We start from the raw sequence: 72,089 nt of genomic DNA on the forward strand, positions 1-72,089 counted from the left end.
CCCCGCTTTCATGTGTCCCTGTCCACAGTGGAGAACTCCTCTGTTCCTCTCACTCCGAGTTTTATCCTTGTGTCCATGCGGCCTGCCCTGTATTACTGTTTTCTGATTTTGTGATGTAATGTTTATTATCATCTATTGTATTGCTTTTAATTGTGCTATGTTATACTGTTTTCATATTTTATTATATTGTACTGTTCTGGGCGTGGCCCCATGTTAGCCGCCCCGAGTCCCCGTTGGGGAGATGGTGGCGGGGTATAAATAAAGTTTTATTATTATTATTATTATTATTATTATTATTATTATTATTAAATTAATATAAGTGAAATGGACAACTTCCCCTTGTTTCACGTTAACTGAAATGCAAACTACTATGTTTCTTACACAGAAAAAATTCTCAAGCCGTGAACTTACTTGGCCAAAAAGTATCAGAGGAGGTCTATACATGCTTTGAGCATGAAACTGAAATATAAATTCATGCAACATGTTACAATGTATTTCAAAACTGTTTTATTGTATCTTCTCTTTTCTTATTCATTTGTCTTAACACTAGTCTGCATTTAATGGAACTAACCATAGCAAATAATTAGCTCAATAAGGCAGTGAATTAATTAAATATTTTAAATTGTTACATATTTTCTGGACTCATTATTATTATACATATTGGCCTGGCTTTGAAATGAAGTGATGCTTATTTGAACATGCAAATGTGCATCTCCATCTTTGCAAGATATATTTTTGTGTGTGTGCTATAATTTAGCATTACACTTTTCCTTTACAAAAAAAGAAGTTAACTGCCAAGTTGATTAGAAATGTTGTATTCACAACAAAGATATGCAGTGATCCATGATCCATGATCACAACTGTTTTACATACAGTATAATATGTATATAATATATATGAACAAAATGTTTCAAATATGGTTAACATTTTCTTTTTCCATTTCCTTTTTCATAGATCACATTGGCTATTTTGTATTGGTACCTGTGGCTGTTAATTAATTAACTTTATTTATACTTGTATGGGTGATGTTATGAGCTATAATTAATATTTCCTATTGGGATTATTTTCTCTGTGTATTGCAATTTGTCCTTTTGATCAGTTTGATTTGATTTTACCTTTTGGATTTTAAATGTGATCGATACTATGTACATTGCTTTTTCTTGTAAGCCACCCCGAGTCTCTGAGGGGAGAGGGGGCAGGATATAAATAAAGCTTTATTATTATATTATGCTATATTACATTATTTATTTATTTATTTATTTATTTACTTAGCTCGGTGCTCAAAATCAGTGGAACTGGAAATGAACTTGAAGAAAACGAAATGGATGAAAAATGAGCAGTGTCCAGGGCTGCATTGTTATAAACGGAGATGAAATTGAGGAAGTGACTGAATATGTATATCTTGGACAAATACAGTCAAATAATTTGGCAGATAGCAAATGGGCAAGAACATGCAAGGCTGCTAGAATGGCTTTTAATCGAAACCAGACGGTGCTAATGAAGGTCAGAGCAGATATCTTCAACACTACAGTTTTACTGGCAATGTTATATGCATCTGAAACATGGGCAACAACAAAGTTAGAGGAGAAAAAATGGGCAGTGACTTGGAGAGCAATGGAAAGAAGAATATGTGGCATGATAATAAGAGATAAAATCAGCAATAAAGAGCTGTGTCAATGAACTGGGATGTGTGACATGAGGCAAAAAGAATATAGGCAGGGCATATAGCACAAAACAAAAGCCAACTGATGGACATGGAGACTAACAAACTTGATATCAAGAGATCATAAGCGACCCTTGGGAAAACCTCATATTCAATGGGATGAACCAATGGTTAAGCTTTTCAGCCAGAAACAGAAAAGAAAAGGACAGGATCATATATTTTGGCAAATAGTAGATTTGTGTGAAGCCCAAAAGGGTGGATAGATTACAAATCAAATAGGATTTATTTACTTATTTATTTGCAGTTTCAAAATTGATGAACTGGGAAAAGATCTATTAAAATCTATATGGACCGAAACCTAAAACTTTACAAGTCAATGTTGTAAGGATATTATACTGAGTCAATAGCTCATGTAACTGGATTTACAAGCCCAAGGGAGCATTTCATACTTATCCTACCTGCTTCTAGCATTATTTATAGAGGCCTTGCTCTATCTCCTTCTGTTATTGTAACTGCAGTTGAGTTTAGGTCCTTCTCAAAAATAGGCATGGCTTTAATACACGTCATAGAAGTGAGGGTGGGCTGGGGAGGGTGGGGAAGAGAAGTCAAATGGAAGTACTTGGAAGTACTACCTCTTGTTTACTTGCTTTTTCTGTTTTTCATTTGCTGTTTTTCATCTCTTTATTATTCTTCATTGTTGATAGGTTTTTTAAAAAAGTTTAACTGTCATTTTAGTATATAGATTATTTTCCTAATCATGACCAATTGTAGCTTCTTTGTCCTAGGAAGTCACTTCCAGCCCAATAATTAATAACCCAAAAATGTGTGGAAGCACGGTCTCAGATGGAAGAAATGTTGCTTTGTTTTTCACAGGCAAATATCAACCTGTGAGCTTAAAGCAATAGTACAAGTTTGCACCAAAGTAGTAGGGGATAATGCATGCATGGCTAAGGAATAATTTTGTAAATAGGGCATATCAGAACTTTTTCTCTTGTTCTTTTCCCCCTGCATGCTTTTCATTTACATGAAACTGCTAGGTGAAGTCATCTGGAGTTCTGGGTTTGGGTGTTATCTCTACGCAGATGACATACAACTCTACTACTCTTTTCTACCCCATTCCAAAGAAGCTTCCCAGATCCTAGACCAGTGCCTGGCAGCTGTGATGGAATGGATGAGGGCCAGCAAACTGAGGCTTAAAACAGACAGTCATTCATGAGGCCGATCGGGTATAGGGTGGCAACCTGTGCTCGACGGGGTTACACTCCCCCTGAGGACACAGGTCTGCAGTCTGGGAGTTCTCCTGGATTCATTCCTGATGCTTGAAGCTCGGGTGTTGATGGTAGCTGGGAAGGCCTTTGCACAGTTAACTGGTGCACCAGCTGTGAGTGTACCTGGTGATGGCAGTCCATGCCTTAGTTACATCTAGAATGGACTACTGCAATGCACTCTGTCTGGGGCTGCCTTTGAAGACAGTTCAGAAGCTGCAGTTAGGACAAAGATTGGCAGCCAGATTACTAACTGGGGCAAGCTATAGGGAGCATAATATGCCCTTATTAAAGCAGCTCCACTGGCTGCCGACAAGATTCTGGGCCCAATTCAAAGTGCAGGTTATTACCTATAAAGCCCTATACGCTTCAGGTCCAACCTATCTTCTTGACTGCATCTCCTTCTATGCATTGGTGTGACTCTGAGATCTGCTGGGGACGCCCTTCTCTCTCTCCTACTTCCATCCCAAACGTTGGTGGGGATGAGAGAGAGGGCATGCTTAGTGGTGCCCCCCCCCCCCCCCCACGGCTCTGGAATTCCTTCCCTAGAGAGATTAGGCTAGCCCCCAGTCTTCAAGTTTTTTGGTCTAACCTGAAAACATGGCTTTTAAAACAGGCCTTTGACCCTGATTAGAATTTTAGTGGTTAAATTCAAGGACTTAGTGATTGCTTCACTCCAGCACTTTGGATTGATATTTGAAGACAGCCATTTTTATCCGCAGGTACTGCTGCAGTTTATGGAATTTTAAATCTTATTATGTGACTTTTTAGATGAAAGTGTTGTGTAAATTTATGTTGTCATCATTTTATATTCTTATGTATTCTATGTATGTGGCACTTTGGAGGGCTTTTGTGAGCCGCCCTGAGTTGTTGTTGTTGTTGTTGTTGTTGTCATCATCATCATCATCATCATCATCATCATCATCATCATCATTGAACCACAAAATATTCCCAGTCCATCATATGCTGTGGGAATACTGTACATCTTGTGTGTCATAAAAGTAGACTGGCTATTTTGTAGCTAAATTACAAGGTTTGAATGGATGGATTGTGACTTAGGCCCCTTCCACACAGCTGTATAAAATCCACATTGAACTAAATTATATGGCAGTGTGAACTCAGATAATCCAGTTCAAAGCAAATATTGTGGATTATCTGCCTTGATATTCTGGGTTATGTGGCTGTGTGGAAGGCCCCTTAGAGGAATAACATTTCCTAAAATAGATTTCAAAACCAACATCTTGGACTACAGAAGCAAGTAATACACTGTGGGTGATTTATAATTAGTTAATGGCCAGTTTGCTAAATCAATATCATAGATAGTCATGTTTACTGCAGTCAAAATGAATGTTCCACTATGCATTTTATTTTTATTTATGAATACATCTGAATTAATAAATGTATACCTTTTATACATTTTGTGGATTACGTGATTAATAGTGAAGGTTTTAATGTATTTTATAATTCCATTTAAAAATGTTTATTTTAATTGTGCATTGTTTTAAGGCATTGAATAGTTGCCTATGCATGAAGCCACCTTGAGTCCCCTCCAGGGTTTAGAAAGGTGGAGTAGAAATGTCATAAATAAATAATAAATGTTAAAATATTGACAGAAGATTTATGCAGTGAAAAAGATCCAAAACCAGTTTTATAGGGCAGATAAAGGATGACTGAGATTACTAGACATATAATTGTATTATTATGTATCATGAAATGGTGTTTAATTTAACTGATTTCTTTTTTCCTGTGGAGCATAAAATAAACTGGCTGAGCAAGATATAGCTGAGGAAGAGATGTTCAACGAGAAGTCGATTAATTTACTGTGATGTAAAGTGACACTGTAGTGAGCAGGGTTAAAAACGGTCCTTTCTATACTTGATCTGATCTAATTATCCAGGCTGAGCCAAAGACATTACTTCTTTCTTCAAAAAGAGGCCTTAGTGGTGATTGCTCAAAGATACTATTTTAGTGAAGGTCAAGAATAACCAGTAACAAAATCTTCTTTAATGCTGGAGCATATAGAATATTTTAAAATATAATTCGGAAACCCCAAGATTATTTGGCATCAAAACTCTCTTAGTTCCAGGGTTATTTTTCCCCAGTGAAAGCAGTCTTCTTCAATATGGTTGCATTCTTCATCTTCACACTTCACTTCTCATGTTCTTTCACCCTTGGTCATGTTAACTGGGTCTAACTACATTTGCGAGCTGAACTCCAATCCTCTGAATGGCACTGGTTTGGGAAAGGATGAATTAAGATATGTAGAAATAGCATTGGCCAGAAAGTACACAGATTGAAAATTTGGGACATATGAGAATTACAAAAAGGATCAATCAAAATAAAGACTGGAAATTCTAAAAAAAAAAAAAAAATCCCGATTTTTTTGAAAGAAATTACTATATCAAGATTCCTCTGGTGGTGCAGCAGGTTAAACTGCTGAGCTGTTGAACTTGCTGACCAAAAGTTTGGCGGTTTGAATCCCAGGAGCAGGGTCTGCTCCTGCTGTTAGCCCCAGTTTCTTTCAACATGCAAATGTGAGTAAATCAATAGGTACTAGTCTGATGGGAAGGTAATGGTGCTCCATGCAGTCATGCTGACCACATGACTTTGGAGGTGTCTACGGACAACGCTGGCTCTTCAGCTTAGAAATGGAGATGAGCACCAACCCCCAGAGCCGGATACAACTAGACTTGTCAAAGGAAAACCTTTACCTTTACCTTATATTTCTCCTATACTATTTCATTGGCTATTATCTTTGCTAACCATGCACTGCTTTGACCGGAAATTTAATAAATGGCCTGTATGTAATAAATTTAAAATGTCTGTGTGGGTTGATTTAAACTGAGGTGATTGGTAAACCATGTCTTGATCCAATTCATTGCTAAAAACATAATTCAAAACTCAGATACAGAGAGAAATTCCAGACTCTAACAGGGTGAATCTAGTTTAACTTTTAGATAAAATATTTTCTTCTTTCTGCATGTGTAAATATACTGAAGATAATAAAATTAATTCATGTTTTGTTTTTGAAACAATAACCATACAGTAGTGATGTACAATTCAGTTCTTACATCAATAAAAGAAGCTTTGAAATTTCACTCATTTCTTTCTTAATAGAAATTAATATCTTTATGACTTTGGGATTGGGATATATTAAATACTTAATAGTCCAGTTGAATTAAAAAATATATGCTCCTTACACCTATTATGACATCCCCACCCATTCTCAAATTATTAGGCACGGTAATACATTTATGTACTGTTCTTTTTAAAAAGCCAGAGCCCTTCAATCAATAATTTTGTCAACTACAATAAGAAATACTACTGAATTGGTAGTGCTTCTGTATTTTATTGACTACTCTACACATACACACAGAGAGACTGTCATAGATTTTTTTTTAATAAACTGGATCTGCAGAAATGTTGCATTACCATTCAGCAATTGATTCAGTTGGTCTACTTGAGCTGTAATAAACAATTTGATTTAGGTCATAAAAAAACTAGTTGTTGTTTGTATCTTCATCTGGTACTATTCCATTATCTGGGTGGAGGCCACAAGGGGGCGCTAGACAGAGAAGGATAGTCCATTTAACGGGATGGAAGGGGTTAAAGGAGTTAAACCATTTTCCCCTGTGTTCCTGTTATTTCCACCACCCATGTTGCCATCATTGAAACAACCATCATTTATGATATGGAAAGGGGGGGGGAGGAATGACCAGCGAAAATGGGGAAAATGGTTTTCCTCCTTCAACTCCCCCCCCCCCATAAAATGGACTGTCCTTTCTGTCTAGGCCCCCCAGATAATGGAACAGTAAAGGTAAAGGCAAATGTTTCTTCTGACATTAAGTCTAGTCGAGTCCGACTCTGGGGGTTGGTGCTCATCTCTATTTCTATTTCTAAACCGAAGAGCCGGCGTTGTCCATAGACCCCTCCTAGATCATGTGGCCGGCATGACTGCATGGAACGCCATTACCTTCCCACAGAAGTGGTACCTATTGATCTACTCACATTTGCATGTTTTCGAACATACAAATGTTGGCAGAAGCTGGGGCCAACAGCGGGAGCTTACTCCACTCCTCAGATTTGAACTGCCGACCTTTCGGTCAGCAAGTTCAGCAGCTCAGCAGTTTAATCCGCTGCACCATCACGGGCTCCTTTAATAAAAGAAGTTGGAAGAATGGAACAGTACCTTTCATCTATTTCTATAGATTTAATTAGAAAAGCTGGAAGGAACACAGATCAGTTGTGTTTTTACTTTGCTTGAAAGTTTGAAAATGTATATCATGAAGCCAGATGTCCTGCATCAAAATAACAATGCTTTAAACATGTAATCTGTTCTTTCCATTAATATTCTGTAATGGAGAAATTTGTTCTATACTTATTGGGAGTTCTAGTAATTAAAGTTTCAGCACAATGGACAGTGAAGTATCATGGATGGCTCTCTCAGTGAAGAGCCTATTAGGATTTAAAGATATTCATACTACTTCCAAACTCAGCAGTTGCGTGAAGATGCCATTGAAGGCAGTTAACTGTGACTGTTAATTAAAGCAGGATTCCTCCTCTTCTCAGAAAACAGCTGTTCATTAAATCTCAAAAAGTTGTTCAAATATGACTAGCAGTAAGAACAAATGCTGTACTACTTGAATGTAAAGCTTGTACAACAAAGAAATATCATTGCACACAATGCACATTGCCATGGCAATGAATGAGAGCAATTGTTTTTGCCCATTAAATAAGACCACATTTTCACAATTCTCTGTCAGTGAGAGTAGTCACTCTGAGAGTACTTTTCCCAGATCCTTGATGACACCTGGTGAATGCCAACTAGGTTTTCAAGGATGAATCTGAATAACATCTTCTTGCAGTGAAAAGAAAATGTTCACAATTATTCCCTGGTTGCCAACATTAAAATGTAGGTCGATATAAAAGCCGTCACTCTATTGCTGAATCCTTAATGAGCCTGTAAACTCCAGTCTACATTTATTGGTGTCTGATTTTAAGAGGTGGTCACAAAAATGTGCCAGGGCAGCAGCTTTTACAGAACATTGTTTCTAATATTTGCAGCCACAGGTCAAATGTAGCTTCAAGAACATTTTATGAGAATACAACCAGAAGATCAGAGCTCATGAGACTGATGTGGAGCCAGCAGAGAAACTGTAACACTTCCCAAATATTGATACTGATAGAGTGAAAAGGATGTTGTGTGAATTTGTCTTTAAGTGACATATTGATCCACAGGGCTGCTCAATTTAAGTTCAGTAGATATACTGAAGCCATTGAGAGCACAAAGTATATATTTATTGAGGACAAATAGATAAGGAAGGTTGCAATAACAGAAGCTATGAGCAAAGGATGTATTAACCCATCCCTTGAGTTGAAACACTGACACAGGCTGAAGTACAGATGATCTCGGGGTCCACATTGCTAGATATTGCTTTATTTCTTAACTCCATATGGGTTTTACAGAATCAGGGCCTATTTCTTCCATCGTAACTGTAGGACATAGAAAAGACCAAAACAAAAAAAGTAATGTCCATCAGTGAGGGACCTCATGTCTTCCAAACTACCAATTGCTATGAAATTTGGACACACCATAGCATTAGAACTGCTGATTGTTTTAAGCCTACTTGCACAAAGCGGATACACCTGAGAAAGGTAAAATCATACCCTGAAGCAACAGCCAATCAGTCTCCTCCTCCCTTAGCTACCATCCTAAGAGATAGTTCCTCCCCTTAGCAACAGCCAAGTACTCCCCTCCTCTCTTAGCAACCCTTCCAACAGACAGCTCCACCCCTTAGCAATGGTGCAAGCAATGGCCAAGCAGTCTCCACCCTTTAGCAACCAGTGTAGGCGGGGCCACAAGGGAAGGCCAGGCCTGCTTCCTTGCTACTCATGAGGAGTTATGTGAGGCTGAGGGTCTGAGGCCTAACCATGGAAAGGGCGTCAGAAACTGCAAGCAGCAAGGATGTTATCCAGGGGACACCCACATATTTTACCATCCTGTGGGAGGCTTGTCTTTATATATCTCTGGAAGGTCCAGGGTAGGAAAAAGAACTCTTTTCTGCTGCAGACAAGTGTGAATGTTGCAATTGGTCAACTTGATTAGCATTACATATCCATGCTGCTTCAAACCCTGGATACTTCCTGCCTGGGGGAATCCTTTATTGGGAGGTGTTACCTGGCCCTGATTGTTTCATGTCTGGTGTTCCACTGTTTTCTGAGAGGTGTTCTTTATTTACTGCAAGAAATGTTGCAATTAGCCAACTTTTTTTTTAAAAAAATAGATTTTTATTTAAGGTTCATAAAATTTATACATAAAAAAGGATAGGAGATTTGAGGAAAAGATAGTGAGGGGTAGAGTTTTGGAAGGGAAGGGGTAATAGGGTCATAGCAAACAGGTTCAAATAGGAAAGATAGAGGTAGGATAATAAGGCTGGGTAATAGGTTGGGATATTGGAAATGAAAGTCTTTTTGGTCTTCCGTTTTTTACTTTTCCCGGTTACATGGTTCTTTGTTATTTCAATTCTTTTATCTCTTGGTCTCCTACATGTATTCTTTTCTCAGGTACTCCTTTTTGTTTGTTTATCCTTTGTTTTTCAGTTTATATTCTTCATATGTCTTCCAGTTTGTCATTTTTAAAGGTTTTCCTCTGGTTATTTTCATTAAATAGGTTAATCTGTCCATATCATACATTTCTTCTATTTTGTCTTGCCATATATCTTTTTTTGGAATTTCTTCCGATTTCCAGTATTTAGCAAAGGTTGTTTTTGCAGCAGTTGTCAAATATGTGAAAATAATATTGTCATTTTGGTTAAACATTTTAAAACTCTCTGTTAATCCCAGGAGGTAAAATTCAGGCTTCATGTTTTTCCCAGTATTTTCTGTGTTTCCTGCAATTAGCCAACTTGATCAGCATTGAATAGCCTTGCCACTTCTGGTGTGAAAGAACTGAGCAACATCAGCAAGGATGTTGCTCAGGAGACACCCACATGTTTTACCATCCTGTGGGAGGCTTCTCTTTATAAATCTGTGGGAGGTCCAGGATTGGGTGAAAGAAAAAACTCTTCTGAATTTTTTCATTGAACCACACTGGGCCACAGCAACACGTGGCCAGGTACAGCTAGTATGGTATATATAAAGTAACATGTGAAGAACATATTTATTTACATTATATTTGAAATTTGGAAAATGTGGTGAGAAGTCTTCTTTGCTTCCGTAGCTGGGAGCTATGCAAGTAGAGAAGTCTATAGCTAAAATCGTATATCAGTTACAAGCCTCAGGCAAACCATTAGTGGAGGCAAAATAATATCCTGTAATGCCATAAACATTTTATGGGAACAAAAGTCTGATAATTGCTTTGTTGTCTTAGGGCAGGAGGAAATAAATTGGGTTGGAAAACCGTCTGAAACATTTGAGGAAAAATTGCTAAGCAAACAACCCAATATGGCTGCTGTCAAAGAATTCATACAATAATGGGTTTATAGTTTTTTTGTGTTGATCCAAAGTTTCCATGCTCAGTTTGGAGGCGATTCCCATTTTCACCACAAATCCCCAAATGCAGAACTATGTTGTTCAGGAGTTCACCTAATTATCCCCGTCCTAATAGGGTGGAAGAAGATGGAAAAAATACTGGTGGAATGAGCAGACTGCCATTTACACAACTTTTAGCTGTACCTTGCATAATTCATTTCTTCTCATCAGGAGCCTATGCCCAGATTTTCGAAATGCTATACTTCATTTGCTCCATCTTTTTGAGTTGAATCAATTGTATTTTTTAAGTTTTGGAAATTATTCAAAAAGTCTGTTTTAAGCAAACAGATAAGTTGACTCAAAACAAGGAGAAGCTTCATAAAATAATAAAATGCATTCATCCTGTCAGTTATTTCTGTCCCAAATGAGTATTTTAAATGTTCATTAAATTTTTCTGAGTCAGACAATAAATCAGGGCAAAACTATGATATTTGACTCACTTTGCGGATGTTTTATCCCTAGAACAGATATTTGTTCTTTGTAGTTGTAATTTATATTTGACCTTAAGGAAATGAGGCATTAATCACTAGCTGTTATCATCATAGATTGGTGTTCAGATAATTATATTGTAATTCATGTTCTTTTTAGCAGATACTAATTTTACATTCAAGCTAGATTGTAACAAACTAGATGCAATTTATGCAAGCCTGGAACACAACTTTTCCCTTATGTCCATTACATATTTTAGTTTCCTACACTTTTCCATATCAATCTTTTATGTTTGTAAAATTATTTGGTATCTTTGACACATTTTTATTTTCAATATATGTTTGTTTGTAACACACACATATTTATAGATTATGACAGAGTGGTTTATAGATCACAGCTTGATTACATCATTTGAGACAAATTACACATAATAGGTTTACCTTGTATCAACATCAAATTACTGAAAGTTCACCATGCAACTCAAACATGTAAAGCCAAGATCAGAACAAAGTTTATTTAAAACAATCATTTGAATATAATTATATTTTTGAAAAAACAGACTATATATTTTTAAAGACTGAAAAATACCTTTATGAACTCATCGCACTAAAAGCAAGCTCATTCTGTCTCAGATCATTGCTCCATCTTGTCCACAACCATCTATTCCAGTCAATAGAGACCATACCAAGTAACAGGGATCGATGTTGGTAACTTCTACATACAATGTTTTGAAGTATCACCTTGGACATAGTACATATAGAATCATAGAATCATAGAATAGTAGAGTTGGAAGAGACCTCATGGGCCATCTAGTCCAACCCCCCGCTAAGAAGCAGGAAATCGCATTCAAAGCACCCCCAACAGATGGCCATCCAGCCTCTGCTTAAAAGCTTCCAAAGAAGGAGCCTCCACCACAATCTAGGGGAGAGAGTTCCACTGCCGAACAGCCCTCACAGTGAGGAAGTTCTTCCTGATATTCAGGTGGAATCTCCTTTCCTGTAGTTTGAAGCCATTGTTCCGTGTCCTAGTCTGCAGGGCAGCAGAAAATAAGCTTGCTCCCTCCTCCCTATGACTTCCCCTCACATATTTGTACATGGCTATCATGTCTCCTCTCAGCCTTCTCTTCTAAACATGCCCAGCTCTTTAAGCCTCTCCTCATAGGGCTTCTTCTCCAGACCCTTAATCATTTTAGTCGCCCTCCTCTGGACGCTTTCCAGCTTGTCAGCATCTCCCTTCATCTGCGGTGCCCAAAATTGGACACAGTATTCCAGGTGTGGTCTGACCAAGGCAGAATAGAGGGGGAGCATGACTTCCCTGGATCTAGACGTTATTCCCCTATTGATGCAGGCCAAAATCCCATTGGCTTTTTTAGCTGCCGCATCACATTGTAGGCTCATGTTTAACTTGTTGTCCACGAGGACTCCAAGATCTTTTTCGCACACACTGCTGTCAAGCCAGGCGTCCCCCATTCTGTATCTTTGATTTCCATTTTTTCTGCCGAAGTGAAGTATCTTGCATTTGTCCCTGTTGAACTTCATTTTGTTAGTTTCGGCCCATCTCTCTAGTCTGTCAAGATCGTTTTGAATTCTGCTCCTGTCTTCTGGAGTGTTAGCTATCCCTCCGAGTTTGGTGTCATCTGCAAACTTGATGATCGTGCCTTCTAACCCTTCGTCTAAGTCGTTAATAAAGATGTTGAACAGAACCGGGCCCAGGACGGAGCCCTGCGGCACTCCACTTGTCACTTCTTTCCATGATGAAGACGACGCATTGGTGAGCACCCTTTGGGTTCGTTCGCTTAGCCAATTACAGATCCACCTAACCGTAGTTTTGTCTAGCCCACATTTTACTAGTTTGTTTGCCAGAAGGTCGTGGGGGACTTTGTCGAAGGCCTTGCTGAAATCTAGATACGCTACATCCACGGCATTCCCTGTATCGACCCAACTCGTAACTCTATCGAAAAAAGAGATCAGATTAGTCTGGCATGACTTGTTTTTGGTAAATCCGTGTTGACTATTAGCAATGACCGCATTTGTTTCTAAGTGTTTGCAGACCACTTCCTTAATGATCTTTTCCAGAATCTTGCCTGGTATTGATGTGAGGCTGACCGGACGGTAATTGTTTGGTTCTTTCTTTTTTCCCTTCTTGAAGATAGGGACCACATTCGCCCTCCTCCAATCTGCTGGGACTTCTCCTGTTCTCCAAGAACTCTCGAAGATATGAATTTAGTTCAACCATCTTGAGTGAATCATATGACTTTAATTCCACCGTTTTGATAGAAGTATAATCTGGAAGGTACCAGATTTGATCAAAGTCAATAAGAGGTTCAGGATCATTAATATGGTAATTCTTCTGTCCTTAGACTGATGCAGACCATCCATTTGGGCAAATAAAACTGTTTCAGTTCTGTAGCCATGTCAAAATTCAGACAGAAGTGGCTTTAGGTAATCAAGGCAGGTCTTTTCAATAGAAACTGGAAAGTTACAGAGATATGGCTTTGCTTTTCAGTGGGTTAATTTTTCTTAATAACCAAAAGACATAGGATGTTTATATGCCTAATCCTTCTTTGGGCAGAATAAAAATGTCAAAATATACCAATCGGTGTGAAATTTAAAAGGGGAATTACATCTATGATTAAAATATTTTAAGATTGACATAATAGTAAATTAGAAATGTGGAGACTAAAATTTTATAAAGGTACTATGTTGATAAGGTACCTGGAAGGAACCTTTCCCTAATAGCTTCAATTTCGCAGAGAAGAAAGTCATGGAAGTTTATGCCAAGTAATGTGTCTGGTTAAAATTGTAGTTTTCAGAATGATAATTATACCATGATACCTGTGGCTTCAGATGTCAATTCTGGCATACTTTATTGACCTTGATATGAAGATGTCTTTTAAGATGACAGTATGCATTTAGCAACTGTTTAGCCTAAAAGAACCTTCCCAGCAGCGTGACACAGAAAAATACCTTTTCTTACTCCCTTCTTTTCAATTCGACAAATCAATAATGATACATCAGTAGCAATAATTCATTTCCAAACACGTTCAGTAAGGTTCTAGCTTTATCTTTAAATTTCTTTCACTAAATGCTACTTTTAAAAAGATAGATTATTATTAGTTTTGGACTCCAACCTATATTTAATGATGAATTCTTACCAGCAATCGCTTTGCTCCTTCCTGCAGTCTGACTAAAATAGGCACTGATGTCTAAGGATTGTGTAGCTTGGCTAAGTTTTTCCCCAGTTTAAAACTGCAATAAAAACATATACAGATTGAGAATCTGTTCACAACACAAAACTATGCAAGGGTAGTTGGGTTGCGGTATTGTATTGCATCACTGCACAATTGATCACACAATAGGTTATACCTATTGCAGGCCTTTTCTATTGTTGCTCCCCGGATCTGGAATTCCCTTCTGGAAGAGATCCGGCAAGCACCCACCCTGGCTTCCTTCAAAAAGCTGCTTAAAACCTGGCTCTTCCGCTGCGCCTTTGGATAACCGAGCCCATAGCTATAGTAGTCGCACAGGCCACCTCTTTGACTTGAAACACTGCACTTTATTCCTCTGCCCCAAAACATCTTAGAATATCACATTGCATTTTAGTTCTAGTGGTCCCTCCAGGCCATCCTCTCCTCCATCCCAGTGGTCTTTTTTTCCCCTCTTTCTTTGCGGATTCATGTTATTTGAGTGATTATATTCCTTCTGCTTATGTGATTGTTTTAGTCAATTGTTATGTTTTGTTTTCGTTTCTAATTCTTATAGCATTTTATAGTGTTTTTAGTGTTTTATTGTACAATGTTTTATGCTGATTTTATATTGGAAACCGCCCTGAGTCCCTTTTGGGAGAGAGGGCGGTATACAAATAAACTTTTACTTACTTACTTACTTACTTATACAGCTGTGCACTTTCCTGCTAAACACAGCATTCCTTGACTTGCACAAAGGCATAACAAGGCTTCTGCAACTCAGAAAAAATAATAGAATAGTTGTGCTCTAGAAAGTCTGGATTATTAGGGTATGTAGATGTACAATAGTGAGACCACAAATTATCAAACTGGTAACAACCTACAAGCTATCTACAGACCCACAAAGAAAATCCAACAAATGCTACGGTCAGCGAAGGACAAGAGGGATCCTCTCACCTCTGCAGGAGTCTACCATATACCATGCAGCTGTGGCCAAGTCTACATAGGGACCACCAAACACAGCACCCGAACATGAATCAAAGAACATGAAAGGCACTGCAGACTAACTCAACCAGAAAAATCAGCCATAGCAGAGCACCTGATGAACCAACCTGGACACAGTATATTATTTGAGAACACAGAAATGCTGGACCATTCCAACAACTATCATGTCAGACTCACAGAGAAACCACTGAAATTCACAAGCATGTGGACAACTTCAACAGAAAGGAGGAAACCATGAAAATGAACAAAATCTGGCTACCAGTATTAAAAAACTCAAAAATCAGAACAGTAAATAAGAAGCAACACTCTAAGACAGGGGTCCCCAAACTACGGCCCGCGGGCCACATCCGGCCCGTCGGAGCCATTTATCCGGCCCGCGCGTGCACGCTTCTCTCCTCCCTTGCCCCGCACGCACCTTTTCCACCGCCACCGCCGAGGAAGGCGCACATGGGGTGAGAAAAAGGCGTGCGCCTTTCTTCCCTCGCCCCGTGGGCAGCTTTCCCACTACCGCCACCAAGGAAGGTGGTGCGAAAGGTGCGCGCCAGGCGAGGGAGGAGAGAAAGGCGCAGGCCTTTTCCTCGCCCCACACGCAGCTTTTCCACTGCTGCCACCGAGGAAGGTGCGCATGGTGCGAGGAAAAGGCCTGCGCATTTCCTCCCTCGCCCGGCATGCACCCTTCCCGCTGCCTTCCTCGGTAGTGGCGGCGGGAAAGCTGCCTGTGGGGCGAGGGAGGAAAGGCACAGGCCTTTTCCTTGTCCCATGTGCATCTTCCTTGGTGGCGGTGGCAGCGGGAAAGGTGCGTGTGGGGCGAGGAAAAGGCCTGTGCCTTTCTCTCCCTCGCCTCAAAGGCAGCTTTCCCGCTGCCTTCCTCGATGGTGGCGGTGGGAAACCTGCCCACAGGGTGAGGGAGGAAAGGCACAGGCCTTTTCCTCGCCCCACACGCAGCTTTTCCACTGCTGCCACCGAAGAAAGTGCGCATGGTGCGAGGAAAAGGCCTGGGCCTTTCTCTCCTCCCTCGCCCCGCAGACAGCTTTCCCGCTGCCTTCCTCAGTGGTGGGAGTAGGAAAACTGCCCACAGGGCGAGGGAGGAAATGCGCAGGCCTTTTCCTTGCACCATGCGCACCTTCCTTGCACCATGTGAACCCTGCACGCACCTTTCTCACCGCCGCCGCTGCCACCAAGGAAGATGCACATGGGGCGAGGAAAAGGCCTGTGCCTTTCCTCCCTCGCCCCACAGGCAGCTTTCCCGCCAGTGCCACCGAGGAAGGCAGCAGGAAAGGTGCGTACCAGCCGAGGGAGGAGAGAAAGGCGCAGGCCTTTTCCTCGCTACGCACACACCTTTCTCGCTGTCGCGGAGGACACAGGCAGGGAGTCCGCATGTGCCTCTCTCCCTCCTCAGTCATTCCAGTGTGAATGACTGAAAGAATACTCTGCAGCCCTGTTGTGGAATCTTTTTTCTTGAAAGCTAGCAATCTCTTCCAACCGTGATTATTACAATGTTGTTGTTTGTTGTTGTTGTTAATGTTGTTGTTGTTGGTCAGGGGTGCTTTATGTTTTGGTGCACAAAGGCAGAAGGGGGTTGGGCAAGATAGCCGAAGGAGTCTCTTCCAACCATGTTTATTATGGTGATATTATTATTATTATTATTATTATTATTATTATTATTATTATTATTATTGGATGGCTATCTGTCAGAGGTGCTTTGATTATAGTGTGCACAAAAGCAGAAGGGGGTTGGAGTAGATGGCCCAAGGGGTTTTTTCAACCCTCTTTATTATTTTTATGATGATAATGATTATTATTATTATTAACATTGAGGCTGTATTTGTTCCCTTTTTGTTTGTTTTTTACTTCAAAATAAGATATGTGCAGTGTGCATAGGAATTTGTTCATATGTATTTTTTTAAAAACTATAATCCGGCCCTCCAATGGCCTGAGGGACTGTGAACTGGCCCCCTGTTTTAAAAGTTTGGGGACCCCTGCTCTAAGACATGGGAACTAGAGGCAGCTAACAAAGGATGCCCCCAGGCAGAAAGTAGCCAGTAGATGAAGCCATTCAATGCAAATTAGGGTGATTAACTGCAACATACTTACTTACTTCCTTAGCCGATCCCTCATAGTTCGAGGATGATGGTCCTCCATCTTCGCTATCTTGGGGATGGATCTGTAGATGGCTGAAGAGACCTATTCTTGATCTGCATGTTCTCCCGCAGTGAGGACATTGGTTTCCAGGTGGAAGGCGGTCTCGGTCAGGGTTGGCTTGACGGGCCTTCCTCTTGGCACGTTTCTCCCTTAAGCCCTCCATTCGTGCCTCTTTGAACTCCGCAGCACTGCTGGTCACAGCTGACCTCCAATTAGAGGGCTCAAGGGCCAGGGCTCCCCAGTTCTCAGTGTCTATGCCACAGTTTTTAAGGTTAGTTTTAAGCTCGTCTTTAAATCTCTTTTCCTGCCCACCAACATTCCGTTTCCCATTCTTGAATTCGGAGTAGAGTAGCTGCTTTGGTAGACAGTGATCGGGCATTCAGACAACGTGGCCAGTCCAGCGAAGTTGATGGTGTAGGAGCATTGCTTCAATGCTGGTGGTCTTTGCTTCCTCAAGCACGCTGACATTTGTCCGCCTGTCTTCCCAAGAGATTTGCAGGATTTTTCTGAGGCAACGCTGATGGAAATGCTCCAGGAGTTGGGTGTGATGTCTCTAGACAGTCCACGTTTCCCAGGCATAGAGCAGGGTTGGGAGGACAATGGCTTTATAAACAAGTACCTTGGTATCTCTACGGATGTCCCGGTCATCAAACACTCTCTGCTTCATACGGAAAAATGCTGCACTTGCAGAGCTCAGGCGGTGTTGTATTTCAGTGTCGATGTTGACTTTTGTGGAGAGGTGGCTGCCATGGTAGCGGAAATGGTCAACATTTTCTAATGTTACACCGTTAAGCTGTATTCCTGGCATTGCAGAGGGATTAGCTGGTGCCTGTTGGAAGAGCACTTTGGTTTTCTCGATGTTCAGTGTGAGGCAGAGCTTCTCGTATGCTTCTGCGAAGGTGTTTAGAGTGGTTTGTAGGTCTTCTTCTCAATGCGCACAGACTACATTGTCATCGGCATATTGGAGTTCTATAACAGATATTGTGGTAACCTTGGTTTTGGCTTTCAGTCTGCTGAGGTTAAATAGCTTGCCATCTGTCCGATAGATGATTTCCACTCCGGTGGGAAGCTTCCCAACAAGGTGAAGTATCATAGCGATGAAGATGGAAAATAAGGTAGGGGCAATAACACATCCCTGCTTGATACCTGATTCCACCTTAAATGGGTCACTTTGGGAGCCGTTGCTGTTCAAGACTGTTGTCATCATGGAGGAGCTGCAGGATGTTCACAAATTTGTCAGGGCACCCAATTTTTTGGAGGATGGTCCAGAGAGCGCTGCGATTCACTGTGTCGAATGCCTTTGCAAGGTCAATGAATGCCATGTACAGAGGTTGATTTTGTTCCCTGCATTTTTCTTGGAGCTATCGTGCAGTGAAGATCATGTCCACTGTTCCTCTGGAGGGGCGGAAGCCATTCTGGGATTCTGGACGGGTGTCTTCTGAGACAGGGAGAAGGCGGTTTGCAAGGATGCAAATTAAGGTGATTAACTGCAACATTCACGCTGGCCTTCAACTGACAAGAGTTCTTCCCTCACCCTGGACTTCTCACAGATATATATAAACCTTCCTTGCTGAGTTTCTCTATACCTCACAACCTCTGAGGATGCCTGCCATAGATGTGGGCGAAACGTCTGGAGAGAATACTTCATGGCCATACAGCCTGGAAAACATACAACAACCCTACTACAAAATAATTAGCTCAGTTGAAGGTTGTTAACTTAAAGCTAAAAGTAACTAAAGAAGCATGCAGTCAATCTTCTGGCGTGGAGGTACCTGTTTGGAATCTCTTCAACTAAACATCTTAAAGAAAATCAAAATTCAAAGCATTACCTCCTAAATACCTACCTTTACCTATCAATTTCCTTCTTATTTGACTGTATCACATTAGGAAATTTTCTGTTTCTGAGATTGTTTGAGAATGATTTCAAAATGATACCATCACAAGACGTTTGCCCCATCCCGTCAGTCGGAATCAGTCTGCAAAGCATTGCAGAAACGGATTATTTGCAGACAGAATTCTAATCGTGTTTTTTGAAATACTACAAATTATTTTGTTGCTGAAGTGCTGTTTTTGTGTGTGATAGGAAAATCTGTATGCATTCTATCAGCAGTGATATTTTTAAAAGGCCACAGAGTGATGTAAGGGGTGTTTGAATGGATTGGGGGAGCCAGCTTTCTGTGGTGTGATGAGTCAAAGCACAGTACTTTCGAATCATAAGAATTATAATAATCAGGTGTGACGAGGAGAGTATGCATTCCATCTTAATGCAGTATGCATTCAGATTATATTTCAATATGATAAGCTCCCTGGAGCACGAAATCCCAGATCCAGAAGTTACATGCTTCCCGTGCCAGACCTGGATGAGCCGTACCTGTCCCATGTTAATCCATTTTTGCACTTTTAAAAAATGGCTAAAATCTCTCTTGCATCTATAACGATAGTGAATTCCAATTGAATCATATTTCAAGGCCTCTTTGGTCTGTTTTGGGTCTGCAAAATGCCTTTCTCAGCCTGATTTCCAGTTTGGGAAAAGATACTCCTCAGCCTAGAACAGGCCAAGGAAACAGTGACAATATGATTACAACCCTACACACTACCATTAAAAATAACTTCTATGTGCTCGAGGAGGTATTTGGGGTGCATGTGGCCCATGGACCACACTTTGCTCACCTCTGCTATAGGGGTTGCTATAAAGAGGGCTTCCATTTTTAGAGAGTGACAGAAGAATTCTTGCACTGTCAGTTCCTGGAGACTGCATCTTTGCATCTTTGAGATAATTGTGTGATTTCATTTGTTATTTGTAATTTTTACATCTACGTACATTTTACATTTAGGGAATTGCTGAAGCATGTACAACAGGAAATAAATGGAGGTAAGATGACAACACAACAAATAAAGATATTTAAAATATCAAACTATTATACCATGCCTAATAAAATCATGGTTGATATTTTATGGATAGGTCTTGTTAAATGAGCCATATTGTAAGCCAGCAGCCAAAAGGAAATGATAAGTATAGGCACTTCTCTACTCACTGGCAGATTTCCACTGGGAGAAAACTAATATATTGAAAGTCCTACTCCACTGACAGACTCCACATGTAGAGTTACTAGGAGGGACTTCAACATTAAGCAGATTGCTAAAAGACAGTATATAATCTGAAATCACTGCAATGACTTGGTATAATAGCAGCCAACCAAAAAGGTAAGTGGGAACAAGTGACAATGAAGGTACAGTAGAGTCTCACTTATCCAAGCCTCGCTTATCCAAGTTTCTGGATTATCCAAGCCATTTTTGTAGTCAATGTTTTCAATATATCGTGATATTTTGGTGCTAAATTCGTAAATACAGTAATTACAACATAATATTACTGCGTATTGAACTGCTTTTTTTGTCAAATTTGTTGTAAAACATGATGTTTTGGTGCTTAATTTGTAAAATCATAACCTAATTTGATGTTTAATAGGCTTTTCCTTAATCCCTCCTTATTATCCAAGATATTCGCTTATCCAAGCTTCTGCCGGCCCGTTTCTTCTCACTACATTTGGATAAAATCGGGCATGAAATATCGAAACTTAAAAGTAAAAATAAATAAATAATAGTAAGATAAGCATGATATATAGACAACCTTCTATATTTTATACATGCAAGTACAGTAAATTATATATATATAAAATGAATGAACATAAGTTGAAGTCTAAGATCTCACCACTGTATACATACACACACACACACACACCATTGCCTTTATTATTCACTCTCTGAATACAGAGTTTAGAGAAAAAACAGATACTACCAATCATTTTTATGGTAGATTATGGCAATAGGTACTGACTTGATCAAAGCTTTCCATAGTTTTTAAAAATTCAGAGCAGAGAATTGAATTTGGGATTCAGTCCCACCTGTTAGCCACTTCTACACAGCAAAAAAAAAAATGCTCAGGGAACTGGAATTTAACACTCCAGGGCTCCGCACATCATTTAGATGCAAGACAATGCCCTCAGAAACCTCCAAGCTTGGTAAGGAGCCTTTACAGTCAGGAAAGAGAGAAAAGGAGGTGTTACTTTAACCTGGGATTCTGGATTAACTGGCATTATCATGAGGTATCATTTTCGTGTAGGGTAGATGGGATCTCAGTTGCATTTCTATGGACGGCAAAATTTTAGATGATATTGGATAAAGCATAAAGGACCTTGCTGATAGGGATGTGTTTGTGTTGGAAATAGCAATTTTCTTCAAGCCTCCACTAGTTTGTTATGCATATAATTCAAATTGCTTACTCTATTGTATATGTGTATATTGGTATGCAGTTTTCCTTAATTCTATGTTGTGGGAGGGGCTGCAGACCATGAGATCAGATCTGGGATTGTTCACAACTCAGACTCCATTTTAGAAACAGAATGCTTTAGAAGTCAGTAGGAATTGTATGCTTAGAGACTTCAGTAGAAACAGATGCATGGGTTGCTGTGACATTTCCGGACTGTATGGCCATGTTCCAGAAGCATTCTTTCCTGATGTTTCACCTGCATCTATGGCAGGCATCCTCAGAGGTTGTGACCTCACAATTTGCCACTCAGAGCCATAATGGCAGATGGAAACTGATATAGAAAAACAAAAATAAAATAAAAATATATTACTCATGTAAATAATAATTTCTACTAGGAATCCCAAAGACAAACAATTTTATCTGCAAAGCAGACAACAAACAGTTCATGATCCAACTTGCAGCAGTGAAATGTGACTCACATTAGGCCCGGGCTGTGGCGCAGGCTGGTGAGCAGCCAGCTGCAGCCAGCTGCAACAAATCACTCTGACCAAGAGGTCATGAGTTTGAGGCCAGCTCGGAGCCTGCATTTGTCTCTGTCTTTGTTCTGTGTTAAGGCATTGAATGTTTGCCTATATGTGTAATGTGATCCGCCCTGAGTCCCCTTTGGGGTGAGAAGGGCGGAATATAAATACTGTAAATAAGTGAGACTCTACTGTATTGAGAGACTGGAACTGCCTTCCTTTGCCACTATTTCACAGTGGAAAAAGAGCAACCAATAGCATAATGCACCAAGACAATTTGGATCTGTCATAAGACCCTATTTTTTATATTTGAGATATTTTCCCCAGATTTTGGAATTCCTGCATGTATGCAATATCTTGGAGCTGGGACTCAAGTCTAAACACAACATTTATTTATGTTTTGTATGCACAAAGCCTGAAGGTAATTTTATAGGCAAGCTTTTAAATACTTTTCTGCATAAACCAAAGTTTGTGTCCATTGAACCATCGGAAAGTAAAGGATTCACTATCACAGCTAACCACATGGAAAATTTTAGATTTTGGAGTATTTTGAAATGCCAGATAGCGGATGCTCAATCTGTACCTTGTGAAAATGCAGTTTTCTTGCCAGTAAGCAAATGAATCACCATCTAATAGAGACAGAATTACTGAATGCCTCCAATAACTAACAGGTCTGGTGCAGGCAAACAAGAGGAATATAATTAATAGTCCCAAACACCATGGAGACATTGAGCAGAATAAGCAATGATCCATCCTTCTATAAAGGTCACCAGAGCTGTAATTGGCCCCAAACCTAACCTGAACTGAGTCTAGATAACACTATATAACACAATGTTTCTTCCCGGGTTATAAATGTATTTTCCTAATTGGTTCTATCATAAGAATGTGGAAAAAGTTTATTAAACCGCAATAACTTTGTTTCCGAGACATCCTGCAGCACATTTTGCTATATTTTTTCAATAAATATCTCATACAACCTCATCAGATGGGGCAAATTAGGTGGCATGCACTGGTTCACCTATCCTTTTATGACAAAGCCCATCAGCTCCCATCCCACAATGCACTGCGACTTCCGGCGGTGCTACCTCGTAAAAGAGAAGGTGAACTGGTGCATGCAACAACAGCAGTAACATGGGAGGTTTCCTTGGATCAACAGGGTGAAGATGGGTGGCGGATGCTTCCCCTCAAGAGATGGGGACTTGGATGAGTCAGGTGATGTGGGGCATGGGACAATCAATTCCCCATGCCTCCAGATGGGCACCACCTAAATCACCACTTTTGACTTTTACTTGTGTCAGAAGCGAATTGAGAATACAGTTATAATGTATTTAAAAACTGCAAACAAAGTTAAAAACTTGGTATGATACTAAATTTCCTTTGACCAGAAGCTGGCCATTTTGAGTGCCTTGGTGTCACTGTAAAGAGGTCCTCCATTGTGCATGTGGCAGGGCTCAGACTGCATTGTTGTAAGTGGTCTGTGGTTTGCTCTTCTCCACACTTGCATGTCACGGGCTCCACTTTGTAGCCTCATTTCTTAAGGTTAGCTCTGCATCTCGTGGTGCCAGAGTACAGTCTGTTCAGTACTTTCCAAGTCTCCCAGTCTTCTGTGTGCCCAGGAGAGAGTTTCTCATCCGGTCTCAGCTACTGAATGAGTTTCTGGGTTTTAACTTGCCATTTTTGGACTCTCACTTGCTGAGGTGTTCCTGCGAGTATCTCTGTAGATCTTAGGAAGCTATTTCTTTATTTAAGTCACTGGATTGCTGGCTGATATCTGAACAGAGAATGGGGCAGAGAGGTCAATGCCTTGGTCCTTTCATTACAGGCTGCTACTTCCTGACAAATATCAGGTGATGCAATACCGGCTAAACAGTTTAATTTCTCCAATGATGTAGGGCGTAAACATCCTGTGATCATGAGGTATGTCTCATTAATAACCACATACACTGTTTTAATGTGGTGCAATGTATTCCACACTGGGAATGCGTATTCAGCAGCAGAGTAGCAAAGTGCAAGGGCAGATGTCTTCATTGTATCTGGTTGTGATCCCCAGGTTGTGCCAGTCAGCTGTCATATTGTTTGATATTCAAGCAGTGCTTCTTATAACTCAGAGCATGGTCTAGAGGGGGAAGGATAGTAACACATCTGGGTGTCCCTTGGACATATTTTTAGATGGCCGATTCTCTCACACCAGAAGCGACTTGTAGCATGTCACGTTTGATGAGGTTGATAGCATCTCAACCAATTCAACATAGCTTGTGGAAGCCACAAAAATGAAATTTCTGGATGGTAACAACTACTTTCAAAGTAAGCACCACACAATTAAACAGGAAATAACACTATCAAACCAGGAATATACTTTTTTCAAATTTTGTTATATAGTGTAATTGGTATGCTATAAGAGTGCCCTGACAAGAGCAAAAGATTATGTAGTACACACAATGCTTTGGTAGAGGTGCACAGGCAGTCATTCACTCAATATTTGTTTTTGCCCCATGGTCTACCACAAGAAATCTCATACCTGGGCCTGCCTCAGGCATGCAGATAAACCTTCCTTCTCCTCTTCCAAACTTTTTTTGCACAGCTCACAGCAACCCAGCCAGGCTCGTGTCACTTCTTAGAGAACACAGCCTAGCAAGACAGCCCTTTCTCTGTCATATTCATGCACACACACACTCTCTTTTATCCTTTCCTTTTCTGCTCATGGTTGCAGACCATTTCACTTGGGTAGAAAGAAGGGAGAAAAGGAGATCTAACTTTTTAGAAGATTTTTTTTTAAATTCAAGCAACCTGAATTTCTAGTGCAGCTCATTTTTCAAGCTGTTCTTTCCTAGTTTCCCCTTTTCTCTTTTCTCTGCTCCTTCATTTATTACTTGTTACTCTGCTACTTGGTAATGGCACAACATTCTCTAAAGAAAATATCACCTGCATGATATTTTCTCTTCCTCTCATTGTTCATATTGAAGCAGCACATCCATAGCAAGCAACATGCTGAAATTCTTCTACTTTACTTCAAAATGTAATGAATTATAGTCCTGGCAAAGCATTTACATCACTCTACCAAAGTAACTTATTACAAGTAATATGTTACTCCCAAATTCTCCTACCAATGTGGGCATTTTAATAAAGGGATTAGATACATTCATAGCCTTTAAAGCCATCAGTGGCTACTAGTCAGAATGACTATACATCTATTCCAGCATCAGAGTCCTCTGTACATTAGTTTCTGGGAAAGATGTAGAAGAATCAACAATTGAACACAATGCATATTGGACATAAGGACATGACTGGCTATTTGCAGTTTGATCCAGCATGAGTGTTACTATTTCTCGACTAATGACAAGAGGTATATTACAGGAAATTTCACACACATAAAATATACAAAATATGTAGCATCTTAAAGAAAACAAAGTTGGTAGTATAAGCTTTTATATACATGGGGTGCATCTATGCTGTAGAATTAATGCAATTTGACACCTCTTTAACTGCCATGACTCAGTGCTATGGAATCCTGGGATTTGTAATTTGATCAGGCACCAGCACCTTTTTACAGAGGAAGCTAAATACTGTAAAATTACAGCTCCCATAATTCCATAGCATTGAGCTTAAGCAATTAAAGTGGTGACAAACTGCATTAATTTTACAGCGCAGATGCAGCTTGAGTCCACTTATTCAGATGCATGAGGCAGATAAACTGGGATTGAAGCTGGGCTGGCACATTTGGAGAAGATGGCCTTTTGGCGGATATCACTTAATGCCATATGCATCCCACTGTAGGTCTTCCTCCTCCCAGCAATTAATTTGTCCCTTGCTATTGATAGGAAAAAATGTATCAATACCACTCAATCCTGCAACAATCCCCTTTATCTACCTTGTGTGATGGGTATGTTGGGGCAGAATTCTCCTTTCTCACCCCTAACTTCACTTGTAATTCCCAAGCTGTCTTTTTTGTTTGTTTTATATTATCTTTCACTCTTTTTTAGTTTTTCGTTGCTGAAATTGCACTAAAAATAATTACAGAGCAGAAGAAGATGGGGTTATGATGGTATGTGAAAGTATGATCATGGACCATGGATTGTCAAACTGATGCAATTGCATGATATCAAAAGTGCACATCCTGATATGTTTCAGCTATCTATGATAGTATATCTGCCACGGAATAGCAGTTTAATGCAATAAAGCCTTCAATGTACAAACGCTTATACCATATACATTGTGCTCTCAGTTTCTAAAGCATTACAGGTGGCATTTGCATACTGATATTTCAGACTAAGATGGCTATGTCTTTTAATTCTCACAAGAAAAAGAAGAAGCTATAATGCATTCTGTTGTTCTTTTAATTTCCTCTGCATATTAAATATAAAGCCAGAAATTTAATGTGCGACTCAAGGCAGGGTACAACATAGTTAAAACAGTGATGTAGAATACCATCACTAAATGGCATGTTGTTCTGATCCAAGGGGCCTCTTTCTATGTCATGTTTGTCGAATATGGTGCTTGTTCTTCCCAGAGATATTTTTGAAAGTAACAGTAACAGCAAAACACCTTCTTGACTGAAAGGAAAGAGAACTGAAATGTCAATCGTTGACAGTGATGCAAACCTCAAGTGGAAAAGTGAACTATCCCTGCATGAGCTATGCTAAATGTAAATATCCTGACCAGAAAAAGAGGGTTTCAGGGGGCACTTGGACCCACATCAATACATAAAAGATATTGCAGAGAAAATGTATGCAATAGTTAGGGATGAAAACAGTTCAGAAGACTGATAAATATCAGTCTTGTAAGGTCCTACATGCTGAAGGCAGAATTTCACCTTTGAATTTTTTAAAAAAGTAGTACAGTATTGTGTTATTTCCTTCACATGCCATCAATCCATAGGGAATATCTGTATCAGAGAGAAAAAATAGAATAGCATTGTTGAAATTCATAAGGGGACATGAAATGACACAAATACATGGGTTATATTTTAAAGGAAGATTGAGAAAAAGGGACCCAGCTTTTTCATTTGATACCATCACACTCGCACACACACACATATATATTGCTTTTAGCCTTTTAAAGCTAATTCTTTTCAAAAAGTAGTTTTTTTCCCAAACAGCCAGATAAAACCACCCAAAAGAAGATACAACCTGTTGTATACTGAAGAAGCCATCATCTGCTTCTTTCAATGCTTTTATATAGATGCAGAAAGGGGAGGGGAAACTTGGCAGCACTAAGGGTTCTTAATGTATGGCTGTTATCTTGCATAGGAAGATGGAAGAGAATTTGAAAAATAAAATGGAATACCAACTCTCTGCATTCAGGAGCATCCAGTGAAACCTGACGGTCCTTGAGAACTACAAATATCCTTTGAATGGCACAAATATATATTTTAAAGAATTTATTCATAAATAAAAATGCAATACTGACCTAAGTCGAAGATGGACAGGCAGGTTCCTTGGCATGCATAGTACGGTATTTATTGAGTTTCTTGGAGCATGTCGGTTTGACTGACAGCTAGTTTAACAGTACAGGCTTATGTAGGAAACTGTTTTTAAAGTGAGGAAGCTAAACTTTGGCACATTGCTATTAATTTTGCCTACCTGAAGGTCCCTACAAGGCAAAGGGAAAATGATCTTCCTCATGAATTATCACTGAAATATGAAAACTCTTACAATTGCATGTATATTTAGAAAATCCCCCAATGTGTCCCATGTACTTTATCCCCAAATACATGTGCATTGGAGAGATTGTAGGCACTTTGTCATTGCTGGGAGGGATCAGTCACAATAGATACCTTAATATTTCTTATTCTTTGACAATTATAGAGTCATAGAGTTGGAAGACACCATAAGAGCTATCCAGTCCAACCTCCCTGCCATGCAGAAATAAACAAAATACCCTGAAAGATGGCCGTTTAGCCTCTGTTTAAAAACCTTCAAAGAAGGAGATTCCACCACACTTCAAAGCACTGTTTTCCACTGTTGAACAGTTTGATTGATAATTCCACAAGAGGGTCAACTACATGGAAGTATTTGTGGTCCATTTCAAAGTAGACCCTACAGTCAAGTCTTGGGGAAAAGACAGAAAGACTAGTTCTAACACTGTTTTTGTGCTCTATACTTCTGCATGTCTATTGAGAAGTAAGTCCCACGATGTTCCATGATATTCTGTCCTATATCATTTGTTTCATTTGTTGAAAAAAGAATAAGGCCCATTAGATACAGCTTGATGTACTTCTGAATAAATATTAGATTTGTGCATGGATCTGTTTTCATTCAGCATCTTTGTTTTCTTTGGTACCTTCTGTACCTTCGGGAGCAGATAACGGTTGCTCGCTATAATAGCGAGATGTCCAGGGCAATAGACACGATTGCTCCCGAACGTCCCCTCTCGCTGCGTGGAGTTGCGCCGACCCCCTGGTTCACCGGGGAGCTGGCGGAGATGAAACGTGTGAGAAGGAGACTAGAGTGCCGCTGGCGGAGAACTCGTGACGTATCTGACCGAGCACAGTCTAAAACCGCTATTAGGGCCTATTCCGCGGCGTTGCGGGCAGCCAGGAAGGCCTTCTTGACTGCCTGCATCGCGTCTGCAACTAATAGATCTTCAGAGTTGTTTCAGGTTGTTGGGGAGCTCCTCCACCCTTCTTGGGGTGGGGGGGCACCTGACATCTCGGCAACTTGGTGTAGCGAGGTCGCTCACCATTTTGCAGACAAAGTCACTCAGATTCGTTCCAACTTGGATGCCGGCCTTGATGCATTGCCAGGTGAGGTAACCGAGGCATCTGTCTGTTCAATCTTGTGGGATTCGTTTCAGATTGTGCAACCTGATGATGTGGACAAGATTCTTGGAGCGGTGAGGGCGACCACCTGTGCCCTTGACCCTTGCCCATCTTGGCTTTTAAAACAGGCCAGTGGTGGGTTAGTTGATTGGTTTGTGACGATAATTCATGCCTCTTTGGGGCAGGGCAAATGTCCATCTAGCCTAAAACAAGCTGTGGTAAGACCTATTTTGAAGAAGGCCTCTTTGGATTCAATCAACCTGTGTAATTACAGACCAATCTCTAACCTTCCATTTTTGGGCAAGGTTTTGGAGCGTGTGGTTGCCTCTCAGCTCCAGGGATTCTTGGAAGATACTGATTTTCTGGATCAATCGCAGTCTGGCTTCAGGCCTGGGTTCAGTACTGAGATGGCTTTGGTCGCCTTGGTGGATGACCTCCGCAGGGAACTGGACAGGGGGAGTGTGACCTTGCTGGTTCTCTTGGACATCTCAGCAGCTTTTGATACCATCGACCATGGTATCCTTCTGGGACAGCTCTCTGGGATGGGCCTTGGGGGTACTGCTCTACAGTGGCTCCAGTCCTTCCTGGAGGGCTGTTCCCAGTTGGTGAAGCTGGGGGACACTTGCTCGGACCCCTGGCCATTGACCTGTGAGGTCCTGCAAGGTTCCATTCTGTCCCCCATGCTTTTTAACATCTACATGAAACTGCTGGGAGAGGTCATCCGGAGTTTTGGAGTACGGTGCCATCTCTACACAGATGACACCCAACTCTACTACTCTTTTCCACCAAAATCCAAAGCCCCTCGGATTCTGGACCAGTGTCTGGCCGCTGTGTTGGGCTGAATGAGGGCGAACAAGCTGAGATTTAATCCTGAAAAGACAGAGGTCTTCCAGGTCAGCCGTACGTCTGATCGGGTGGCAACCTGTGCTTGATGGGGTCGCACTCCCCCTGAAGGCGCAGGTCTGCAGCTTGGGGGTCCTCCTGGATTCAGGGCTGACTCTTGAGGCCCAGGTGTCGGCCATGGCTGGGAGGGCCTTCGCACAATTAAAACTTGTGTGCCAGCTGCGACCATACCTCGAGAAGTCTGATCTGACCATGGTGGTCCATGCCTTAGTTACGTCTAGACTGGATTATTGCAATGCGCTCTACGTGGGGCTGCCTTTGAAGAGGGCCCGGAAATTACAATTAGTGCAACGCTCGGCAGCCAGGATTCTAACTGGAGAGAATTACAGGGCGCGTTCAACTCCTCTGTTTAAGGAGCTCCATTGGCGGCCATTTATTTTCCGGGCCCAATTCAAGGTGCAGGTTATCACCTACAAAGCCCTAAACGGTTTGGGACCCACCTACCTTAGAGACCGCATCTCCCCCTATGAACCCGCACATTCTCTTCGCTCATCGGGGGAGGCCCTCCTCTCGCTTCCACCACCCCCGCAGTCGCGGTTGGTGGGGACGAGAGAGAGGGCCTTCTCCGTTGTAGCCCCCCGGCTTTGGAACTCGCTCCCCAGGGAGATCAGGCAGGCCCCTACCCTCCTCTCCTTCCAGAAGAGCCTAAAAACCTGGCTCTTCCAAAAGGCCTTCGATGAGTAATCGTTGTAGGTTCGATTTATCTGCCCATTCAACAATAGCTCTATTGATGATGCTTTGCCAGTATTATAATGCACTTTATTGACTATTTTAGCTGTGGATCTACCTCTCCCCATTTTGAAATTTTCTGCACTTTGGCCCAGATCCATGTATTAGTCTCCTGTTTTTAACATTTTATTCTGTATGTTGATTTTTATGACTGTTTTATTGATGCTGATGTTTTATTGTTGGGATATTTGTTTTATTGTCTTCTTGTTGCTACATTGTTGTGCTGGGCAAGGCCCCATGTAAGCCGCCCCGAGTCCCTCCGGGGAGATGGGGCGGGGTATGAGAATAAAGTTATCATTATTATTATTATTATTATTATTATTATTATTATTATTATTATAAGGGCCCTCCCTGTACAAAAACCTCCCCTATTCGGCATCACAGTTTAATCTTTTTTAATTAATCCCAGCAAACAAACAGAAAACCCAAATTCCCTGAAAATTACTACTACCTACCCTGTTTTCCCTAAAATAAGACATACCTATAAAATAACTCATAGCAGTATTTCTAAGCATTTGCACAATACTGCATAACCCAAACCCCGAAAATAAGTCATAATGATAGGCATGGCTATGCAGCGTACAAAGTTGGCTCCCCCTGTCCTCTACTAGAAGGTAGAAACAGCTCTAAGGAAGCATTAAAACCAAAGCAGGAAGGAAATTGAAGTGTGCCAAGAAAAAAGAGGAGTTTTTAAAGGTAGCCAGATAGGATAGCTCCAGAAGGTCTTCCACTCTTCCTTACCTGGAAGTTGGATGCCTCCTTTAAATGCCTGGGAAGCGACTCTCCTCTCCTCCTCTGCAGTAGAAAACAGCTTTAAGAACTTCCCTCCTTTAAATGCCTTGGAAAGAGTGTGTGGCATCTAGGAGAGAAAGTGTGTATGCCTTCCTGCAGCTCTTCTCCTCCTCTAGAGTAGGAACTTGGGGAGATAGGGCAGAATACAAATAAATTATTATTATTATTATTATTATTATTATTATTATTATTATTATTATTATTATATAACTTGCCTCCTTTAAATGTCTTGGAAAGAGTGGGTAGCACCTGGGAGAGAAAGCATGCCTGCCTGCAGCGTCTCTCCTTAAATGCCTAAAATCATGGGAAGGGGAGCCTGGGAATTCCCCTCCCCTCCATAATGGGTCATATAGAAAATGAATCTTTTGGCTCCCCAGAGTGAAAACAGATGTCTGCCCTCCCAAATTTGCGAGGCTCCCAAAAAAAAACAGATCACAAAACCCAGGACATAAAATGGATCGCGGGTTACCCGGATTGCACAAGCCTAATAAATATGCATAAGACTGAGTTGTGGTGCAAAGATTTGGTAAACTCTACCCTCTCTAAACCCTGGAAATCAACCCCATGTCTGATTGCTTAACTGATTCAAAGAGTTATAATCAATCACTTAATAGTGATAAAACTATTCTTATCCTTAAAACCGAATCTTTTATATGAGTGTGCAGAATGAAAGCTGTTCAACAATGCATGGCAAATTCCATTAGCAATAGCAGCCCTCTGAGAATACTGTTCATTGTTTGATTTCTCAAGGCATGTCCACATTGGGTTCATGGACTAATGGAGTTTGATACCACTTTCATTTGCTATAGCTCAATGATATGGAATTACGGGAGTTGAAATTTCACAAGTTCTTTAGCATTCTCTTTAGATACCATGGCTACATCCTTTTGAGATTTGTAGTTTGTCAGAGTATTCTAAACACTCCACAAAACTACAAATCCCAGGGTCCCACAGGAATCACAGCTATTATAGTGAAAATAAAATGCTATAATTATGGAGTGTTGAACTGGAGTAGTTTCTGTCTCCTTGCTTCTCTCTGGAAAAAAGTGAGCAGATGCAGAATTTCTTCATTGTTTATCTCTGCCCAGCTTCTTACCACTTGACAATTTTCATTTTTAGGCTGCTGTGTGGCAGTAAAGATGGCAAAAATCAACCTACCTCATTTGGGATGGCTTCAACCCCATCAACACTGCCATATAATGAAGCTTGAAACTGCCCTGGACTTTCTGAGCTTTTTCAGAGAATGCTAATTAAAATAGCTATAGCTGTTGTTGTGTGCCTTCAAGATGTTTCTGATTTATAGGAAGATGTGTTCAGATGGGACGTGCTTTGTCCTCCTCTGAAGCTGAGAGAGAGTGACTACCAAGTACATCCATTACGTTTCCATGACTGAGCAGAAATTCGAACCAACACTCAATTACTGAAGCACACCAATCTGTTAAAATATCTGAGGTCTCTTTCTCTCAAGAGTAAGTAATATCTGTTTCCTCTCTTTGTTGTCTAAAGTACTGTGTGGGATTCAAAATATGTATTTGAAATGGATTTCAAATAGTTCAAGTGAGCTGCTTGATGGAAAGTCAAGTCGGTGTGTAATCCAAATTACAAATGAGCATTTCCTGATGATTTCAATGATGTTCTCAAATATATTTTTCAATATTATTTTAGATGTCACCAGTAACACAGCTTCTGTCTCACTTCTAGCTGCAATGATAGATGAATTCAGTTAGCTACAAGTTTCCTTAGCAACAGTAATCATATAAAAGCCCTATGCATACGCTGCTTTTCTTATGACTCTCCCTCCAGTTGAATGAAAGAGCAGTAGAACTGGGTGCTAAACCCGCAAATCAAATCAATTGCTTCAGAAAAAGCCAAGCTTGAACCAAAATATTCAAGCTTGAAAGAAGTCATCCAAATACACATTTGAGATTTAGATTTCTAATGTCATTAGCAGTTTTAATTATTGTTTTATTTTCTGTGGGGACAATGATACTGCACTTTGATAACACATTAAATGCCATATTATTCCATACCATGGAATATCATGGAATTTGTAACTTGCAGTCTTCACGGCTGGATCTACATTTACCTATATCTGAGGATCTGATTCCAAATCATCCACTTTTAATTGGATTATATGCTCATCTCCAGCACCAGAAGTCTCTTGAACAGATTTCAGAGAATCTCATCAAAGAGCTAATACCAAAATTCCATAGAAATTTGTTATAGAAGTTAATATGATATCAAAGTACTCTAATAATTTAATGTGGGTATATACTCCTCCCTTTCTGCAAATCTATTTGATATGTTATATGCATTTAGAATGAAATTTATTTATTGATTTACAGTATTTACATTCTGCCGTTCTGACCCCGAAGGCGACTCAGGGCAGATCACAGGACATACATATGTGGCAAATATTCAATGCTATTTACACACAAACAAGACACACAGTTTTGAACATAGATAGAAGTATATAGGTTTTTCCCATTTTCGGCTTCATGGAGGCTTGTGCTTGGTTCTGGCCATGAGGGGGTTCTGTTGTTCCATCTCCCTGCTGAAGAGCTTTGTTCATAGCTTCCTCCTTTTTTGATCAAATGTTCTGCGTGCCTTTAAAATACCTCCCCGCTTTGAAGCAGTACCTATTTATCTACTCATATTTAGCTTTCGAATTGCTAGGTAGGCGAAAGCTGGGCTAAGGGTCAGGAGCTCACCCTGACCTGGGCTTCAAACTGCCAACCTCTTGACTGACAAGATTTATTGTAGCTGGTGATTTAACCTGCTGTGTTAAAGTCAAGCTCTAATTGCTTTATTGAACATGTCGTCGGCCAATGTATCATGCAAGGGACCCTTTACATAATAAGATTTTCACATAATTTGGAACCCTATTTTTTTTTACCTGAAATGAGTTACTCCTTGGGCCTCTGGTCAAAGTATTCCATAGAATCTCTCTGGAGGACTCAGAAAAATGCCCAGAATAGTGTTTTCTCTAGACCTACTGTGCAATTCAATGTCACTTTCTGGTGGTACTTCCTCAAGAACTTCTGCCAGACGTTGCTCAGAAGATCATATTTGACATCTAGGCATCACCAGTATTTATAAAATGTTTCTATGGTATTGAAAACTGTTTGCAAAAAATAAAATGGAGTTCAACATACATGCATAATAAGTAGGGCTATTCAAAATACTGAAATCATTTTGCAAGCTCTTTTTTGTTCTAGCCACCAAGTGGAGTAGGAAAAAGGGGGATATAAGAAATGTAAAAACCTGAGCAAAACATTTTTTCATGGTTGGGGTAAAGTGTGAAGTCCTATACCTCAGTACTATTATTTGTTCCAACTGTTTTCTTACTGTTTAAGGGAAGTCAAAAGATAGCACAATGAAATTTCCATTATCCTTCTATAGCCAATTGAAAGTGAAAAAGAATTTCTGCCAGGTCTTTGGTTCAATAAGACTTCCATTGCAGCATGGCCCTATTCTATTAATACAGCAACAAGGCAAGTGAATGTCCATCCACATAGAAGGGCTGCAGTGGTGTCTATGTGAGACTAGTTATGGAGAAAGTATTTGTTTCTTTTCATTTTCCTTCAGAATAACATGTTTCCTGATGCTCAAGAAACGACTGTGAGGAGAATGGAGCAACAGTGAAGATACTTCACACCTGATAAAACCTATGGGATAATTATTCTTCACAGATACATCTGTGGTCTGTGCATGTGTATATTCATGTAATGAAAATATATCAGACATGGGGGTGTTTTGTGTGGAAAAAACAACCTTTAAGCAAATTGTTCTCCTAAAAGCTTTTTAAAAAAAGAACTGCTTAGACATTTTAATCCACAAAGTTTAAAATATGAAATACATTTTTTTCCAATAACCCATCACTATTAAGTGAGATTTTCTTTTTCTAAAAGCCAATTGGACTTTTAGCATTTGTAGAAAAGTTCAATCATTGTAAGCTTTTATTAGCATGAAAGGTAAACACTCTGGATTCCAGTGGTAAGTCCAATACTGTGATTTTAATGCAGACAAGATTCACAAGAAGGTTCAGTAGGCTGCAGTTCTATTCTATGTCATTAATTTAGTTTGACATGTTCAACACCACTTTAACTGCCATATCTCAATAATATGGAATCATGGGAATTGTAGTTTGGTGAGGCACTTTTTGGCAGAAAAGGCAAAATACCTTGTAAAACTGCAATGCTCATGATTCCATAGTACTGAGTATGGAAGTTATAGTGATGTCTAACATAAATTATTCTACAGTGTAGATGCACCCCGTGACTCATGGGCGGTCAGTCCCCCCTCTCTTGGTTTTAGTGTAAATTTGAAAGGAAATATCAAAGATATTCTGTCTATTTTGAACATAGTTTCCATGCCTTGGAGAGCTCTTTGAAATTTGGACTTAAACTTATTTTAGTGGGATGTAGGATTCACCACCTACCTCATATGGAAGCTACTATGTGCTCTTGCTCTTTATCAATATAAGTCTAGTAGATGCCATTTTAAAAATAAAGAAATGTGTGAATGTGGCAGGCAAATTTTATACAGAGGCCTCATTTAGAATAGCAGTAATGGCAGTAGCAATTGTATTGCTTCATTGCAAAGCCATAGGAAACAGCAGAAATATTGCAATACAATCAAAAAAATCAATAAAACACAATAAAGATTCCCCAATAAGTTAAAGACACATTATAGCCACACAGTATATTAAACACTGCTATCAATTTTGTCAGCCACATAAATTATAGTTTCTAGTTTTGACTTGGGGCCTTGTCACTCGTGCTGCCGGAATTGGTGACTATTGCAGCAGATCATGGCAATTCCAGCAGTGCCCACCCAGGGGGCATGGGGACCTGTCGCCCTGCATTGACCTGGCTTTTCTTGTACCTCATCACATGGGGGGGGGGGGGCTGTTTAAGCTGGCTCAACCCATCTTTCTTTGTTGCTGTCAGCAATATGACAAATTTATCCAAAAATTGTTTCAAAATGGACTGCAAGTGTTGTTTTTCACTTGTTTTTGGCCAAGCTCTGCTATTTGTGATATGCTAGATATATTTAAGCTGCAGTATTATTTGCCTAGACCCACTCTATCTGATGTTATAACTACAGTGTCAGACTCTGAGAACCCCCTCATAAACAACAAACACTTTCTAGAAACATTCTGTGTTGGTCATTTAATACATTACATATATGCATTAAATCTTGCTCATGCACACTTTATCTTCTTCTTCATAACTCTGAAGCTCCATAAAAATGAATGCTTGAACCAAATGTTATTTATCTTGGGCAGTATTATGAGTAGGGTGGACTGAAAGCATGTCCTGGTGCTTGATGGATAATCTGGTCAAAGTTATTTTGTGTTGCCTGCTTGCCTTCCTGCTCAGTTTCAGAGGTTATCCTAGCTTTGCGTCCCACTTTGGAGGTTACAGAAAGGCTGATGTTTCAACCCAACCCTAAGTCTTTGTAGACTTTTTTTATTATGTAATGTTAGCATTACATCATATACAAAAAGTAATATTGACACAACCTTCCCATTTACCTATGCTGGAAGAAATGTAGTCCTGATAGAAAATCTACTACAGTAGAGTCTTACTTATCCAACATAAACGGGCCGGCAGAACATTGGATAAGTGAAAATGTTGGATAATAAGGAGAGATTAAGAAAAAAGCCTACTAAACATCAAATTATGTTATGATTTTACAAACTAAGCACCAAAACATCATGCTTTACAACAAATGGATAGAAAAAGCAGTTCAGTGCATGATAACGTTATGTAATAATTACTGTATTTATGAATTTAGCACTTAAATTTCGCAATTTATTGAAAAATTGACTACAAAAACATTGCCTACTAAAAGGCAAACTGTGTTGAATAATACAGAACCTTGGATAAGCGAAGCTTGGATAAGCTAGACTCTACTATATATAATTTATATATACAATATATTGAAAGCAGAGGAATCAAGATATAGCAACCTTTTGAAGTTTTAACAGGGTTAGACAATTAGCCAAGGATACCAAATCAGGCCCTTAAATTGAGATTAGTGTAAAGGTCTTTAATCACTCCAACAGCCTGAAGTCTACTGTCAAATTAATTAGTTTTCTGAATAGATTGTTTAGAAATGAAATCACTTCCAACTTTGAGATTGATAACTGCCAGATAACATTTATCAGTAGTTGTATTAGTGTACTTGGAACATGATGTCACAACAAAAACAGCACTCCGTAGCTGAATGGTCTGATCTAAATCTAATTTGTTCAGAAACCAGTAAGTTATTTTAGACTCACAGACCTCTAACTTTAGAAATACATGACTTGATGTTAAGCAAACGTACTGGTCTACAAGTTATTTCCCACTCTCAGAGAAGTACGAAACTGAGGCAATCCACTCTTAGGCATACTTGCTAAGTTGCTATAAGGTAAAGGTAAAGGTTTCCCCTGATGTTAAGTCCAGTCTTGTCTGACTCTGGGGGTTGGTGCTCATCTCCATTTCTAAGCCAAAGAGCCAGCATTGTCCATAGACACCTCCAAAGTCATGTGGCTGGCATGACTGCATGGAGCGTCATTACCTTCCCACCAGAGTGGTACCTATTGATCTACTCACATTGGCATGTTTTCAAACTGCTAGGTTGGCAGTAGCTGGAGCTAACAGTGGGCATTCACTCCGCCCCCGGGGTTTGAACCTGGGACCTTTTGGTCTGCAAGTTCAGCAGCTCAGCGCTTTAACACACTTTGCCACCGGGGCTCTATAATGTGGCTAAAAAAGGAGCCTACCAATCTTGAAAAGATTTAAGTACATTGGAAAGAGAAATTGTTCCACAGAGATTTATTGTTCTTAATTGTAGCTGTCATCATTATCACCATTATATCATCATTATTGTTATCATTTATTGATGTAGTGCTATCCAGTACATCCAGATAAAATGCATATATATCCAAACAGTCCCTGGGTTGTAAATAAGATGGGTTCTGTAGGTTTGTTCTTAAGTTGAATATGTATTTAAGTCAGAGAAAGAACATTTTTAAGTGTAACTCCAACAATTTTTTTTGTAATTTTGGAGAGCATATGGAAGGGTTAACACTTCTGTAATCTTTGTTTTGCTGTCTGTGCCCCTGTTCAGAAGATTGCACCTCATTTTCACCTGTGCCAATTGGATTTTGAAAAATGTGGCTTGTTGTGGAAACAAGGATTGGTGAGAAAGCTTCAATAGAGACACCTTTTCCCCATGATAATTCTTAAATTTCTCTTCCATGGTAGATTTCTTACCATTTCCTGTTGTCTCACCCCTGTATATAGGAGGTGTACATAAGTTAGATGTTAAAAAAACTCTGGGACTGCCTGTATACATATTCACTAACAATATCATAATAAAATATAGCATTTTACTAACAATAATAGGAGACCATAAATTGAAATATTATTCTAAATAAGTGGTTTAGCTGTATATTCCATCTGAGATGTATTAACTATTTCTACAATAGGTTGTTCCCTGCATGCAATAGCTTTCTGAGTCATAGCAGATTTTCCCTTCATAAGTTGCAAGTAGGCACCAGAATTTTGCCATGTCTTTTTGAGTAAAAGCCAAAGCTGACTCCTGCCACAATTCTTTTTAAAAGACATTTGTTCCATCTAAAGAAGTTTTTCATATTTATTACATAAGTGAAAAAAGAATTTTGTATGCTGTTAGATTGATTTCACTGGTGTAGCTATGCACGATGCCTTAACTGCTTCCTCATGTTTAAACATTTGCCTTGGAATCAATGTCTATTGTTTTGATTCTTTGCACTTTGTCATTCTAATGCTCTTAATGAGAAAAGAATTCAATGCATTAATTAGAACATTGTATGGCTGAGTATCAGTTGTAATTTTCACTTGAGCTGTTGGTAACGAACTCTCTTACTCACATTCACTTTGTACTCTGGGGATATAAATATAAGTGGCTGATGGTCAATTTTGTTTGTGACTCCTTTTCAAAATATATTATATTTTCCAGTACAGCAGAGGATGTTAGTACAAAATCAATCAAATTTGTCACTATTAAACCATAATACCATATATACTAATGTATATATCGACTTCATGTATGTCAAGGTCAGGCTTTTGGAGAAAAATATGGATTTTGATATGACTCATGAATAAGTCAATGGTTATTCTGTGGAGAGGGGAAATGCCAGCACCCAGTAGTCAGCAGCCCATAGCCACCATCATGCTCCCACCTAGGTATTCAAGAAGGCCAGAAGTAGTGCTGTGGCAGAGAGATTAGGGACAGTTGGTGATTATTTTAGGTTTTCCCAGGACAGACTAAGCTCTCACCTTTCACCACTCTATTTGGAGAAGGTAATGGTTTCTTTTAAATATGAAAATAAGTTTTATATAATAAAAGAACCCATGCCCTATGAGTAAAGTTATACAAGGCGAGACCTTAGTCCACCGCAGGACAACCTAAAACCAGTACTTACCCCTATATTACCTCTGCCATGAAGTCACTACCTGGCCTTTATTGAATGGCTGGGTAAAAAAAAATGCTGGCAGTTACTCCTTGGTGCTTCTCCTCTAAGTGATGTTGAGAAACTGGAGAGAGACTAGTGTCTTTTGCCACTCTACTAAGAGAAAGTGATGATTTTTTTCTTGAGAATTAAGATACAATACTTACATTGACCTGTTGATAAGTCAACTCAGTTTATTTGGTCAACTTTTTGATTAATTTTTTGAGAACTACACATAAGCATATAAAGTAGAATGATTTCCCATGTTGAAAAAAAATCTTCAGATCATAATTCACTATTCTTAAATTCATTTGGTAACAAACTGATGGAATTCTCAAGATTTATTAATGAAGGAGTCTTTTGTATTTCTCCTTCAATTATAGCTGTCATCATTCATATCTCCTAAGGAGAAATCTCTAACATGAGCATTGAAGTCCCACTAATAATATTTCAATTTGATTGGGATTTCGCTATGAAACATGGAAGACATGTATACAATCTAGTGGGGAACATGGAAATGTGAAGTCTAGAACATACTCACTTTTTTCTCTTTCGGTTCCTACTCTATCCATAGAGATACTATAATGCTCCATACAAAATGAGTAAGAGTTATTTTTATGTCAGACTGGATTTATCACATATTCTAGCTTTCAAGCTTTTAAAACATGCAATCAACACTAATATTTGTAAAAGATATTTGACAATAGGCAATGCAGTATTGCTATGTTCTACTCAATACTTATGTTGGCATGTCAACAAAATTGACTAGTGTTTTTTTTTGCAAGCATATGTATTTTTTGCTTTAATTTATCCCAAGTGAGTATAGGACTGAACTGTTTATTTTGTATTGTAGTTCTTTTTTTTCCCACAGTCCTCCCCTTCACTAGCCTTCTCTGAGTAAAAGCATATTACTTTTGTTGAGCTAGGACTATTAAAATTGTGAGCACAAGGTCAAAAGAGACAAGACCTTTATAGTTGTTGTGAGATGGCTGTCATTTAGCAGCATGAATGGATTCCAAGTCAAAAGATCACACTTTTGTACAGTGTCCATGAGGTTTTGCCAGATTTTCCACATGCAACTTTTGCAGAGTGCTTTATTCCCAGTGTTTAGTCTCTTCAGCCTGTTCCCCCCTAAGACCCTTTATGGAGAGGCACCTATCATAATAGTGTCAGAAGCCTATTTATTCCCCTGACATTTAAGGAGGAGGGTGAACACGTAAAGCCAAGTTTTGAGTTGCCAAGCTTTTGTCAATCCACAAAAAGCAATGCTGTTCATAAAAACAGAATGATAAATGGAACTTTTGAAGAAGATTAAATGAAAAAATGAAGGTCAGTATCTGGGATTGAATATCCCACAATGTTGTGAAAGAAATACAGTGGCATTGATGTCAGCATGGTGAAGGACTGCTATAGCTTTTAATGGGCCACCATTTTGGGGAGACATGGGTGCAAGTGGATTTTAATGTTTATACTAAGTTTTAATTTTTTGTCTTAATGTCTAAATGTTTGTTTATGTCTCATATTTTAGTATGGTTAATGGTTTTAATTCTTAGTGATATATTATTGTTTAAGATATTATGTTTTGATTTTAACATGTATGTTTAGCATTAAATTTTGCCACTATTATGTTGCAAACTGCTTTGAGTTTCCCCAGGAGCGAGAAAAGCAGTATAGAAACAATAATAAATAAATAATCACCCCTTTTCAGTTGGCGAACGTAGAATGGACTTTGGCTAAGAGACACAGTCTGGTAAAATAGTGCATTCCACAATGAAAGTATTGTCCAAAATCCCTGGTGAGAGGCAGGAATAGTTGGAAAAAATGAAGTCACTCAGGTCAGAGCTGGGTGTTGTATTTATTGTGAATGACATCTGCCCTCTGCATTAACATTTTGCATCAGTTTGCTTAATGTTGCATGTTTGTTTGCCTGTAGATGTGTTCAGGGAAGGTGAGAGGAACATGGTGTCCCACTGATGTAATCTTAGCTATTGCTTGATTATGTTTTAATGTATTATATGTTTTATGATTTTATTTTTAGCTGTTTTAAATGTATATTTATGTGATTGTATTTTATTGTGTATTGCTGGGCTTGGTCCCCATGTGAGCCACCCCGAGTCCCTTCGGGGAGATGGGGAGGGATATAAGAATAAAGTTATTATTACTGTATATTATTATTATCGGGGTCTGGGCAAACCAGGTAAGAGAAAGATAGATATCTATCTTGTGTCTTAGTTCATCCTGCATCCCTTAAGATCCAGGTTGCCTTGCCAGATTGCCTTTTGCTCTGTAGCTGCTGTTACTGGATGCCAGGTCAGTCTGAAATAAATCAACTACCATTCACAATTTGGTTGCGAGTGAATGCATTACAGAGACCTGGGTTCATGAGCTTGGTGGTGTCAGCTTGTCCCAGTGATGTTTACCTGTATATTCATTGTAACATCAGCCCAAACTGGAGGAGGGGGAAAGCATCCAAATAGATTATGTCTTTCTCACAAGGAACGCATTAATTCTAGGACTGTCTTTTAAGATTTGTAGTTTGTATTTCCCTGACACTTAGAGAGAAGTTTTGAGTTGCCAAGTTTTTTTCGGTCCACAAAAAGCAATGTTATTTATAAAAACAGAATGATAAATGTAACTTTTGAAGGAGAGACATTATGGGTCGAAGAGATATAATGGAGATATTGCTGATGTATTAACCACTTCAGCAACATCTCTTTCTGAGCCATCTGAGAACTGTGTTGACAGGACCTGCTCAGAACTTCATGATATCATGGTACATCATTGGCTCAATGCATGTGACAAGATATATCTTGGATGTGGTTCTTGCTATTGGATAAATGAAGGATGATTCAGTTTTCAGGGGTTGTACAACAACCCCATTGTCATGATCAGATCACATCCTTTGAAGTGTGCCTTGGCAGTAGCTGGGTTGGGGGAACTGATTAGATTTCTGAATGCTTTGGAAGATTTCCTGGCTGACAAGAAATGTTGTTGAAGTCTTGGTCTCACTATAGATGATGAGATGGAAAGGGCCATTGATGTAATTAGATTAAGTAATGTGCTGCTTGTAATCCATCTTGGTTTACTGAAGATCTACAAGCAATGAAACAGGCTAGTGTAGGTTTCAGAGCGAATAAAACTGAAATGTGGCAAATACTTTTAGTTGTGTTGAAAGGGGTGATTTGGGAACTACCCCAATCACTGAAATTACCCGAGTTCGCCAAGCCGCTATGAGACCAATGAAGAGCCCAAAATTAGTTGAGGACAAACACCTTTTATTAGGTAGCTACCGGCTGACAGAGCCACACAGCAGTGTGAGGCTGCAAAAGCTGTCGGCCAAGAATGTTTTCATCTCGGCCAATTTATAGGGCAGTTGTTTATCACATTTTAGTTCCTCTTTCTGAACTGGAATTTACTGGAAACCCCCCAGTTCAGTTTGTGGTGAGCTAGAGTTTCCTGCGTTGTCAACAAGTCCAGGATGTTCTAACCACCATTTCAACAGGTGCAAGCAGAAAATATGTAACATATATATTTTGCATACATTTCTTGGAATCGGCCCACCACAAGCTTGACCACAACTGAATTCTTGCTTAAACATAGAACACATGCTGAAAAAAACAGCAAGTTGCTAATCTTCATAATTCAGAGGGGAGACTGATCCTTTTTAATTTCAAAGCAGACAGGCATTTCTAAAATGGAGTCACGTTGGCTAACTGACCCCTTCATTCCCCCGTTTTTTCTTGTAACCAAGGAAGACATTTTCTTGGTTACACAGACCAACCAATTACAGTGGGGTGGTTTCTTGCTCCATGGTGTTTAACTGCATGTACATGACACGCTGAACTTCCCTGTGCTGACTGAAAGTAGCAGTGATCAGTCTCGCCATCATGTTTCTTAAGCAAGACATAATACAAGGCAAAAAGAGCAAAGCCAGAAGTATAATTAGCAAAATTATAAACAATACTTTAACGAGGTCTCGTAACCAATTAAGATTCGGGAGCCAGCTAAAAAGCCAATCAAACCAACCAGTTCCCTTGGGGGTGTAAGTAGCCCTTATTGTGGAGACAACAGTGTTGATTTTGGCCACATCAGATTCAATAAGTCCAGACTCATTGACATAATGGCAGCAAGTTGTGTTCAACCATATGCATAAGCCACCTTCTGCTGCCAGAAGGTAATCTAATGCCATCTTGTGTTGCATAAGGACTCCTGCCAGTGAGTCAATTTCAGTCTGGAGTGCTTTCATGCCTATAACAGTCTGATTAGCCAAAATTTCCAGTTGGGCAGAGAGCCTCCTTAGTTGTTTGACATTTAGGGCAACTCCCAGACTAGGGAACAAGATTGTTGCAAATCTTTCTCCCTCTGAAAGATACGTATTATCAGGATCATAGCCACGTTTTTCATCATATGATCTTTTAGGCCTGTTCCACCGGTCAGCTGCTTCCAACGCATGCAGGGGCTGCTCTCGCGGGTGTATCCCAATATTAGTGGGGACTAGGGTACCAATGGTGCAGGTTCCAACCCATAGTGGGGGTAAGACTTTACCTCCCCACTTCCCACATATCCAGAAATACCCCGGAGGCAATCCTCCCATTGCATGGTTATCAAGCAGTATACCGGGCCTTGGCCTTCCAGGAATTTGGTATTCCATTGGGAAATTTCCTCGCGTCCGGACCAAATCTTGCCGCGGTGGGGGTGCAGCCTTCACCACTGGTGATCGGGGTGAAGATGCAGCACCACCCACAGGCGGTTGTGGTGGAGCCGCCGCTCCCGCCTCAGGTGGCTGAGTTGCTGCCCGAGGCAGCTCCGACCCGGGCTTAACCACATATATTTTGGGGGGCGTGTTAGCTTTCCCATTACGGGCCGGACGAGAGGGTGGTTTCTTGTCACCCCCCTCTGGTGAGGCCGCCTGCCTCCTCAATCTCTGCGTGTGACCATCCTGTTGTGGCTGTAGCTGTTCAACTCCAAAGTGTATGTTGTCATAATATACAGGGAGAGTGAGATTACAACGGGGGTAATCCCCTACTTCTATGAGATTGGCTTGGGGGAAGTTCTTATGATCAATTTCTGAGATCCCTTCTTTTGATCGTGTCAAACAGGCTGATGCGGCTGGTGCAGAATCATCAAGGGCCAATAAAAATTGGGCCGAATCTGTCAACCCCTCCTCACGTTCATATGTCCAAGGGGTGAACAATTTCCATCCAGATATATCCAGCAGTGGCCCTGCTTTCATGACCCAACCCTCATATTGGGAGTGAGGGCTATGGGCACAAATCCAGCAGTCTGCAACCTCTGCTTCTTTGGCTATCTCTTTAATTAATTGGTGGAACATGTTCTTGTCCCAACCCATCTGAGTCTGCACCAATGGCATCATTATCAATATCAATAAGTATAAGTGTGTCCTCATTTTTACAGTGGTGTTTGTCCTCAATATCACAGAATTTCAGCCAACACAGAAACAGAATACAACCCACACAGGAACCCCCAATTCCCCACACCCAAAACCAAGTGTCCATTCGGTCTTTTGGGACACTCTCGGAAGTGTACCCTCCTTCCTTCTTCAAGGCGGTTCTTGGTAACCTGACCTCTGGGGCTAGCTCTAGGTAGCTTCGGGCCCCTCCTCTTCAGGGCAGCTCTTGGTAGCTTGACCCTTAGGGCGGGTGAGTGTGAATTTTAGTGGATTGTCCTTGTGTAGGTTTACCTTCCAGTAATCAGGATCTTTGGTGGTGTAGTCCTTCTTGATACGAGTGTAATGTACCCACGGCTTTATACCCTTTAACTTCACAGCAGTAGGGGTTGTAAGTAACACCTCCAGTGGTCCCTTCCACCTTGGGCCGAGGGGATCGCACTTCCAATCTTTCAGCCAAACAAAATCTCCTGGTGAGAAAGAATGTAACGCAGTAACGGGAAAAGGGTAACGCAGCATGCCAGTATATTTATACAGTTTGTTTAACACTGTACCCAAAGCTTGGACCTCTTTTATCAATTCTTGTTTGCCTAATTCATGTATGTCTCCTTGCAGAGGTCTAATTTTCAGAGGGGGTCTTCCATACAACAATTCATAAGGTGACAAACCCAAAACCCTGGTGGGGGTGCATCTGACCTTCAGTAATGCCATTGGCAATATTTGAACCCATGTCATTCCAGTCTCTTGACACATCTTTGAGATGGTCCCTTTCAAAGTCCTGTTCATCCTTTCCACTTTCCCCGAAGATTGGGGCCGGTAAGCACAATGCAATTTCCAAGCGGTTCCTAACAACTGGGCTAGGCACCCCAGGACCTGGTGAACAAAGGCCGGGCCATTGTCACTCCCAATGTGTAAAGGTATTCCGTACCTAGGGATTATGTCCCTCATCATGGCACGGCTGACCTCTACAGCCTTCTCAGAGGTGGTAGGATATGCTTCCACCCACCCTGAGAATGTGCATACCATTACCAACATGTAATGAAATCTTTGGACTTTTGGCATTTCAGTGAAATCAACCACTAGAGACTCAAAGGGTGTTGTTCCCAAATACTGAACTCCAGGTGGGAGCAATGGCCCCATCCTGGGATTGTTCTTTGCACAAATTTCACATCTTAGAGCAGCAGTTCTGGCCAAGGCATGCAAGCCGTCCATCCAGATTTGCCGTTCCAAGAGTGAAGCCATTCCTGTTGCACCTAAATGGGTTTGTCTATGAACCTCCTTCACCAATCCCCATCCCAAAGCTTTTGGGACGAAGATTTTCCCATTGGGTAATATGAGAATATTACCCTTCCACTTTGCCCCTTCTGCTAGGGCCCACTCCTTCTCTTGTGCAGAGTAAGTCATGGACTCTACTGTGGGTGTAACATCCAATTGCAAAACTGATTCCTCTGATGTGCTCTCATCTGCTGCTTTCCTAGCCTGTTGATCTGCCAGGCGATTTCCCTGTGTTACCTGATCCTCACCATACTGATGTCCCTTACAATGCATGACTGCTACCTCCTTTGGTTCCCAAACTGCCTCTAAGAGTTGCAAAATTTCTGTTGCATTCTTGATCTGCTGTCCAGCAGATGTCAGCAATCCTCTTTCCTTGTAAATGGCACCGTGGGCATGCAGAGTGGTGAAGGCATATTTTGAGTCAGTATAAATATTGACTCTTTTCCCTTTAGCCAATTGGAGGGCCCTTATTAGAGCAATCAACTCGGCCCGCTGTGCGGAAGTCCCCGGAGGCAACCCCTTTGCCTCTAGGGTCTCCCCGTTGCTATTCACCACTGCATACCCCGCTCTCCTTTCAGAACCAACCACACGACTCGACCCATCTGTGAAAAGCACCCATTCTGGAACCTGAAGTGGCAGGTCTTTGAGATCTGGCCTACTTGAATACACTTCATCCATCACTTCTAAACAATCATGCTGCATCAATTCTCCTTCTTCCACTGGCAACAAGGTAGCTGGGTTTAAAGTGGCACACACTGACAATTTAACCTGTGGATTATCCACCAACATGCTCTCATACTTAAGCATCCGGCTATTGGTAAGCCAATGGTGCCCCCTATGTTCCATTAGAGTTACTACAGCATGGGGACACTTTAAAATCACAGGCTGCCCTAAGGTCAGCTTGTTTGCTTCTTCTACAAGAACTGCAGCAGCCGCCACAGCTCTCAAGCATGGGGGCCATCCACAGGCCACATTGTCCAGTTGTTTAGACAGATAAGCCACTGGCCGGGGCCAATCGCCTACCAACTGAGTCAATACTCCTACAGCCACTCCTTTCCGTTCTCCTACATACAAGTAGAAAGTTTTGTCCAAATCAGGCAACCCCAAAGCTGGGGCAGACATCAAGGCTTTCTTCAATTGCTCAAATGCATCCTGCTGTTCTGTTCCCCACACCAAGGGGTCTCCTGACTTCCCTTTCGTGGCCTCATGGAGGGGTTTGGCATATAGTCCGAAATTCGGAATCCATATACGACAAAACCCTGCTGCTCCCAGGAATTCTCTGACCTGCTTGCGAGTTCGGGGGGTAGGGATGGAGCAAATGGCTTCCTTTCGCTCCACCTCTAGCCTCCGAACACCTTTGGCCAAACGAAAACCCAAATACTTCACCTCTTGCTGGACTAACTGAGCCTTCTTTTTCGAAACCTTGTAACCTTTTTCTGCCAAGAACTGCAACAAGGTCTGAGTTCCTTCCAAACATTCTTCTCGACTATCTGCACAGAGGAGAATGTCGTCTACATATTGGAGAATGGTCCATCCTTTGTCATTTTTGACCATTGGCAGCAAGTCCTGCGCCAGGGCTTGTCCAAAAATGGTCGGGGAATTACAGAACCCCTGTGGCAATCTTGACCAAACGAGTTGACCTTTGGCCCCTGTCCCAGGATCCTCCTTTTGAAAGGCAAAAATCTTCTGGCTCTCTTCGGCCAGTCTGATGCAAAAGAAAGCATCTTTGAGGTCCAGGACAGTAAACCATTGGTGATGGGGTGGAATAAGGCTAAGCAGTGTGTATGGGTTTGGAACTACCGGGTGGAGAGGGACTACTAATTTATTTACAGCTCTCAAATCCTGCACAGGGCGGTAGGACCCATCCGGTTTTCTGATTGGCAACAAGGGTGTGTTCCATGGAGACTGGCAAGGAACCAGTATCCCATATCTTTCCAACCTCTCCAAATAGGCCGCAATTCCAACGATCGCCTCCCGAGGGAGCCGATACTGTCGGATTGCCACCGGATTTGCGAAGGGCTTTAATTCAATTATGACTGGTGGAACATCCTTTGCCAACCCCGGAGGGTTATCTTCCGCCCATACCTCTGGGACATTGAATGCTTCCCAGTCAGTTCTTTCTTCCAATACAGAATATAATCTCCACTCTTCCTCCATAGGTAGTTCCAAGGCCATTTTTAACTGCTGTTCTACCAACTGTCTATCCGGACCTGTCCTGAATCCTGCCAACATTGAACCATCTTCCTCAAAAAGCAAAGCAGCTCTCATTTTGCACAAAAGATCTCTTCCCATCAGAGGCACAGGACATTCAGGCATATAAATGAATCTATGCCTGACCAGGTGCCTTCCTAGCAAACATTCTCTCTCTGCCAACAAAGGACAAGCTTTTCGTCTTCCTGTAGCTGCTACAATATTTACATCTTCTCCAGTTGGGTGAGACACAGCCGTGTTCACCACAGACTTAGAAGCCCCGGAATCAAGCATAAACTCAACGGATTGATTTCCAACTTTCATATCGACCATTGGCTCCCCTGGTTCAATCCTAACCACTCCATGGCTACCCGGGGATCCGGGAGCCGGTCTGTCCTATTGCTCATACTCATCTTCCTCCCTCACGGAGGCCAATCCATGCACATCTAACGCGGGGTCTACCAATCCAGCTGCAACCGGAGCCCATCTGGGCTGGCCAGCAGCTCCACGGTTCTGCCTCTTCCCTTTCCAATTTCCATTCTGCACTTTTCTATTCTGTCCTTTCCCAAGATCCACTTTGCAATCGGCTGCCCAATGCCCATGCTTGTGACACCTTGCACATTCATTCTTTCCCAGTGGCTTGCCCCCTGGTCCTTTCTTTCCTTGATCTTTCCCTTTCCAGCCTGCTCCTCTGGGTCTTGGCGGCTGTTCCCCTTGGAATACCGCAGCTATGACCTTGGCCCTGCGGGCCACCGCTGTTTCATCTTTCTTTGCCTGCACAACCTCACGAGACAAGTAAACCTGATTTGCAATCTCCAAAATCCTTTCCAAAGTCAAATGAGCCAAACCAGCATCCTTCTGTAACTTTCTCCGTATGTCTGGACTACACTGGCTAGAGAAAACACTCTTCAACACTATCTTTCCTGCAGCTTGATCCCTCTGATCATCCATGTCATATGGAGAAAACTTCTCAAACGCTTCCCTAAGCCTTTCCAAAAATGCCACTGGACTTTCATTCTTCTCCTGCTCCATCTGGTAAATCTTTTTCAAATTTGGGACCCTTGGAACTCCTCTTCTCAAAGCACGCACAACCAAATCCTGATACAACCTCAGTGCATCCCTACCAGGGCCATTTGGTTCATTCAGTTCCCAATGCGGGTCTTCCCTCACTGGGAATACCCTTTCCTGGTACACATCCACAGCATCTATACTACGAGAGTTTGCATGCTCCTACGCCGCTTCCTGTCTACCCACTTGCGTCAACAACACTCGTTCTTCTGCCGTCAACAAAGCTTCTAACAACTGTTTCAAATCCACCCAGCTAGGATTGTGTGTCCGAATGATGCCTTCGACCAAGTTCGCCATACCTCTCGGATCTTCTGACCAGGCTGGACGGTTCGCCCGCCAGTTCAAAATATCCGACGAAGTAAAAGGAACGTGTTGAAACAAGGTCCTAGTCTCAAATGTGGGGCGCCCTTGGTCATCAAAGGACCGTGGTACCAACTGCGGCACCTCTCTTATGGGGCACAGTGTTGTCTCATCCTCACTTGACTCACTATACCCATGTGCCTGTTTGAATTCTGTTAGCTTCTGTCGGGCATCTATTTTCGCCTTCCTCTCTGTCCGTTTCATCTCTTCAGAGGGGTAGAGCAATCGGGGGTCAGAACTCACCGCAGGCTGCTCCTGCTTGGGAGCGGTTGCCACTGTCGTGAGGTCAATGAGGTCAAGCCCCCCCATTGCGCCCGCCCCTCCATGTGATGCCAGTGGGGTGTAGAGGGTAGGTATATACGGGGGAGCCGGCATGGGTTCGTCAGCCGGATTCCCTGAATCCTGATAGGGGGGAGGTTTGGCAATTTGCCTCCCTCCTTTCTTTCCCATCAGGGTGCCAATTCCCTTCTGGGTATCCCCTAAGACCATTCCTCTATTTCCCCCAGGCATCACCTCTCCAACCACCATGCATTTGCACTCTGTCAACCAGTCTGGTGGCTTCCGTACAATATCATACCAAGCTGAGATGTATTTGGCCTGATCAGGGTGTACCTCACCAACAAATCTATAGACATTCGCAGTCAAAGCAAGATCGAGTGACCCTTCAGGAGGCCACTGGGGAGTGAGGGGGAATGAGGGCCATTCCAACTCACATAGCGAACGCAATTTATTTGGCTTCATTCCTTTCTCACATGTGTATTTAGAAAACTTATCAAAATTATCTAACATGCATTGGAGAGGGGTCATCGACCCTTCTGCTCCTTTGGATCTCTTTGATTCTTTCCCACCCATTGTGGTATGTGGAGTCGACCTTGGCCGGCACCCCCAGACGATCAATGGCCAGTAACCGGGAACGCAAGGTCTTCTCCGCCCTCCCACAAGATGCGAAAAGAAAACACAGAAATAAATTTTTCAGTGGAGTATGTCCCCGGACTGTGGTTGGATCTCCCGTATCCACGTCCTGCTACTAGGGCTTGCCTCCCAGACCCGATTGGATCTCCCTTTCAGGTCTCCTCTCCCAGAGCTCTTTTCTCCTTTTGGGTTTCTCTTGTTTTCCCAAGGGTTTCTAACGGGACCCAGAACAATTTCTACAATTTAAAACTCTCCCTCCCCGCAATGCTAAACAACAGCGGTTTAAGAGATATACTTGCCTATCTGGCGTTCTGTCCCGCGGCGGCCGCCTTCCCACGAGCGATGGTTGTCTCCCAACAGGTTGTTTTTGGAGGAGAGTTCACCTTCCCTCGCCTCGGGTGCCACTCAGGGAACCGCTGGTATTTTACCTCGAGAGGCCGTGCACGTCTCAGCGCGGACCGTACGCGGCACCCCGGAAGGGGAGAGTGGGCACGCCCTTGCTCCCAAGAGCAGCTCTTAAGTGGTCTACAACGGAACCTTGGCGAAGTACTAGAAATCCCAAAATTTCAAAAATCCCGGACCAGCCCCCAGAAATGAAAGGGGTGATTTGGGAACTACCCCAATCACTGAAATTACCCGAGTTCGCCAAGCCGCTATGAGACCAATGAAGAGCCCAAAATTAGTTGAGGACAAACACCTTTTATTAGGTAGCTACCGGCTGACAGAGCCACACAGCAGTGTGAGGCTGCAAAAGCTGTCGGCCAAGAATGTTTTCATCTCGGCCAATTTATAGGGCAGTTGTTTATCACATTTTAGTTCCTCTTTCTGAACTGGAATTTACTGGAAACCCCCCAGTTCAGTTTGTGGTGAGCTAGAGTTTCCTGCGTTGTCAACAAGTCCAGGATGTTCTAACCACCATTTCAACAGGTGCAAGCAGAAAATATGTAACATATATATTTTGCATACATTTCTTGGAATCGGCCCACCACAAGCTTGACCACAACTGAATTCTTGCTTAAACATAGAACACATGCTGAAAAAAACAGCAAGTTGCTAATCTTCATAATTCAGAGGGGAGACTGATCCTTTTTAATTTCAAAGCAGACAGGCATTTCTAAAATGGAGTCACGTTGGCTAACTGACCCCTTCAGTGTCATATATTGTCAGTAAAGGTGGAGATAAGATTTTATTCTGCCTCCTGTACTCTCTTCTGCAAACTGTCCAGAAGAACCTTTCTATGTGACACATGACTTGTTCTGTCCCATCACAGAGGTAGCAGTCAATGGATTGATGTAGCGTCAAGAGGATGTAAATGTTTCACTACATCAGGGGGTAGTGCCTGCTGGTTAGTGATGGTTCAGAAGAGGAAAAAGAGTTCCACAAATTCTCAGAGGTTTCTAGATATGTAGTAAACGGATTTAAAGAAACCATACTAAAGGCCAGTTGAATCCCAGGGCTATTATGTGATTTCAAGTACACCCAGAGTACATCTTAGCTATTTTTCAAGTGTAGGCGAACAGAATTTTGGTGCCACCCCAAAAAAACAATCACTGAAAAATAAAAGCGTTGGATAAGCGAAAATGTTGGATATTAAGCAGGGATTAAGGAAAGGCATATTAAACATCAAATTACATTAAGATTTTACAAATTAAGCACCAAAACATCATGTATTACAACAAATCAACAGAAAAAGCAGTCTCGACTGCTCCCCTGTATGTTTGGTGCCCGAAGCGACCGCTTAATTCGCCTCATTGTTGGACTGGCTCTGAGTACACCAATGCACTGGTAAATATGGAGTTTGTTGTCAGGTGGAATCACTACTTACATTCATATACAGGTATTGATATAAAAATGTTTCATATGCTCAGAGGCTGGGCCTGACATGGTTGAAATAAAAGTGCTCTAAGTAAATAGCTATTTAAGTAGCATAGCCCAATAGTCAAAACAGAAGCAGTAAAGCCTAGGTTGCTGTGGCTTGCTGTTTGACCATGTTGACTTGATGTGAAAATGAAAAAGTTTTGAAAATGACAGGCTAATTGAAAAATTCTCTTGTAAAGTACCAACTTAGGTTAAAGTATGGGAACTAAAAAGCCATTTAGAAATCCTTTAAAGCTGCAGGACCATTCTCCCTTTATTTTAGTCAAGATAGGGCCATAGCTTATTCACCTCTGCAAAATTCTGTTGTCTAAACAGCAATCTATTCAAACCGTACCTTCTGGAAAATGGATTTCAGAATCAATGTGTCAGGGCAGCTTTCAGTAAATCCATACCACACAATATATATGAACCGAAAGTCAACACATTGGAAACACGTTTATACCCTGAATCGCCTGTGTTACATCTTGGGGAAAAACAATGCAACATTATCATGAATCTATATTAAGTGCATGAGTTAAATCAGGGAAGGTGAAGCTTTGGGTCTCATGAAATTATGCACTTCATTGTCAACACATGAAAGGGCAAATGTTTTCACACTCTTGTTAAAGAAAAGAGGCACATGAAACAGAATAAATACATAATGGCTATCCCACACTGTCTATGTGGAACACAGAAAATAGTATATTTCCAAATGAACTCTTTCAAAAGCTGGTTGAAAAATCAGGAGTTTATGAAATCAGTACAAAGGAATATCTGTTGGCTTTCTCTGGAAAATAAAAGAAAAAAACTGAGTGACAATTGAGATGTCTGAGATTCCATCAACATTGCCACATAGTGTGGTATGGGAAACAAATTAGCCTAGGGCATCCAAATGATGAACCAGAATAATTCATTTTAACCTTGAATAAACATGATTCTGCAAAGATCTAGCCATTCCAGAAAGATCTTTGCCTATATTGGGACTGTGGCGACTGCCTCCTGGAATTGCCATGCACGATCCCAAGAGGTGTCCCCTCTGTCATCCTTCCGGGACTCAGGCAGCTAAGGGAGGTGGGATGCCATTGCCAGCCTTCCCACCCTGCCCATCATTTATTTCTTAAAAATTAGGGGAGGGGAAATTCCCCCTCCAAAGGTCATTCCCTAGTGACAGGGAGTTCAGCAAGGCTTCAACATCTGTAAGGAGGCAGTTTCTGTAGTTTTTGAGGGCTAAACAGGGTGCAGTGAGAGGAAGGTGCCAATGCCCCTGCCTAACCATGTCAATCACAAATTGCCATGGGTGAGTATCTGGCCATCCCCTCCCCAGCCAGAAAGATGTGGTTTTGGCCCCCTTTCTGGCCACAAAATGAAATAGGAATGAGCATTTTAAATTCCTATCACTTTTTTGGCAGTATAGAAGGGTTCTGAATGTGAAATCCACTGAAGTTAAGAGGAGGAAAGAATGCAGATTGTATCCTAAACAATCTTTCAGCTTTTAACTGCTGGGGCAAAATAACATTTTATGAATCTGCTGTACTATAATTTGAGTGTGTTTTCAACTTTTTAAAGTTAAGGCTTTAACTCGGTTGACAGGTTTTTAAAACTGTATTATGCGTTAATTTAATTAATTAATTTTAACATATATGGTAAGATGTTTTGGCCCCCATATTAAGATTAGGACAGAATATTGGGCAGATGATAGATAGGTAGATAGATAGTCAGGCAGACGGACAGACAGCCATCCTGCATTATGTTACCCAGGAGAAAGCAATACAATCATACATTAATTTACATGAAACTCTGCAAAATAGTTAGTTTTCTTTTTTTGAAAAGTATATGCAAAAAGATAAATTTTTGGTGGTGAGGGGAAATGGTATAGAGTTTGTACCTAAACTCATACTCTATTTCAGTTAAAGATAAAAGTTGGATTTGATATTGTGGATTTTCCTTTTCTTAAAAGTGACTCAGCAATTTATAACTTATCCCTTCCCAGTATTGTAAAATATCCTGCTATAAATTGCCAAGGAAGCCCAACTAAAAATGTTTAATGGAGAATTATTATCAATTAGAGAATTTGTTAACATTGTGATTGCATTAAAGGAAGCCACACAAAGCAAAACCACAATTAATTCTGAGAAATGTACATGAGGTAATCTTGGTGATTTTTAATGAAAGTCTTAACTCTTGATATAAAATAGTTATTTGAGCAGTGATGAGTTATAAAACACCGTGAATGTAAATCTGAAGTTTTTGGGCAGTCAGCCCATCATTCAAGGTCAAACTTCTGCTTAGAGTTCTGCTTATCAGTCACTGGTCAATAATTACAGGACTATATATTATACTAGCTGTGCCCGGCCACGCGTTGCTGTGGCGAAACATGGTGGTATGGGAAATAAAGTATTGAGGAATTGGTGGTAGTTAAGGTAAAGGGTAAAGGTTTTCCCCAGACATTAAGTCCAGTCGTGTCTTACTCTGGAGGTTGGTGCTCATCTCCATTTCTAAGCCGAAGAGCCGGCGTTGTCCGTAGACTCCTCCAAGGTCATGTGGGATGACTGCATGGAGCGGCGTTACCTTCCCGCCAGAGCAGTACCTATTGATGCACTCACATTTGCATGTTTTCGAACTTCTGGGTTGGCAGAAGCTGGGGCTAACAGTGGGGGCTCTCTCCACTCCCCCAATTCAAACCTGTGGCCTTTCGGTCCAGAAGTTCAGCAGCTCAGCGCTTTAACACGCTGCGCCATCGGGATATTATTTCCTAAAGGTTGTGAATATACAATATTTCTGATTGGTTTTGTTTGTTTGTTGGAGGCAAGTATGAATGCTGCAATTAGGAAAAATGATTAGGATGTAATGGCCTTGCAGCTTTAAAGCCTGGCTGTTTCCTCCCTGAGTGAATTTTTTGTTGGGAGGTGTTAGCTGGCCCTGATTGTTTCCTGTCTGGAATTCCCTTGTTATCAGAGTGGTATTGTTTGCGATATTTTATGTGCTCCTACTGTCTGTGGCCCTGAGAAAACAGGATTTTCCAGACTTTGATGATGGGAATACTTTGTTGGGAGGTGTTAGCTGGCCCTGATTGTTTCCTGTGTGGAATTCCCCTGTTTATTTACTGTCCTGGTTTTAGAGATTATATTGTTCTGCATTATTCTATCCCAGTAATTATTTCATATTAAAGAAGAATCTCACTTATCCAACATTCGCTTATACAATGTTCTGGATTATCCAACGCAGTCTGCCTTTTCATAATCAATGTTTTTGTAGTCAGTGTTTTAAATTCATTGTGATATTTTAGTGGTAAATTTGTAAATACAGTACAGTAGAGTCTCACTTATCCAACATAAACGGGCCGACAGAACGTTGGATAAGCGAATATGTTGGATAATGAGGAATTAAGGATAACCCTATTAAACATCAAATTAAGTTATGATTTTACAAATGAAGCACCAAAACATCATGTTAGACAACAAATTTGTCAGAAAAAGTAGTTCAGTACACAGTAATGCTATATAGTAATTACTGTATTTATGAATTTAGCACCAAAATATCACGATATATTGAAAACATTGACTACAAAAATGCGTTGGATAATCCAGAACGTTGGATAAGCAAGTGTTGGATAAGTGAGACTCTACTGTAAATACTACATAGCATTACTGTGCATGGAACTACTTTTTCTGTCAAATTTGTTGTATGATATGATGTTTTGGTGCTTAATTTGTATAACGATTACCTAATTTGATGTTTAATTGGCTTTTCCTGAATCCCTTCTTATTATCCAACATATTCACTTATCCTGCCGGCCTGTTTACGTTGGATAAGTGAGACTCTACTGTATATTTCTAATCTTATATTATCTGCTCAGAACTGGATTATATGAGCCTCCTTCTTCACAGCTGTATAAAATGCACACTGAAGTGGATTATATGGTAGTGCGGAGTCAAGATAATCCAGTGCAAAGCAGATAATATAAGATTATAAACGGGTTATATAGCTGTGTGGAAGGGCCTTGAGTCTACACTGCCATATAATCCAGTGCAAATTAGATAATCTGTGGAAGAAGTCTAAGTGAGGCCTAAATCTGCCTGTCCCCTAACTGAAACCTGGCTGTCCCTTGGTTGCTAGGCAACCAAGTGGGCAGAGATTAGCCCTCTAAACTGGCAGCAATTGGATAAAAAAATTATTGCTCTCCCTCTAATTAGGACTTTATTTTTCTTTTCTTTTTGTTGTATCAACCTTGAGGCATGGATGATGGGTTGTGTTGTCAAATTTTGAGGTTGGGGGGCCTGTACTTTTGTTGTTTTGTGAATTGCCGTGATGCCATCACTCTTTTATATATATAGATTAAGGGCAATACACATTTTAATTATTTATGTGTAGTCTTTTAGTCATAAAAATTGAGATATATTTGAGGCCCCTTTTCATGGTAGGGTGTAGGGCTATGGTTTTACTTTAACTATGTACAGAATCCTGGGATTTGATGTTTAGAGATGGATATTTAGAATTCCAAGTTTGAGGACTTCAATGCCTCACCAAACTACAAGTCATAGCAGATAAAGTGTAATCAAAATGCTATAAATGCATAGGGTAAAAGAACCCTAGAAAAGGCAACCGCGTATATCAGAAATCAGTCCCACTCACACTTTCTATCCTTCTGTTAGTCTAACAGGCACACATGGGTACAAGGGAATTGATGGGGGAGTTTCACTTGTAGATGTCAGTTTGGTCACTATTCAACCTTTCTTTTCTTTTCTTTTTTCAGGAATAGGAAAGGTGAAGATAAGTGACCCAAATTTCTATATTTTGAAAGTTTAAGGAGCATTTTAAATAGTTTTAGTGAGGAAAATCACCAAAATCACATCAGGAATGGAGGTCTCAATTTCCCCATCACTAACTCCAACTAACACCAACACCAACTCATGTTATAGGTGGGTAGTAAACTGAAATTTGATGTGCCCATAATTGATGAATTTAAATCATATTGACATGAAACATGTTCATATCTCATCTTTTAGAAAATTTTAGTGGCAAGGAGAACCTTTGACTGTGGGTTTGACTGCTGGAACCTTAAGATCAAGTGTGAAATCATTTCAGTATAATGAAGGTAAAGGTAAAAGTTTTCCCCTGGCATGAAATCTAGTTGTGTCTGACTCTGGGGATTGATGCTCATCTCCATTTCTAAGCCGAAGAGCTGGTGTTGTCCATAGACACCTCCAAAGTCCTGTGGTCAGCATGACTGCATGGAGCACCATTACCTTCCTGCTGGAGTGGTATCAATTGATCTACTCACATTTGCATGTTTTCGAACTGCTAGTTTGGCAGAAGCTGGGGCTAATAGCAGGAGCTCACCCCAGTCCCTGGATTCAATATGATACAAATACACAAAAGCATAACTCTGCTCGGATTTTGAAATGAGGTTGCATATTTCCATCCCAAGCTTGTGTTCCTGCGAGTTCCAACAGCTTATGCAGAGCTGGCTAAAGAATAGGAGTGCTTTCCTCTATAATAAACAAAAGAAATGGGAAAATAGTGTCTCCTCTTAAGCTATCAATATATTAAGCTAAACTTTATTTTTATTCTATACTTCATTGGAAGTTTATATTTTAATGTAAAATAAAAGGCAACATCAATTCAACAATTTTTCTGTTACTATTGTTACAGTACAAAATCAGAATTGAATACACTTACAAATAGATTCAGTACACCCTTTTTATTTGAAATTAATCAGCTTGGAAAGTTAACTTGTTGCCAAAGGCTTCCTATATCCTTCAACTATGTAAAGATAATGTTCAGCAAAGCCAAAATTCATAGTGCTGGTAGTAGTTTACTTTACATTACTTTTTTTACACCTTTAACATTTAGATTTTTTATTGAGTCATTTCCCTCTTGGCAGCATTTTTACATTTAAATCAAAATAGATCTGTACCTGTATACGTGTTCTATGGGTTGGGTACTTTTTTCCTATCAGTAAGCTGTAAACTAATTTGAGGATTGCATTTCTTTTCATAAGGGGGGCTAAGGTTGTTTCCCCATCACCCATTTTTCATCCTCCCCCGTTATGTTTGTGTGTGTTTAAAATTATATTGGGAGTATTACATAAGAATATATTTTCTAAATATTTTCCAGGTACTTCAGATGTAAAAAGAATAATATTCTCATTTTTGTGGTGTTATAACGATGTATGTGTGTATGTAGAACTGATTATTTTTTCCAGTGAAAGAAGCCCATTGAGGTAGACATGCATTTGGGCTATTTATATTTATTTGAAAGCATTAAAGGCTACATTATGGAGTTAATTTACTTTTCATTTTGCTGTTTGTTGATTACTGATGGGCATTTTGGCTCAGTTTATATACATAGTTCATTTCAGCCAACGATTGTCCTTGTATATTTCTCCCTTAACCTTTACATTTATTGTTTGCTCTTTTGGCTAAAGAAAGAGGACATGTTTATTATAATATGAGAGTAAAGCTCCATTGAAGTCAGACTTATTTCTTGGTAGTCCTGTTTAGTATGCCATTTAAACAGGGAAGCAGCCTTGTTACTGATGTTCTTTTAAGATGTTTTATTGATATAATATTGACAGAGTAACACTGTGGCCTTATTAACTACAAAAAGAAAAGAAAATTAAAATGGGCACATGTATCTCAAGCAATTTCTTGATCAGAGCAATTGCTCCCCAACCAGCAAAATAATGAGACAACACTACTGTGTGGGTTAAACTATGGGCAACTTTTATTAAAGGTTACCAGTCAATCTCTGTGTGAACTTCCAACCAATTTAAGGGCATGAACTTGGTGTGTAATGAAATTGAGGCAGTGGCCATCCAAGAGCTACACCTCATCAATCAAGGGCAAGACACTGTGGTCCCGGACTACAACAAACTGTTGCTTTCAGGGCAACCTTTCAGGAAAACGGATGGAGAATTTTGTCCCAATTCCAGAAGATATTGAGATCAGAACTCTCCTTGCTCATGGCCTACATTACAAGGGGGTGTTTTAGGTGCACACCGATGTGTAACCTATTCCTGTTTTCCCACATGATGCCTTTTTAAAACCCACTCACCCAATTACCATGGATTAAACAAGGTCCCAGGTTCAAACCCCAGGAGAGGCGTGAGCGGTCATTGTTAGCTCCAGCTCCTGCCAACCTAGCAGTTCGAAAATATGCCAATGTGAGTAGATCAATAGGTACCGCTCTGGTGGGAAGGTAACGGCGATCCATGCAGTCATGCCGGCCACATGACCTTGGAGGTGTCTACGGACAACGCTGTCTCTTCGGCTTAGAAATGGAGATGAGCACCAACCCCCAGAGTCAGACATGACTGGACTTAACATCAGGGGAAAACCTTTACCTAAACAGTGTAGGGTAGGTGAAAAAAAAACCCTAGAACATTGGGGGGGGGGGTGATTCCTACCCAGTCCGGGTGGCAACCGTTAAAGTACACTGTTAAGGGAAGGTGGATGGGTCAACATGGAGATCAAGAATGGAGAGAAGGGTGGGGAGCATTGTCATGCTGGCCCTGCCCACAACAAGTCCCGACTGGGACTATTTAATATCTCTCCCTTCGTTGGATGGGAGCAAAGTCCTCACCCACCATGCTGGGGGGGAGGGGGAGCAAAATCACAAGTGATAGAGATATGCAGTTGGCTCTCTGTGTCTACAGATTACTTACTCATGGATTTAACAACTTGAAAATATTTTTTAAAGTCCCAAATGCAAATCTTGGGTTTGCTATTTTATATAAGGGCCACCATTTTACTATGTCGTTATCTATAATGGGACATGAGTATTCACAGATATTGGATCTGGAACCAAACTTTTCTACTTTGATATGAACCAAATAATAATATTTGGACTGCAGAGCCTATGGCATTGGTTCACTTCTAAAATAATCAGGTCATTTTCTTAATAGAAATTATTATAGGAAAAATGAATATTGACCTTAACTGCTCCATAAATGATATCTGACCATGAAAATGTTACTTTTTTGGTTTTTGAAGCATTTCACTCTATATAACTCTAGGAGGGAAAATATGAAGGCTTTATCTGTTGAATATGTATTTGCCTGCAGGTACAAATCAGGCCACCAAATCTCTGACGTTTTCGATTTGCCTTAAAGGCAGATGGAGTTTGAAATACCCTCGAGGCTGAGATGAGCTGTAGGTCATAATGGAAATCAAGCCTTTGATCAGCTAGTAAAAGCTGTGTGAACACCGATTTCATATGGTAGATGACTTCTCCAAGATACTTTGTCCATCTGCCAACTTTCATCTGTTTCAAAGGAATTTGCCTCTATTGCTAATCTTGTTAAAATGTATGAAAATGGAGCTCAGCTATACCAACAATGACTCCAGGTTTGGAACCTAATTGATTCTGCAATATGCTGATATGGAAAGGGGTTCCAAAATACATATCTCAAAATGCCAAATTTTCTTTTGCTAAGGGAATGTGCATCTTTCTTCTAGAATGTGTAGTTGACTATGGAGCATTATCATCATCATCATCATCATCATCATCATCATCATCATCATCCTTGTCTATACACCACTTTAACTCCCCAAGTTCATACATTTTAACAAGAATAAAATAGCTTGACATAAAAACATTAGTATACAATTTAAAATATACCAAAATGCAAGCATTAAAATAGAATCAAACAGCACTAAAAAAAAATTCACAGTTAAAATCAATTTTTAGTGTTATGCTATGAACTAGGCCAACCAGAAAGAAAATAAATAAACAAAAACATTCTTCTTGAATTGAAGAAATAGTTACTAATTTCAGGAGGCTTTCAAAATACGGGCTTCAGAGGCCTTTTCCACATCCACCCTGTTCATTCATTCATTCATTCACTCACTCATTCATTTATTTTAAAACCATATTTTATTGCTACAGCAAAAACATGGAAGGAGTTAAATGTATTATACACTGTTGAATAAAATAATTGAGGTCCACATTGGCCACTGTGGGGAAGCCATTACTCCATGTACATCTTAGGTACTGTATATATTCATATATAAATCTTGAAATGTTAGTCAAATAATCCATCAAAAAAACCTGGATGAATTTATCCATGTACCATGGAAAAGTAAAACCATTCCCTTCTCTGAGTAGAATAGCAAATAACGAGGACTTAGTCCATCCCAGGATATCATAAAAGAAGCACAGACCCTCTCGACTCAATTGGTACACCCTTAAGGCGAGACACCAAGGAGCTGTCACTGTCATCATTTTCCTGCCCAGGCATTTAAAAGGACCAGAAGTGGCAGCACAGCAGAATAGAGCTGTTTGGAGCTTCTTTTAGATTCTTGCAGGACAGACTACACTTTTTGCTTTTGCCACTCTATTCCAAGGATGGGATAATTCCCTTTTTATAAGAATTAGTACCATACCTTAATTTTTATCAAAAGTAGATGGGTGAATGGCCCTTTTGAATGCCTGGGTAGGAAAATGATGCCGGCAGCAGCCCAGGACAGCTGGTCCCCTCAGGCTGTAATTGCACTTTCCTCTCTCCATGGAATGACCTTCAACCTATCCATGGGTCATATCAAAATCTATAATTTTGGATGCCTAACCTGCCCTTCCCTTATATCTGAAGTTGACTTATACATGAGTATATACAGTACATTATTCCATGATTAAAGGATGTATTAAGAAATGAATTGCATCTTTCCATTGCTTGAAACAGTCACATCCTTTCATTGTCTGGTATCTGAAAGTCTCGTAAAAGCAGGCTCGTGGGATTTGTTTAGCTTGCCTCATAGGCCCCTTCCACACAGCTGGATAATATCCCACATTTTCTGCTTTGAACTGGAATATATGGCAGTGTGATCTCAGATAACCCAGTGCAAAGCAGATATTGTGAGATTTTCTGCCTTGATATTCTGGGTTATAGGGCTGTGTGGAAGGGCCTATAATGTCTTCTGGTGGTATTATTGTCAGCATGAAAGACACCTTTTTGTCATTACAGACTTATTTTTACTTCATATCTGTATTCCTCACCAGGCTAACCACACTCTTAGAAATCGGAAAGTAGCTTGCTTAATTTCTAAAACAAATTCAAATCTGCACCCATGGAATAGGGATATTGGGGCAGAGCTTTCCTCTGGGAAGTATTCTCATCTCTGAACAGTTTTAATACAAGACACAAACTGGCAACTTCCCCCAGTTCAGATTTTAATGTAATCTGGAGAAAATAAGAGATAGTAGATTTGTACATACTTGTCCATATAACCAGTCCATACTCCAGGAAATAATGCCTGACTGCTCATTGGAGGGAAGGATATTAGAGGCAAAGATGAAGTACTTTGCTGGGGAAAATGGAAGAAAAAGGAAGAGGGGCCAACCAAGGGCACGATGGATGGGTGGTATCCTTGAAGTGACTGGCTTGACCTTGAAGGAGCTGGGGGTGGAGATGACCGACAGGGAGCTCTGGCGTGGGCTGGTCCATGAGGTCATGAAGAGTTGGAAGCGACTGAATGAATAAACAACAAACATACTTGCAATTGAAAGTATCCATTGCTCAGCCCATGAAGCAAATTTCCAGACCTGGACTCAGAGGACTTTGCTATCACTGCTACTGAAAATGTTCTGACACCTGCCCACTGCTTAGCAAAATTGCCAAATGGCAAGGAAACAGAAAAAAATCCCAGTATACTACTTTCCCTTTAACAGAGATTTGAGAACAGAAACTTGCAAGTAACATTTGCATGTAAATAAGCATAATTTAATTGTTCACACAGTGGATAAAGGGAGAGCTGCTGGGGCTGGTTCAAAAGTTCTCAAATGCTCTTAGTCCAAGTTGCAAACTATGTGAGAAACTTGGACTAAGAAAGGGAGCAATATCACTATAGTTTCCTAACCAGCTGCTATTCAATTAGCCAAGTGATTTGAAGGAGAGATGTGCAGGCAGAGCTGGACCAGGGAGAGAACACATAGCAGTTTGGTCCAGTTCTCATCATCAGCAGATATCCCAGTTGATATTTCTTCCGTACTAATTGATGTTTCTTGAGTAGTTTTCAAACAATACAGCAAAATCTCTCAATCCTATAATTAGTCTTTTTACGTATTTAAAGGAAGAGGGAAATAATTAGATTGCAATGGAGATTTACTGAAGCAAACATGATTTTTCAACACAATAGTTCTGAACAATATAGAAAGCAAATGAGCCATATTAAAAGTAAAAAATATACCAGTCTTGGCTGGCTTCGTGCCTTTCAAGGGTTTTGGTATGTTTCTCTCAATAGTCCCAGTCAAGGTGGCCAAGGCTGATGGCCACTGGAAAGCGAAGTCCAAAATCTTTGGACACCATCAAGTTGAGAAAGATTGTTCTATGCCTGGTTGGGATTTTGGTGGATGCCTAATGTGCTAGTAACTCCAAGCAGCTCAGCCAGTGGAGAGGAATGCTGAGAGTTGTAGTCCAACAACTTGTGAGTGGTTGTGTAATTACTAGGCTTGATCGATCCATGAAAAATTTGATTCTAAACTCGTTTCAAAACTAGAGGGGGCAGTTTTTCGTTTTTGTTGCTATTTACGAATTTGGCCCCCAAAAATTTTCGAAATTAACGAAAATTCGTTATTTTCTAAATTAATTCGTTAATGGCGGACGCGCATGCGCAATTCCCAAAAACAGCACAGAGGGAGAGGACTTTACAGGACTCTCCCACCCTCATTTTTTGAGTGATCTTCTTCCAACTTGGTACAGTGGTAGAACACATTTAACACTGATAGCTCACCAAAATTTGGAACGTTTCCCTTATCCTCTGATTTTTGGCGAATTTTCATAGCTTTTATAATAAACCATTTTTTAATAATTGCAGAAATCTGTTCCTGGTTTGAAAGTCTTATTTCCTGTTAAATTGGGTTGTCTTTACTGTGAAAGTCATTGTTCTACTTCAGAAACTTTGTTTTTGTGGCTGAAACTTTGTTAAATTGGTGTGTGTGTGATATATACTGTCTGTGTATATATATAATATATAGTCCCTGCATAATGTGTGTGTGTGTATAGGTAAAGGTAAAGGTATCCCTTGACGTTAAGTTCAGTCATGTCTGACTCTGGGGGTTGGTGCTCATCTCCATTTCTAAGCCCAAGAGCCAGTGTTGTCCATAGACACCTCCAAGGTCATGTGGCCGGCATGACTACATGGAGTGCCATTACCTTCCCAGAAACACCCAGAAAATGGGAATTCCAGACAGGAAACAATCAGGGCCAGCTAATACCTCCCAACAAAGGATTCCCCCAGGTAGGAAGCAGCCAGGCTTTGAAGCTGCAAGGCTATTCAATGCTAATCAAGGTGACCAATTGCAACATTCACACTTGCCTCCCACAGACAAGAGTTCTTTCTCCCACCCTGGACCTTCCACAGATATATAAACCCCACTTGCCTAGCTTTGCACAGACGTCAAAACCTCTGAGTATCAGGCCTGGCAGGCAGGGAAGGGCGAGCGAGCGAAGGGAGGACAGCCGCCGGAGGAGGACGAAGCAGAGGGGAAGGGGTCTCGATCCGCCGCCTCCGCCCGCCTGGATGCGCCTTGCGAGGAGGAGGCGGAGGAAGCGGAGGAGGGGGCGGCAGAGGGAGAAGCAGAGGCAGGCAGTGAGGGAGGCATGAGCAGCGCCGCCCGCGCCCCTCGCCCGCCTTCGCCTTCCGCCTCCTAAGCGACCCTCCCTCCCTCCCAGCCCCATCCTCCCCGCAAGGCTTCCGAGGAGGAGGAGGAGAGGACGCCGCCCGAAGGAAAGGAAAGGTCGGTGGGCTCTTCGGGGGAGACCTTGGGGAAGGTCGCGGGAAGGGCGGGAGGGGAAGGGGGAAAGCGCCCCATTTTCAAGAGCCACTTCGGGAGGGAAAGAGGGCAACCAAGGGGGGACCTCCCTCTCCCCCTCCTTCCCTCCTGGAAGAAGAAAGGAAAGACACGTGGACGCGCCTCCTTTCCGACCTGCGGGCCTCGCCTTCCTGGGCGCTGACACGCGAGAGCCTCCCTCCCGAAGACAGAAACCTGGCCCAGTCCTTCCTCGGTAGGCTATTGGGAGATCACCCTTGGGAGGTAATAATAATAAATTATTATCAGCTGCTGAGGCGAGGCGGCGGCGGCCATTTCCCCCCTCCGTCTTCCTCCTCCTCCTCGGCCTCCTTCCCCCTCGCCCCCTCCCATTGGCTGAGCCCGTGACGCCCCTTTTGCTGAGGGGCAAAAGGGAAGGGCCTGAATGGTGGGAGTTTGGGTGCTTTGCAAAAGCTTTTTTTTTCCTAACGAAAAAAACGACGACATAACGAAAAACGGCCTCTCGCGATTCGAAACCGCGATATCCAGACGTGTGACAACCAATGCTTCAAAATTGCTTCAAAACAAACGAAAATAACGAATTAATAACGGTTAACGGGGAAAACGAATTATTTGAGCAAGCCTAGTAATTACCACCTCAGTCCTGTGCAATCCTTATATATTTCTGCATGTCAAGCTGCTGGGATCCCTGTCAGGAAAAAATGTGTAAGTATTTTAGTTTAGTTTCCTTAATTTGTATGCATGACCTCTACCTCACTAAAAACTAGTCTTTGTCACCGTAAAAGACTAGAGTTAATATATGGATATACTGAAGGGTATACTTCGACAGATGAAAAAGAACCACATCAGAATACATCCATCTGTCTTGGCTTGAAGAAGAACATCTAGGAAATTTTGTCCACATTACTGGATGTATGCTGTTGAATGCTGTGACTTCATCTATTCACCAACTGTTTTCTTTAAACTACCCAATGTAGAATAGGGTAGTTATTTGTGACAGAGGCAAGGATCTTGCACAGTTTTTGTCAAGTATTCCCATCTTCCAAAGTGTCTTGAAAAATATTTAGCAAACCTCTGGTCTTTGAAGAATAACTTGAGTTACAGAAAACAATATAGTCTGTGAGAAAAACATGTTTTTTGTGTGCAAACTTTGATTTTTATGCATAAAACTGCACCTGAATTTCAGAAAAGAAAAATTTCCCAAACTCTTTGGGATGTGTAATTTTGGGGCAGCAGCTGTGTTTTCACATAGGAGAAAAACTATGGAAGTGATGAATAATGGAATGTGTTTTATTGGGGGGGGGGGGTCAACTTTGATGTTTTATACTGATTTTTTTTTTTATCGAGGGCATCAAATTGTTGTCAACACTATGAACCGCCCTGTGTCCCCTTCAGGGATGAGAAAAACCACAAATAAATAATTAATAAATAATCACACTGGCTAAACTTCCCAGTGTAAAGCCACAAGATTCTCTTGATCAAGGTTTTGTCCTTTTCCAAATATTTTGAATATTCCTTCCATCCCTAACTACCACACATTTATTGCCTTTCTATGTTTGGATGTATTTGGTTCTCATCAGTCATTTAAAAAACTATTAACATGTGCAAATATTCCTCAGAGCTGCTTTTGTATCAAGGAAAAGGTGTAGCTCTTGGCTTTCTATCAGTCATAGTAGGAAATAGACACAAAGCCACTGTTATATAAAAAAAAAGGCAATTTCTTTGGTCCTACAGGTAGGGAAGGGAAATGAAAGCGGAAGGCAAAGCCTTTAATTCTAATTAACATGGAGGCAAGTTTTGATGATTTCAGGTGAGTTCCTGGCAGGTGTCAGACTGATCCCTTCTAGAATACTTTGTACTAAATAGTCAGAATTTCTTTTCCATTCCTTCTTTAACAGGTTATAAAATGCAACAAATGTCACAACTACAATCAAAAGAAAAAGAGCATATAACCATTGCAATAAAGTTTCAACATTTCTTTTCTGTGTTGTTAATACTGAACCATGGTGACAATTACATTTACATAAAATAATGAAGCCTTATCAGGTAAGGCCACCTGCAGTCTTGTATACCGTAAGAAAAAAATTAAAATTATGAAAGAACAATACATTGCTTTGGAACTTAAGGCAAAACTTGGAAATGGAAACATAGCCATAGATAGAATGATCTCAGAAGTTTGTATTCTGAGACAACACCTCATTTAAGGAATTGAACTTTTCATCTTGAATCATTTTGATGAAGAGTCAAAATGTACAAATTTTCAAAGCAAGTGAAAATACGGCCCTGAATCACTTCATGGCAACTGCAGTATTTCACACTTTTTACTTCTGAGAAATCAAAGAGGGTATCAAAGTAATCAGCATCAAAGTAATAAATCCAAAGCCTCACATCTTGCTAATAATATCTTAAGACAGAAACGGACTGAACAATTAAAGGAATTCACTGCTATGAAACTTTGTGGAAGAACCTGAAACAAAGGAAAGTCAGAATATATATATATATATATATATATATATATATATATATATATATATATATATATATGCTGTTACCCTTTATATATGCTGTTACCCTTTAAACTGGCAGGAAAGCTAATCATTTTCATTATTCAATGTAGTACAACCCCTGTACTTGTAGGAAATATGACCAAAGTTAGCAAAAGTCACAGATAATATCCAACCCTATTGAATGAAAGGTTTCTGGCAGAGGCATTCTATAGAATGACACTGGAAGATCTACAAAATGCCTAGGGAGGATTTATTATGTCAGGTGTAAATAAATGAAATTGCGAATACTGATCCCACAGATATAGGGGTTGTACTCTACAATGATTGAAAGTAACTTGTCACATTACTTCTGGCAGGAACATGCTCCACGATCTGGAGAGATCTACCACCTGAATTTGGCTACCCTACAGAGCCATAGGGTAGCACCACAGCTGCCAGTTTGATTGGCTGGAAGGGATGTCTCAGTTCTCTTGGCTGGGACTGTTTTTACCCTCTACCACAAAGAGTATAGAAAGTGGCTTCTCTGTGAAGTCTGACATAGTGATTGTTAGAGTGGCCCAACATTTCTGTGTTCTCAAAGAAAATGCAGTGTCCAGAAAAGCCATAGGAATCCACAAACATGTGGACAATTTCAACAAAAAGGTGGAAACCATGAAAATGAACCAAATCTGGCTAACAGTATTAAAACATTCTAAAATCAGGACAGTAAATAAAGATCAACACTCTGAAAACAGGGGAATTCCAGACATGAAACAATCAGGGCCAGCTAACACTTTCCAACAAAACATTCCCCCAGGCAAAAATGAGCCAGACTTGAATTTGCAAAGCTTTTCAATGCTAGTCAAGGTGATTAATTACAACATCCACGCTGGCCTCCAACAAACAAAAGTTCTTTCTCCCACCCTGGACCTTCCACAGATATATAAACCTCACTGACGTAGTTTTCAATATACCTCACAATCTCTGAGGATGCCTCTATAGATGTGGGTGAAATGTTAGGAGAGAATTCTTCTGGAACATGGCCATACAGCCCGGAAAACTCACAGCAACCCAACATATAGAAGACCCTGCACAGTATGCAAGGCCTTGTCCCTAGACCAGTTCATCCAAGGAAGCATTTCACTGACTGGGAGCAGCCATAAAGAGTCCTTCTGGGGAGAGAGGGTGGTCTAGAAATAAAGTTTTATTATTATTATGAGAGTTGTAAGACTAGAATTGGTGGAAGGCTCTCGTACCTTGAATGGCTGTGTAGAATTGGAGAATTATGCAGATAGTTTCTTATTTTTTTTCATGATATGTTGTACTGGTTGTAACTCCTTTTTCTACACAACCATTAAAGGTACAGGAGCCATGCCCAGTTTTTAGTCTGGAAATCTTAGGTCTTACAGTTAGGAGGAAGATGCCAAAATATGAGAGGGTCATCTGGGAGAATATGATCTCTTTTAAAAAAAGGAAAAAACTGGACGTGAGAAAAACCTGAACAGTCTGTTCCCAAGATTTCCCAGCCAAAACAGCATTCAATAGTAATAATCAAGCAGCCTAGTGTTGGATTTAGAACTGAACCCTTCCTAATAATATCTCCCTCCCAAAAAAATCCCAGATTTTATGGTGATATTTACACAATAGAGATAAGAGATAAATACTACAAATCATTAGAAGAAAGTAGAAAGTGAAGCAATCACAATATTGTTTCAGGTATATAAGTAAGGTTGACCAAGGAAAGCAAAATTCAAGACCATGTTTTTCACAAAAAAGCTGGAGGAATATTAAGGAAAAAAAGAGACAAGTTCATTGCACTGTTCTGGTTAGCTAAAGTTAGCACAATTACCCAATCAGGACCATGATTAGTTTATGTACTTTCTAGTATCATGATGTCCAAATAGGTTGTTTCCCAAGACGGGTGAAATCATTGACTCATTAATGAACAAGGCCTTTGTACATCGTTGATCCGCTTACAAACAAGAGAAAATGTAGGTGCTTTGGGCATTAAGCTATGCTGAAATTGCTTCTCTAAGAGTGAAAATTGAAAGCAAATGTACAAGAAGGCACACATGTCAAGCAGGATTTCCTTACAATAAGCACGTATTTCTTCCAACGGAACATAAACATCATTATATAAAATGACCTGAGACATTTCTAAAGTATTCAAACATGCTCAAGAGGTAGATGCAGGAGTAACCCAAAGACTAGTCCCTGTATAAGTGAACAGTGTAGATGATCCCTCACTTTCTCACTAATCTGTCACCTTGATTTGCCTGTGTGTGTGTGTGTTGTGTATGCATGTGAAAACAAAAACAGAAAATTCTCATGTTGAGGAAGAATGATTTTTTTCACACCAGAAGTGACTTGCAGTTTCTCAAGTAGCTCCTGACACAGAAAAAAAAATCTGTTGCAATCTGTGAGCTCCTTTTAAAAAGAGAATATGAACATTATCGTTATTTCTTTTACTACAAAACAAAAGATAGTAACCCAGTCTTCAGCCTTTCTTTGTAAGAATGTCTAAAATGCCTATCTCATGGCTACAACATTTAAAAATGTGCTGCTTCTCCCATCACCTGCTTCATCCCTTGATCATGCGTTGTAGAGCAATCACCATTTTTCTCATCAAGGCACAGCCAAGATGTATTGTTGCCTGAGGTGAAGTAGCAAATAGAGTCCTACATATCAAAATGCGTACCACTGAATGCAATTTAAGTTATTCTGAGAAACAAGGCAGAAAATTCCAAAAGCACAATTCTTCACATGTGGCAGTGAAAATGCAACAGTAATGTGAAAACTGATCATTTGCCCCCTTTGATGTCAGAATCTACACCTGGAAGTGACCACTTCACTAAACATGTTAACTGTGTCTGACACAAGACAATCATCTTTATTATTCCTACTCCCCAACTCATGCAGGTAATCATTGATGCCGGTATAGATCAGGAATAACACCATTATTCTGTTATGGAGAAAACATTGATAGGTAATTAGGATTACAAGAAAGGGAGCCGACATGGTGTAGTGTTTTAAGCATTGGATTACAACTGGAGACCAGGTTTTGAATGTTTGGCCTTGGAACCTCTAGGTGACCTTGGGTAAGTCACACTCTTGCAGCCTTAGATGAAGAAATCTTGCCAAGAAAACTTTGTGATAGGTTTGACTTAGAGTTGTTAAAGGTTTGAAATAATTTGAAGGCACTCAGTAACAACTATGAAGTATGAAAAAAGAATAATATAAACTAATCTAATGTTGACATGGTGTATGCGACCCTCTAGAAATCACTCTGGATAGTGATTACTGCCATCTAATATTGAACAATTTATTTTAATTGCTTCATTTGTTCCTTTGCCTTTTTGCCAGTGGGTGCAGTCAAATATTTTATTGCAATACAATCTGAGGAAAGATGCATATGTACAGAAGTAAAATACATTTTGGAAAAAAAACTGCATTTCCATACGTTGAACTGTTGCTTCAGACAGTCATGATAAAGTCATGTTTAAGTGCCTTGTATGTTTCCCTTTATACACCACTGTGCTTATAGTAAAGGTTTCCCCTTGACATTACATCTAGTCGAGTCCGACTCTGGAGGTTGGTGCTCATCTCCATTTCTAAGCTGAAAAGATTGCATTGTCCGTAGACACCTACTAGGTCATGTGGCCTGCATGACTGTATGGAGCGCCATTACCTTCCTGCTGAAGTGGTACCTATTAATCTACTCACATTTGCATATTTTCTATTTTTTATTTTATAGTGTATATAAAAAATAAAACAAACAGTAAAAAAAACAAAAAAAACAGAAAAAAGAAAGAAAAAAAGAAAACTACAACTGAATAAGCAAGTTTACCAAATGGTATACAGTCCGCACTAGTTAAACCTGTGAAAAATCAACTCTGGATGTACAGTTATTATACCTTAACATTTCTTATCCCTCTAACCCTACACCTGTGTACCCTCTGATCCCCCTCAATATGGATCACATAACTAACCAGCAACTACCCATATATCTTCTTTCACTAAATCTTCTTTATGGCAATCTTCACATCTACCTTTCTGAACTGCTAGTTTGGCAGAAGCTGGGGCTAACAATG

This window comes from Anolis carolinensis, chromosome 3 (assembly GCF_035594765.1).
Source record: "Anolis carolinensis isolate JA03-04 chromosome 3, rAnoCar3.1.pri, whole genome shotgun sequence".
NCBI lineage: Eukaryota > Metazoa > Chordata > Lepidosauria > Squamata > Dactyloidae > Anolis > Anolis carolinensis.